The sequence below is a fragment of the Adiantum capillus-veneris genome, chromosome 24 (genome assembly GCF_014529385.1).
Source record: "Adiantum capillus-veneris isolate H3 chromosome 24, ASM1452938v2, whole genome shotgun sequence".
NCBI classification, from domain to species: domain Eukaryota; kingdom Viridiplantae; phylum Streptophyta; class Polypodiopsida; order Polypodiales; family Pteridaceae; genus Adiantum; species Adiantum capillus-veneris.
Genome location: NC_140954.1, coordinates 49,772,550 through 49,844,638, shown reverse-complemented (window position 1 = coordinate 49,844,638; position 72,089 = coordinate 49,772,550).

The window sequence follows — 72,089 nt, the reverse complement described above, 5'->3', positions numbered from 1 at the left end:
AAACTGGCACTGAAAAGATTTGCCTTTGCCTTTTAGTTGATCCGTCATGGGAACAACAATATTAGCATAGTTTTTAATGAACCTGAATTCCAAAATAATATGCAACTCTTCCAGATTTTTAGGAGAAGGCCATTTTTGGATGGTATCCACTTTGGATTGATCCATATATAAACCATTAGCTGAAATAACATGCCCTAAATAGTGAATTTCTTCTTTTAGAAAATCACACTTAGATTCCTTGGCATATAATTTGTTTGTTCATAACAACTCGAACACTTGCCTGAGATGTTGTAAGTTTTCTTCTTCAGAAGCACTGTAGACTAGAATGTCATCGAGGAAAACAATGACAAATTTGCCCAAGTACGGCTTCAAGACACTATCCATAAGTGTCATGAATGTTGCGGGCGCATTGGTTAACCCAAAGGGAATCACCAAGAACTTATAGTGTCCAAACCGTGTTCGAAATGCAGTTTTGGGTATATCAGCAAGTCGAATACGAACTTGGTGATATCCAGACCCAAGTCTATTTTCGTAAAAATACGAGCACGAGTGAGTTTATCAAATAACTCATCTACTTAGGGCAATGGGTATTTTTTCTTAACCATAGCCGCATTTAAGCCACGGTAGTCTATGCACATGCGCATACTACCGTCTTTTTTCTACACTAATAGGATAGGAGAGGCCCATGGTGAAGAACTGGGTTGTATATACCCTCTGCTAAGGTAGTTAGCAAGCTGGCATTCCACCTCAGCAGCTTTAGAATAACTCATACGGTAAGGCGGTTTACTGACAGGTTTACAGCCTGTAGCCACGTTGATGCTATGTTGCACCAATCATGTCAGTGGTAATCCTGGTGGAAAATCATTAGGAAAAACATCTTGAAATTCCTTTAATAATTTTTGTAACTCACTAGCAATATTTCTTGTTTAGAATTAGCCATTGGTGGAAGAGATGAGAGAGAAGCATGCGGCGTTGAGGAATGTTCAACAAATTCAATGCTAAAAAGAAAATGAGACATTGAGTAACACAAGAAAACTTGATCTATTTCATTATCAAAAAACGAGCTGCATAAGCTCAGCGGTACAAATCAATGGTGATGAAGGTATATCCTTCTCTCCTAACAACAACACATGTGTGCCATAAGATTCAAACATCAAGCTGTTGTGCTCATAGCTACGCTTCAGTGATGGTCCTAGGCTATGCAACCACTCCTTACCAAGAACCACGTCTGCCCTTTCCATGTTCTTGACCTGAAAATCCAAGCATGGGGAGTAACCTTGTACTTCCAACGGAACAGCTCGGCATTGAGTATCCCAGATTTCGGTATCATGTCCATTCATCATTGAGGCAATTTGAGTTTTTTCACCAATCCATAATTGATGAAATTGTGAGTAGCACCGTCATCTACCAAGATGCGCACCTTGTGGCCTTGCAGAGATCCGTGCATACGTACTAGCTCATGTGGTCCAAAGGCTTATTGCCACATGGAATCTGTGAGACAACATTCATGTACCACCTCTGTGTGTGTTACTTCCATTGTAGAGAAGCGTGAGGAAGACTCAAGAGGTAGCAGTTGCACCGTGTGCACTGCTTTCTCCTTGCCATGAGCAGCAGATTTTCCCTTGGGAAAATTGTTTTGCCATGACCGCTTCCTAAACATTGAAAAAATAATTTCTCTTTCTTAGCTTCATCAAATTAGTCCTCAGGAGAGAGAGAACCCCTGGACCCCTCGGATTTTCTAGATGCATCTGAATTGTCGGACCTTGCCGAATTCGCACACGAGGGAGGGGGTGGGGTACCCCACTGTGGGTACCGCTCCTTGTTCTTGAAAAAAAGGGTGTGGCCACTAATCCCCAAGGGGTTGGGCACCCTTGTAATGTGAAAATACAAACACGCAGCAGCTATGGCCGCTTACAATAGTGTGTGAGCAACGAAGGGGGCCATGGCAGCCACTGTATTGAGCAAGGGGCTTCGGCCCTGGGTCGTGAAACGCTCCCCGGCGCGATGTGATGGCGTAGAGCCCGCAAGGGGTGAGTTTGGTGCAGGTCCACTTTGGCAGCTCCTCCTTGCAAGGAGGGTTGCCCACGGAATTCCTCCTTGTCGTCCTCCTCACAGGAGAGGTGCTCCATGGTTTCTTGACCACGACATGCAACTTGCTCATGCGAGTTTATGTGGATCCCCTCCTCCACGGCTGTGCCTTTCCCAAAAAAGAACCAAGCTCTTGATACCAATGTTAGACAAGGGGAACTAGAACCTAGGAGTCCACCACCCAACCACCCACTATATAGCATAGCCCTTGGCCCTTTGCCCTAGTTGGACTCCCTTTCCACACTGCCTAGCCTGGCCTTGCCCTTGTCTAGTCCGGCCTTGCCGGTGTCCTGACAGTCGCTTAATATAGGGGAATTTTTTATTCCTATCTTGACAGAGAGTTATCAAAAAGGCAACCCTCTCAACATCTTCTCACACACGCGTGCACGCTACCAAGAAAACTTAGATCCTCTTCATCGTTTTGCATTGTTTGCCTTGTCCTCCTACTGTTGCAGTAGCCCACACCCTGTTGCTTGGTTGTGAGTAGGAGGTAGCTCATATATAGATACAAATCTATCTCTTTATCTCTCTCTCTCTCTCTCTCTCTCACACACACACACACACACACACACACACACACACACACACACACACACACACACACACACACACACAAAAAAGTACATGTGAACTGCCGACCCTATCTATGATGAACGTATCTCCTTGGAATCGACACAAATGAGCTGCAATAGCAAGGGGGAATTGATGGATCCAGCTATATATGACACCATGCCTCTCAAAAATTTATTTTGAAGACAAATATGCATACAGGTAGGTGTTGATACACCTACTCAGTTCTCTTTTGTTTAGCTTAATATGGGTGAAATATGAGGGATATAAAGAGGGATCTGATTTCAGGCATATCTTGTTCAATAGTCCCCTGCTGGGTTTTGTTGGTAGTGCCAAGATGGCCTAGAGCTCATGTAGAGTGACTCTTTTTATGCAGGAACTCACTTTTGGTGAAGGTAAGTATATAGTGGTAAATTCACAATTGAAAAGTGCTTTTTTAATGCTATTATTTACTTTGAAATTTGTCAAAAGTTTGTGAAAAGAGCCTTAATCCTCCATTGGGGGTCTCAGATAAGATGGCATTAGACTGGACTTTTGAGAATTGATCCAATTTACAAAGGAGGTGTTGTCCGATTTTTTTGAGAAACCATTATCGATAATAAATGACTCATTTATGTTGTTAGTTTTTGCTGTAAATTTTGACACCGATAACAATGGGAGGTAGTCGTTGACACCTGTCTTCCCAAGTAATGCCAGTTCTGACGGGCTTGTGTTTTTTGGATGGTGGCAGGTAAGAGGTTTCCTCCTTGGGATTACGACGACAACGGCAACAATAATAAATGATCACCTACTGTCCAGTTATTTGTATAACTGATTGATAGCCCGAGTGTATAGGTTTCTTTTTTGATAATATCATATATTGACAGATAACATTGTATATGTCAATGTCTAGTCTATTTTGTCAATTTTAGTCTTATCTCTATCAGTTAAATTCTACTTCTTATCTAATGTAGACATAGTTCTTGATTATTATATACACTTCATCTGGTTTCTAGTCCCATTGTGTGGTCCAATAGTTTGTGAAATCAAACTATTGTGAGATAATCATTCTTAAACACACACACCCTTGTTTCTAGCTAGACTTTGGTCGGGTTAGCGCCATACAATGGGCCTAGACCAGTCATATATGCTACAGACGGAAGACGTAGCGTCCCTGCAAAATACCTCGAATAGCATGATGGAAACAACAAAACACCGCAAATACGCATACCTGACAAAGCCTGTGAGCATATAATCAAGTCGTACACGAACAGAGAGAGATAGAGAGCGGGAGAGAGCGAAAGAACACGTGCAGGCGCACCTCCTAGAGCGGAGTGCTACGCCGGCATGGCGAGAGAGAAGAGGGAGAGGAGAGAACAAGACACAAGCACTGGGTACAATCTCCCCCCGTGCAAGAGTGACCATTTCCCTCTTGCACGTATTTAATTCATAGATTCTTGAATGGTCAAATTGATTACAAACTGGCCGGCCGGTTATAAATGGCCAAAGCTCATAAAAGAGCACTTGAATAATAAAATGTACAATGTATATATTTTCATTCGCATAGGCCTAGCTGGGTCTAGTCTTTTCCACCTGTCAACTGCAATAAATAATAAAATATCAATTCTATAACATACCTCTCCGTTGGAAAGCAACTGTCCTCAGTTGCGAAGAAAAAAAATCTGCAAACAATACTTGTCAAATACAATGATTAGAAATCTGTATCAAATAGTAAAAGAAAAAAATACATTAAATTAGACAATATTGCTTATGTCTGTTGTCATCCACATACTACATATTCTAGTGTCCCATACCACTAGAATAAGCAGTATATGTCATACCCTGATGAATCAGGATATCATTGGTCACGCTCATCATCAATCTCATAATGTCAAGTCTCATCCCATAAGCACTGCCGTAATAATCACAAGATACCAAATCCCAATCCAATTCCAATTCCACAATATAAGTCCAAATCCAAATCACTTCATTATTAACCCGGGTAACAAAATCATACCTGTTACAGTGGTGGCCAGCCACTGCAGCATGATTTCGTGATCGATGTTGCCTCAACCGGCAAATCTACACCAATAAAGTGTGCTTCCTAAATCGGCGAATCTGCATTTGGTATTGTTTAAAAATCATGAATCTGTAATTTACAATGTGCTGCCTAAATCGGCGAATCTGCACCAAGATGAGTATTTACACACTGCCTAGATCAGCGAATTTGTGTGTCTGTGACCAATGGACTAGGCTAGACATAAAAATATTAACTTTCTGTGTGACACCACTTTGGAGTATATCAAAGTACTTACAAATTATTATTGATTATCCCATAGTACCTTAGCTCGCATGAGTAGCTGCATAGCTTATAACTGAAAAATCATCTCAATGAAAAAAATCCTTTCAATATAATTATAATTGATGACCTTAGTAGTGTTTTAGTATTCAGTGTGGAACACAATGCAGAGAAATGAAATATGAAAGAGGAATGATGTATTTGATGTACATACCACAAGGGTATATTGTATTTGAAAATATATACCATTGTTGGCATATGGAGAGAGGTACAAGTGCTGCAACTAGCAAACTTAGACCAAATTATAGCTAACAGATCCAAAATGTGGTACTGTGGGGTTAATAATTAGTCATGAACTTACAATTACAACTCCATAAGGGATTAGTATACAATGAAACAAATGTGAGACAATTGAGTGGAAAGAAAATGTTTGCAGTTCTAAGTAAATAGCATAGATCAACTAGTGTCACTAACCAAAAAAAATAAAAGAGAAAAGTGTGAGTTGTTTCTTTAGAGTCCTAATTCTGTTTGGCCGCTCGTACGCATGTTTCAAATTCATCTACACTAAATGTATGCATCACGATAGACCAGATAGTACTATATTTTGGGTCTAATTATCCTACTCTATTTTTTTATGTATTAATATGTTTAATGTCCTCGACAATCTAATTCAAGGATTCCTCCACACCAAAGGACTATGACACAATATACATTGAATTTGGTTCTAAAAAAGCTTTTGTTCTGGTCTTGATTAGCCTAGAGACATCTACTGAGATAAGAAGGGGTTTGTATGTGCATTTGCAAAATGCTTCAACATATAATGTTAGAAGAGCTTTATTGCTTGGTGGCATCATCCTATTGTCCTAAATATGTATGTACCATTCAAATTAAGCACTACAAAAATATCAAACAAAGGTGCAGAGAGAAATTTGAACATTGGATTGGTAAAGGGTCTGAGTGGCTGAGAGATTACAAATTAATTCATTGGTGGCTGAGAAGATTGCCCCCTGTGTCGATGATACCCCTTGCATTTTATCAAAGTCCTCCAGAGCCGCAAAACTATGTCTATGATGGGCAAAGCTTGCAATAATGGAGCTCCATGAAACCACATCTCTCATTGGCAAGCTTTTAAAAACCTCAATTGCTCGTTGGGGTTCTCCACTTTTGGTAAACATGTCAACTAGGGCGTTGCCAATAACAACAATTACAACAACAAAAACAAGATCGCTCGCTTTAATTTGCTCATATAGGAGCTTTCAAACTTTCAAAACACATGAGAACATATAGGCGGTTGCCTTAACAAGAGCCGGTTGTTGCATTCTATGATACAACTTCAAGGCTTCAGCCTTCTCTCCGGACCCATATTAATGAGCTGAGATAATGGAATGCCGTGACATGAGTGCACCTAGGAAAGGGTATGCTTTCAAAGACAGCTTTAGCCTCAGGCAGACAATCAGAAGAAGAGAAGAACCAATTGAGCTGATCAACGAGAGCAGACTCTACATGATAAGAGCTTACCCAAAAGAGCATGCACGCATATGGTAGCAGCGACATCGTTTTTCTTGATGCATGTCTGCAAGAGATTGAAGATAGCCTTGCAAGTCTCTCGCTTTCTCATACGTACTGTTGTTGTAGTAGGTTGCTTTTGGAAGATTTGGACCTATCATTCAGCATCTTGATTGCCCTGCATAAGATCACTAATACCATCTCTATAAGAAGATAAGAGAATGGAACTTGCAGCATGTGTGCAGGCGTATAGGCATGCAGTCCGGGAGTAAGAGACTGGCAGGACTGAAGGAAGTCATTGTTGACGGGGATGTCTGCTTCGTGTGGCTCAAGTGTCAACTCGCACACTCGGTCTGCGAGAAGTCCACTGCCAGTGCACCATGGTGGATGTCCAGGTGGGCCACATGATAGGTTGAGGGAGATTGGGAGCTGTGGGAATAAAGGCAGCACGACAATCGTGCAATTGTTAAAAGACAAGCGAAACGCTCACTATACTGAGCTACAAATGGAAATAGGAAGGCCCGGTTGCCAAGAATGGCGTGGAGTTGGATGATGGAGTTCTTCTCCGCCACAGAGAAGCTGCCATACTTGATGCCAGACCGCAGGAAGTGACTGTACTGCAGTCGACAACTCTTGCCACACCTCGCTAGACTAGCCTGCTTGGGCAGCGCTCGCCAACTGCTATGCCCTTGCGTTTCAGTGTAGCTGCTAATGGGGTTGGTTCATCACAATAGGAAAGAGATGGATGATGACTGAAGAGAGACAACGAGAGTTTTGTTCGGCTACATGGCGAGGTGCTGGCTGTTGACAACCTGTGTGTATGTGTGTGTGTGTGTGTGTGAGAGAGAGAGAGAGAGAGAGAGAGAGAGAGAGAGAGAGAGAGAGAGAGAGAGAGAGAGAGAGAGAGAGAGAGCATAGATGATGAGGGAGACAACATGTTGTTGGGAGAGAGAGAGAGGCAGAAGCGGGGTGTCAAACGGAGGCATGCATAGTGTGTGGGAGTGCCTGGCGATTGTAGTGAGAGAGAGTGGCAGTTCGAGAAGTTGCATGACATGAGAGTCAGCAGTGCCTTGAGAGAGGGAGTGCGGCCACTGCATGAGTAGCGGACAGCGAGTCCGCATGGCTGACAACTCGAGAGTTTTTGTTTGTCTGCCCAGCTGTGAGAGGACAACAGGTACTCGGACTGCAGATGAAGCCCCCCCTTGTGGGTTGGCAGTCCACAACCGCCAAGGGTTGGGGAGAAATAAAGAGAGAGAGTCAGCTTTTAGACGGCGGCTGAAGAGAGAGAGAGAGAGAGAGAGAGAAACGGCTGCATGGGGTTGGGCTAGCGGCTGTAGCAAGAGAGAGTGTGGTGTGGGTACAAGAGTTCGATAGAAAGTGTGGGCGACAACTGAAAAACACACACACACACACACACACACACAGAGAGAGAGAGAGAGAAACAGAGCGTTTGACTGGTCGTCTGCATGCCCGATTTGGGTGTGTGCGTGTGTATATATCAACAAAGGAGACATTTACTATGAGTACAAAGAGTTAGCCGTAAGCAAGGGCCGGCGGGTGTGGGTAGTAGCCTGTAGGGGGTAGAAAAAAAAAAGCATCTGCATGCAGATTTGTTTAGCCGAACCACCCATTCCTGTGAACAATAGAAGTGCTGACGTGGTCGATTGCTAGGAGAATCCATGGCTGGCTGATGCACAGAGCTGTATTTTCTCACGCCCACCCACTGGCCGGCTCTATCCGCCATGGTGCTCGCGAGCTCTGTCTGCCATGCTCACGATGTTAGGCCTCTACTCGTCTTGATGGATTTCCTACTCTTCTAAAAAAAATAACAAAAAATACCCTCGTTACTTATAAAACTTGGGGTAGGTTCCCAGGAGAAAATGCGAACTTGCTCGATGTTTTATTTTTTTATTTATTTTTTGTTTTAATTCCATCTCTTTCACCTTCTGCTATCATAAAACCCGATCGGTGTTACGCATAAAATTTATGATGATTCTACATCTTCTCCTTCTTAAACTATAGTAAGGCGTCTTCTTCTACTATTCATGCTAATCTAACTTACTAAACTCTAATCAAAATTGTTATTATTGTTAATATTTCGTCTCTCTTTCACTGTTAAAGAGCTCTCTTATTGTTTTTGACTCTATGAAAATGTAAATATATAATTTTTCTTAGATTTATCTACAGAGATAGATTATACTAAGAAACAAAGAAAAGAAAAATAAAGCAAGTCCGCACAGAGAAGAAAGAAGACTTAGCTTGTCTATTTTTATTTTTATTTCCTTTTAATCAAGCTCTCCATATTGTATTTCCAGTAACGTAGCCAAAGCTCTGATACCACTGCTACAGACGGAAGACGTAGCGTCCCTGCAAAATACCTCGAATAGCATGATGGAAACAACAAAACACCACAAATACACATACCTGACAAAGCCTGTGAGCATATAATCAAGTCGTACACGAACAGAGAGAGATAGAGAACGGGAGAGAGCGAAAGAACACTTGCAGGCGCACCTCCTAGAGCAGAGTGCTACGCCGGCACGGCAAGAGAGAAGAGAGGAGAGGAGAGAACAAGACACAAGCACTGGGTACAATCTCCCCCCGTGCAAGAGTGACCATTTCCCTCTTGCACGTATTTAATTTATAGATTCTTGAATGGTCAAATTGATTACAAACTGGCCGGCCGGTTATAAATGGCCAAAGCTCATAAAAGAGCACTTGAATAATAAAATGTACAATGTATATATTTTCATTCGCATAGGCCTAGATGGGTCTAGTCTTTTAATTTCCACCTGTCAGCTGCAATAAATAGTAAAATATCAATTCTATAACAATATATTTCTTTACTTGACCCACCTAATCCAAGAGGATGGGTTGGGGCCACGGCTCCTAATCTGGTCAAGCACATATAGCATAGGTTTCTTTTGTTAAACTTTACAGATAAACTATGTAGATATCTAATAGCTGGTTTTGTATCATTGATTACTTCACAAAATACTAAGATAATATATAAGGTTTTTTGCAGGATATTGGACGATTTCCATATAGAAACACTAGAAAATATTGAACGTAAATCAATTCAACGATGATGAACAACAGGTTATTGGACGATTTCTTTATACAAACACTGGCAACTATTTTTGTGTACATGGATCAAGTTAGCTATGTACAAAGGTAAGAGGTTTTCTCTTACTCAGTAATTGACAAAGGATACTTGATTAGACGGTTTTTCTTATGAATCATGGTACTTATATATATGCCCTATCGGCACCACTTTACCGAATGGTAACCTTGCTACATACAATACCTCTCTGAACACTTCATATTGGGCACATAGAAGATTGTGTCATACTATTGTTCAAATTTGGTTGGGGGTAGGGTTCCACATGGTGGGCCCTACCTCCCACCATGTGGACCTTCTCCTAGGGATGGGGGTGGGCCACACACACACACACACACTTATCTAAATAGATACTCAAATGAAGCACAAAATTGTCCAAGTCTAGCTAAACAACCTAAACGACCTGTACAAAATTATATGCCTATTCTAATATACATAATGACAAACCACAAATGCAGGTACAAAACTATAAGACATCTCGATATCACTTTTTCTAGAGTATAGGTACCCACTGTTGTGCTTTAACCCCTACCTATTTAATATAGAAACTCTTGAGTCTTTACTTAAACATTTGTAATATACACCTAAGGAAGATGAGCGTAGTACAACCCTTACACATACTTTGGGCTGAACTCAGGTATACACACATAACATTAGTGGGTATTAATGAATGGCACATGCGGTACCTTAAAACATTGCTAAGGTGGGTGAGGAGGACATTTACTTAAAAGTAAATTTTCAACCTGTTGGGGTTGGTAAGACAATCTCTTAAACTACTGAATATGGAGAGGATTTATGGGGCGTGATGTGACACTCTTGTAAGTTTGTTGTAGCAAAGCTACAAAGAGTCTCTTAATATAGGGAAATTTTTTATTCTTATCTTGACAGAGAGTTATCAAAAAGGCAACCCTCTCAGCATCTTCTCACACACGCATGCACGCTACCAAGAAAACTTAGATCCTCTTTGTCGTTTTGCATTGTTTGCCTTGTCCTCCTACTGCTGCAGTAGCCCGCACCCTCTTGCTTTGTCGTGAGCAGGAGGTAGCTCATAGACAGATACACCTCTCTCTCTCTCTCTCTCTCTCTCACACACACACACACACACACACACACACACACACACACACACACACACACACACACACACACACACACACACACAAGTACATGCAAACTGCTCACAGCCCTATCTATGATGAACGTATCTCCTTGGAAGCGACGCAAATGAGCTGCAACAACAAGGGAGAATTGATGGATCCAGCTATATATGACACCATGCCTCTCAAAAATTTATTTTGAAGACGAATATGCATATAGGTAGGTGTCGATACACCTACTCAGTTATCTTTTGTTTAGCTTAATATGGGTCAAATATGAGGGATATATAGAGGGATCTAATTGTGGGAATATCTTGTTCAATAGTCCCCTGCTGGGTTTTGTTGGTAGTGCCAAGATGGCCTAGAGCTCATGTAGAGTGACTCTTTGCTGAATTTAATTGATAATGGTTGATTTGTGGTGTAGCTTTATCTTGGCCTACATATTGCGATAAATGATGTTATATTGGCTTGCTTTCAAAGATAATTGTTTACAGTTCGGTCAAATATACCTTAACTACCCTGATATTGATTTGTTGGCAGACTATCCAAAATGGATAAATAGTCTAGCCTAATGTTGACAAGATATATGGGTTGAATAAATGCACCACCTACAGCTGACATGCTCTTTAAATGGGACTTCCAACTATGGCCTTAGTTAGACGGCATGAGGTTGGTTTTGCAAAATAGCATCAATTCTCATATGGATACTGAGGTGTCTTCACCACACTCCACTAGCACACTTCATAGGCATGGACTAGAATGTTGAAAATATGCTCACTGTACAAAGGACTTGTTGCTTAAAGTTTTGCTTTTTACTACTAGTAGAAGATGGAATAGTGCATATACATAATGAAATCCTTAACGTATGACTTTATAGGGACGTTGGAGTACACGGACATTACATAACATAGAGTTAAGAAGATCTTTGCAGAATTTGAAACTGGAATCTGGGATCTTCAATATTGTCTGGATAAATCATAGCTTTAAAATACAAACTTGTCTCTTGCTTTGTGGCATTATTCTCCTTCTTATTCAAACTTATAAAGGTAAGTATACGATGGTGGTCTTGAACATAAAGATCTTTTACTTCTATCTTTTTATGCATGAAGTCACTTTTGATAAAGGTAAGTATATAGCGGTAAATTCACAATTGAAAAGTGCCTTTTTAATGCTATTATTTACTTTGAAATTTGTCAAAAGTTTGTGAAAAGATCCTTAATTCTCCAATGGGAGTCTCAGATGAGATGGCATTAGACTGGACTTTTGAGAATTGATCCAATTTACAAAGGAGGTGTTGTCCGATTTTTTTGAGAAATTAATGATTAAAAAATTATAAAAAATAAATGACTCGTTTATGTTGTTAGCTTTTGTTGTAATTTTTGACACCGATAACAAGGGGAGGTAGTCGTTGACACCTGTCTTCCAAAGTAATGCCAGTTCTGATGGACTTGTGTTTCTTGGATGGTGGCAGGTAAGAGGTTTCCTCCTTGGGATTATGACTGATCACCCATTGTCCAAATATTTGTATAACTGATTGATAGCCCGAGTGTATAGGCTTCTTTTTTGATAATATCATATATTGACAAATAACATTGTCTAGTCTATTTTGTCACTTGTAGTCTTATCTCTATCAATCTTAAAGACTACTTTTTATCTAATGTAGACATAGTTCTTGATTATTATATACACTTTTTTTGGTTTCTAGTCCCATTGTGTGGTTCAATAGTTTGTGAAGTCAAACTATTGTGAGATATTCATTCTTACACACACACACATGCGCGCGCGCACACACACACTCTGTAGTACTTAAGAGCCCCTAGCTTATTTTTGACAATTTAAACTCCTAAAGCTTTACTTTATTAGGGTCCACACCATGGGACTTGTCCTGTCCATAACATAGGTTATACGTTTTTCTTTTTGGGTGGGTTACTACCCTATGGAAAAACTGGCTGTGAAGGCGCTAGAGTTATTTCCTCTGCAACATAGGTGGCCTCACTGTCTCAAAAGGGGGTCGCTCCACTCATGCCGATTCTTCTCATTGCAAGGATTTGGCGGCCCACCTCCCTCCTCTATATAAAGAGGTGAGGGTGCATCTCTGCCACTCACTTAGCTTTGTTTGTTGTTCTGCTTTAAAAGAATTGCATTTTTTTTACAATGAAGTATGGAGCTCGCTACAATAGTCACTCAGGCTGGCCAATCTGCCCATGCATATTTCTTTGCAGGTTTTAAAGAAAAAGGGGCATTTTCACTTTGTTAATACTGTTGTAGCTAGTGTTTGATATTGTGGGTTTGCATGAGGTTTTTTCTCTGAACCTGGTTATGGTCCTCCATGGACGATGAGGATGTATGATAATGATATTGTGGCATGGCTTTTTACCGTTCCACTGCTGGTTATGGTTATACATCGTGGTTACTAAGAAAGTTAAGGGTTTTCGGGTGTGTTCTACTAAAAGCTCCCATTCATAATCTCCATTTTCTAATGGCTGCTCTATGTTTACATTGGCTTTTGAAAGTGATTTTTGATGCCGCTTTACTAAGCCTGGTAATTCTCCATTGACAGTAATCGAGCCTAACTTGGTGGCTTAATGAGCATAAGAATGCTGCATGGTTTACTTGATACTGTCGCTTTTAAACTTAAGTTTTTTAACACCATCAAAGGCTTGACTGACCTTGTATATCAGATAGCTTTGGATACTTACATAAGTTGGTGGTGTTTATTGTGCACTAATTGTGATTGGGCGGTTACATACATGGGTGATGATGTTTTTGTGTCCTACTACGCATTTCTTTTTATGTATTATTGTGTCCTACTGCACACTGATTTTTTGTGTCCTACTGATCATTAGGGTGTTGTACCTGCTGCACACTATGGCAGTGCTTGGACTTTACTTTGGTAAGGCTAGGATATACATTACAATTTTTGCATTCACTTGGCCAGATGTTGCTCTGGTTATAGCTTTGATTATTGTTATGGTGCTAGCATATAAAAAAGACACTTCATGGTTCGGAGTAAGGATTGCTTTTAGCAGTGCTCCTTGTTACTTGGAGGGCTTAAGAGAAGTATATGGTAAAAGATGTAAAAATTAAGGGATGATTTGGAGTCCATTCACTATGATGGATATCTAACAACTTTAAAAAAGTTTGAGAGAGACATGGACATGGATAAAGCTTGTAAAGTTTTTAAAAAGTTTGTAAGATGGACATGGATAACAACTAGTATAGTCCATTGATACCTGTAAAACACATCCAAGGCTGGCTGAATTGTTGTCTTGTTTGGATGGATGCAGATAAGGACTCTATCTTATCTTGAAAGGTTTTTTTGACTTTGGCAAGATATCCTACACTGGATTACACATTCACTTACTGCTTGGGAAGTTTGTCTGTTATTTGTATACTGGAATGAAACCTTATTCTTACAAACATTGTACACAAATAATTCTAATACTGAGTTGTTTTTGTACTTATCATTTCCTGTTTCTAGAGCCAACTGTCTTTTGAATGTAAAAAGTTCAATTATGTCATATTATTTATGGTAAAACAGCTATACACACACACACACATGCGGTTCAACTTGCAAGTCATTTGCTCGAAGTCTCTACAAGCATGTACTACCTCTAGGGCCGTCTCTCTCTCTCTCTCTCTCTCTCTCTCTCTCTCTCTCTCTCTCTCTCTCTCTCTCTCTCTCTCTCTCTCTATTTTGTGTGTGTGTGTGTGTGTGTACACCTTGTGTTGTGGCCAAGGGCTAGGGCCCTCTTTGTTTCTTTTGCTTTGGCGAACGCGTGGGGTGGAGTTGGGTTGGGTTGGGTTGTATCACCTCCGTTAGTTGCTTGCTATAGGATGTGCTTTACCTCGATGAGCCCTCTGAAAAGTGCCACATTAGTGGCACTTTTTATTCCTATTGCAACTATTAAACCTATAAAATGTTTAATAAATTTTTCCAAGTGTCTCTAGATGATTACAATACTGATAGAAAATAATACTAGTAGAAAATACCAACGGAAATAAAATTGAAAAATGACCTCATTAAGTTTAACATAAAAGGGAAGGGTGAGATTATCACCGTTAGTAGAAGGAAGTGGACTTTGTTTCTGAAAGTGGATTGTCCATTTCTACTCTCAGACGTTGGGAGACATGCCATCTCTCTCTCTCTCTCTCTCTCTCTCTCTCTCTCTCTCTCTCTCTCTCTCTCTCTCTCTCTCTCTCTCTCTCTCTCTCTCTCTCTCTCTCTCTCCGACATCTGCAAGGCTCATCCTCTCTTTCCCTCTCTCTCCACGCTGTGAAGGATTGGGGGGCTAGCCTCTACAACACGTCAAACCGACATGAAGAAAAGAGGATGAAAATAATATTTCTCCCAAGATGATATGGGTTAATCCTCACTCACAAATTTTGACAGCCTCACTCACATACTCAACCTCGACTAGCTTCCCTCTACATCGCTACAACTCCTACTATACTTGGATGCACTAAAGGAAGCAAGGGAATTAAAAAAACCAAAGAAAAAAATTAAGAACAAACAATGAAATATTTTCACTTTTGCTTATAAAACAAAGGGCTTCACTTCTTTTCAAACGCCCTTCCATGTGCTAGTAGAGACTACATATGTGCTCCCATGTATACACATAGTTTGACCAAAACCCATCCAAATCAAGCACAATTTGACAAACCACAAAGTTCAACAAAAAAACTCAAAAATAGTGATGAAAAACTTGGGAAAAACCTTGGCCTTTTACATATGTAAAAGCAAGGATTTGCAGCGCATAGTACCACCAAGAGTTGCACACAAAATGGCTACCATACGTCCCCGGGAGATTCACTCTATATACAAAACAAGACACCACCTACAAGCGGACAACTTTGATAAAACCCCTATATACAACTCATAGTAGGGAATATGACCCCCCTTTTCTACACTTATACAATAATTAATGAAGAAAACTATCATACCTCTATCTTACATATAAAATTTAGGTCTCACATGATCTAACTAGGTAAAACTAGTCAAAGAGTGTGTAGCATAGTGATTGGAAATGTACTAAGGAACCACTTATGTTGATGACTAGATGTACCCTCAATGTGTCTTAGTTTGACTTTCAAACTATGTGTCCAATCAACCTATACTCTGGCTACTTGTCCAATTCTGACCCATCCAAAACTAGTGTAAATCAACCCTTGACCTGCTCCAAATCAACCCTTATCTATAACCGGCTTCATGCAAAATTTGATGTGTGACCTGATTAAAACATTCCCCTAAATTCATCCAAATTCTAGAGCACATTGGTGACCAATCGATACAAAGTAATCAACCCGGGTTAGTTTGCCCCCTCCCCGCCCCCGACCACATAAATACGATAACCCCTTTGATATTTTAAAGTTTGAGAGATAAATTATTGGGGGCCTACCCCTAACTTAAATGCTTATGAAATTTGTTAAAAAAAACCCCTCTCCTGCACTTATGTGGTGCGATACGTTTTCCATGGTGAATCCCTCGGGCATACGTCAAACCAATTAAATGAAGAGACACCCACTTTTATCACCTCATTGAGGAGAGACACACTCTCAACTCACCACACTAGGCTCTTGCAAGGCAAGAGGGGCACCCCTACATCAAAACCCCTACCCTTCGCCAAGATGTAATAACATAGAGTTTCTTCTTCACAGCTAAAAACTCCCACTCATTCAAGACCCCAAGCTGCTAAAAACTCAATTTTTCTTCATGTTCTTTAAGCATTTAGTTACTCTTTGAATTCTTGACACTTACCCCGCACAACTTGCACACAATTGACCCACATGCATAGAGATAGCTGGCACACATCGCCTTTGTACACTTTGTGCAAGCATGTTTTATTTACATCTTAGGGTCCCAAAGGATTTAAAAAACATCTCTCAAAGTCTTTGGGGTGCCCCGCACCATTCCGCCAAAACACGTTGTTAGGCGTTTTTTGGAATGGGCAAAAAGCCAAACAAAAGGACCAGAATGCCTGTCAAATGGCCTCTTGTACATATATGTGCATAGTGTCTTGAACTTTGGAAATGATTTTCTAGGACATTCGTACAAAGGTTTAACTTTGCCTTGTTTTTCTGTTGGATTTTTTGGCTTAGTGTGCCTCTAGGAGATGAGGTTTGATGAGTGCTCTCAATCGTGCTTCATGGTTGGTCAAATGGGTTCATGAGATACATGCGGTTGAAGGTGGTGTCCTTGACTCGGAAAGCAGTGGCAAATGATGCACTGGATCACATGTGATTAGGCTGGCATGATGGCCATGAGTTCGGAATTTTAAGGTTCAAGGGTTGCCCACGTAAGAATCTCACGTCTGCATGTGATCGCCCGTGAAGAGCTTGCAAGTCGAGAAGCCAAAAAGGGGGACTTGAAAAACCCCATGGTCAAGATCTTGAGTAACCAATTTCAAGGCAGTCTTACGAGTTGATATTGCAAGTGTTTTGTCTGTATTTGTTGAAAGTTCAAACTGGTAGAGAAGCATTGCTATAGAGGTTCTTTGCTCCGGCTTTCTTCTGTCAACGTCACAACATGATGTATGCAAGGCAAAGATTTGACAAGGGGATAGGGGTTGGGTGGCATGGAAGGAGGGACAAAGAGGGGGGAAAGGGTAGAGTAGGGCATAAAGTGCTCTCTCTCTCTCTCTCTCTCTCTCTCTCTCTCTCTCTCTCTCTCTCTCTCTCTCTCTCTCTGTGTGTGTGTGTGTGTGTGTGTGTGTGTGTGTGTGTGTGTGTGTGTGTGTGTGTGTGTTTGTGTGCGTGTTTCTACATTTTGGGTTGTGCAAGCTGTAGAGGGAAGAGATAATGGTGAAGCGGTAAGAGGGATACGAGTAGCAGGGCGCAAGGAGGAGGTCGACAAGGGCAAGTCGTGATGACAGGAGGACTAGAGGAAGCGGGCTGAGAAATTGCATTCGGGATGTAAGGCAGGTCCAAAGTGGGAGAATCTTTGTGTTAATCATGTATTATATTTAAAGTGCTTCCAGTATGCTAGTAGAATGGTGAAGGTTGTAATGGAATTGAAATTTTGATGATTTATTTATGAAATAATTGATATCCTGATGAAGCATTGCAATGTTGATTTGAATTGTGGGATAAGATCACTTGTCAGGTGTTATGTGAGCAGATTAGTGATTGGCACGTGTTGGACAATAAGACGATAGCAGTTATTTGGAATAAAACTGCCACCATTGGATTTCGTGGCAATCCTTAGTATTTTTATGGTTCAACTATAAGTTGAGATGTTGACAGCTATTAATCGTTATGTTGAGTTCACCCCATGACAATTAATAGTTGTCTACATCTCAACGTATAACTGAACCATAAAAATACTAAGGATTGCCATGAAATTCAAGGGTAGAAGGTTTATTCCAAATAATTGCTATCGCCTTATTATCCAACACGTACGAGTCACTGATTTGCTCACACAACACTCGACAAATGATCATATTCCAAAATTCAAAGCAACATTGCAATGCTTCATCAAAATATCAAATATCTCACAAATAGATCATCAAAATATCAATTCCATTACAAAGGCAATTTTTTGGCCTGCCCAGAGGGCAAAGGCCATAGGGACGACTTCTATGTTTGGCTAGCTAAAAATATGAGTAATTCTTTTGACTAAAAATTTATTGTGATTGGTTTCTTAAGGTAGTGGGAGATTATTGCATGGATTGAGCCGTAAAGAGAATGATAAGGGGGTTCTCGACACCATAATTCACTAGCAGTGTGGTTTCATCACTAGACCTTGTTGATCTAGCTATCCACGGCCACCTCCACTTGAAACTACCTCCATGATGCTACCTGCACCCTTTGTGTCTTGTCTTAACATCACTGCAGTCTATATGGGCATAAAGTTGCAACTCTCATGGGATTACTCACAACTTTGCACCTCTTGATGGCTTTGTGGATCTTAATGATAGTCATATGCACCTCTTCTGATCAAAGCCATGCCACCTCGACAATGTTTTACCAACGTCCATCTGCATGGTGGTCATCTTCAACCGTGGTAGTTTCTACTGCCCATGTTATGAGAAGGGTTCATGTGGCTCTATGGGTGGACAAATGAGGTGCCAATGTCAAAGGTTGGTGGGTGTGCAATGGAAACGACAAATGAGGTGCCAATGGCTTCAATTAAAGCGTAGCAAGGAAGTAGTATGGAATGATACTGTAATGTGAGATTGCGCCTGCAGTGGCTTCATGCAAGTGGAACTAGACATGAAGGTAGGTGAGGTATAGGGATGTTTGCATACTATTAGAAGCAACAAACGAGGATGAGTACGAGTAGCATGAAGAACCTTATAGGTCTCTTTATTTACCTACCATATTCAATCAGTAAAACTCTTTACATCACTGCATGAACTGCTAGCAGCTTGTCTTCTCTAAACATCAATAAATTTGTGACGCCCATTGCTTGCACTTAGAATTTGGGCCAACTTAGTAACTGTGTTATTATCCTCAAATGACGTCTACCCTGCAAAAGTTTTCACTCACCCTTTTGGGGTAGGCCTACAAGGAGTTCTCCAAACCCACCATTACGAGAACAGCCTCGAGGCTCAAGTCAAGTTTTGCCTTGTCTATGCTATGTAATTGGCAATACCTATGAGGAAGGCCATGTGAATGTGCATTGGCCATGTTTGTACAGTTGCATCTCTATGAAAAACATGGTTTGTTGCTACTTATGCTACTTATGCTACTTATTGCATGCTTTACTTTTATAGATGTGCCAAGGATTTGGTGTATTCGAATGGACAAGGCAAACTATTATGAGCTGAATGAAAGCACATACATGTAGAGGCCACCAAATCCATTCAATCCAAAAAGTAAGTTTTCATTTGACATTTGAGAGGAAGCTATGGGTGTTTTCTTGCTTTTTATTATGGCTTTTTGTTACTTGAGAGGGTTTGTGAAGGGTAGTTGTTTTATATTTGCAGAACATGGAGCAGTGATAGGTTTTAAAGGGGGTGATGTGAGATGTGAAAACCTACAGGAGATTGTGCTAGGCTGTTGTTTGGGTTGGAGCAAGTTTAATGTATGCTTATCTATTCTAGTATGGCTCTCTCTCCAGGCCTTCACTTTCTTGGGGTTTGCAGGTGAACAAGCCCTTTGCTCTCTGTAGGTGAGTACTTTCTACTCTGGTGGGCTTGGTTCTCATTAACACCTCACATATTTTTCTTTAGCTAATTGCAATGTGGTGCAAGCAGTTACTGGAGAAAGCTACACTAGAACATGCCCCAAGTAGCTCTTCAACCATGACCACCTGCTTACTTTCGTACAGAGGTGTTTAGCAATTTGTGAATGTATACCCATGATTTTTTTGTAGGCTTGCCAAAATTTGCCTCCAATTGATAATTATTTTTACCTTCTTATCAATCAATGCTCTAATTAATTGAATCTTAACAAATCAAGTTTTGCTGCTCTAAATTGCAGCAATTCTTCTCGGCATCATTGTTGCTCTGCTAACAATGCAATTTGTGCACCTTTATCATGTTTCCAATCATGGATTAGGGTTTCTAGTGTGTTCCTATGTGCTCATTCCAGGGCTTTATTTGTCAAAATTGGGCTCTTTTCTACCTTACATTTTCCTCTCTCTTTTTTGTTTCTTCCTTCTATGCATGACACTATTTGGCATTGGGAATTGCTAGCTCATACTCGTCTTATTTTTGTGGTTTCAGAAAAGCATTCCTAACCATGGTTGCTTTGTGTTGAGTAGGTAAAAAAGAAAGTCCTAGTCCAAGACGTTGTTGTCGATCGCAATGCATGCTCACGAGCGACCATGGGCTGTATGTTTTTCCTGATGTTGGCACTTAGTACTTGTTTCAAGCATGCTTGTGTTCTATTGGGCAAGTAAAAATTATAAGGTCCCAATTTAGTTATGCATGTTGGTAAGTAGTGTGACCAACATGATGTTGATTTTGCATTGCGTCATGTGAGCAAATAAATTGATTATTGTTGCTCCTCATAGTCTGTTCTTCTTTTTTTGCCTATTGTATCATGTGAAAGGGTTGTTTTTTACAAGAAGGATTTTATTTGGGGAGCCAATCATGCAGCTCATTTTCTTGGTGCCAAGCTGAGGCTCAACAAATGGCTTGTGATGATGTTATTGAGAACCTGTTCGAATGCATTATGCTTGGCAGTGATTTGGTCAAGATGTATGCCAAGTGGGGTGTATTCCCAAGAAAACATAAGGTTTTTGATGAGCTTCTAGTCCTAGATTTCATTTCTTAGAGTGCATTGGTTGCAGGATATGCCTGATAGAGGAAGGGCTTACTAGACTATTTTTAGAGGATACAAAGCAAGGGATTATCTATGAATGCAATTACATATGCGGTCTTTTGTCATTACATAAGAAGCTGATAAATCAATGGAACAAATGCATAATGAAGTTTTGAGTTGGGGAATCTTAAAAAGCATCACAATGCATTGGCTAGCATTTATGCTAAACATGGTGCATTGCAGAATGGAAAAATGATTTTACTGAGATGCATGTGGTCTCCTATGGATTGTCCAATATAAGGGCAGGTCCAAGAAGCTATGCACTATTTTTCAGATGATGCAAACCAAGTGTCTCTATTCAAATGCAATCAAGTATGCTTGTATCTTGAACGCACACGGTGACAGAATAGAAAACCTCAAGAGAAGGTTGCTAGTCGAATTGCTAAGAGAAGGTGTCGGTCTCCCTCGGGACTATGACACCCCTCTTGTCAGGTGGGATCGATGGTCCACAATCTTTGGAACTTGTGGACCATTCATGTATTCTCAAGAATAAAAAGATTCTGGTCGGGTTAAGCCCCTGTGAGTTGAACCCACCACCTACCACATTGGAGGCTATGACTCTCCCATTAAGCTATTGGGTGTCACTTGAAACGGAGGTGAGAACATAAAATTATTTAGCAAAAATGACGGGGTGAGAATCACATGGTGTTCACTTAGAGATCACATTGGGATGGTTGGGGTCACATAGTGATCACTTTGGAGTAGGTGGGTTCACAAGGTGATCACATCTTGATTGGGATTCACACGGGGATCACTTGGTGATCAGTTGATTTTTACATTGAGTTTACTTGGGGCTCACTTTAATTCTGATCACGATTACTTGGGGATTAATTCACCATCGGACGACGCAAAACCAATCCCTTCATCCCCAATAAATAGGGACCATTGATCCCACCTGACATAAGGTATGTCAAATAATCATGAGGTCGTTCTCGGCACTACTTTGGGCACATGTATAACAAATGTGGTGTCCTTGTAAATGCATAAAATATTTTCACAAGCTTTGTCGTCTTTTGGAATGCATTGATTGCAGATATGCCAAACAGGGTCAGGCACTAGAAGCTCAGGCTCTATTCAACAAATGCAGAGCGAAGTTTCCCTCCAAATATAGTCTCTTTAAATGCATTTATTGTAGGAGGATATGCGAAGCAAGAGCTGGTCAAGGAAGCTCTGGGATGTTTTGAATGGAAGCAACAAGATGGAATCTCCCAAGTAGCAATCACACATGTTAATGTGCTTAATGCTTGTAGCCATTAAGATCTGGTGAATGAGGGCCAAATGTGATGAGGAAAGTGTGGCTTTACACTAGGCTCAAAACACTACACTTGCATGAATGTTTAAGTTTATGAGGTCAAATATTTGTTCTATGAAAGTTCATAGACATTGAAAGCTATGTGGAAAATATCTTGATGGCAGGACCCTAACCTCCATTTTGAAACATGATTAAAGTGTGTCCATTCTTTGTATTCTCAAACGATACTTGCGGTATTAGTAGTTTTGAAGTTTTTAAATTAAAAATTGTAGCTCCACTAGAACCATTATAGAATTGAAAGTACTAAATATGTAAGAAAAAATATGGTAAAAGTGAAGCTCTCATTAGTTTGTGTCGCCCCATTCTTAGTAATTATGAAAAAAGTTCAGTGATTTTCAAGACTGACCCCTTCGTAATATTAAAAAGAAAGGAGTATTGTGTTACTAGTTGTACTAATTTCACTTATACCTCTTATACTCAGCAAGGCTCAGCTCTTATTATTATTGCAATCTTGAAGGTAATGCATTGCCATTAAAGATATAAAAGTATAGGATTTGGCTAAACTTTTGCAAAAGAAGAATCGTGTGTATTTATGCCATGGCAATGTCGTATTACTCCATGTCTATAAGGTGAAAATTAGCTAGTGTTAAGGAAAGGCCTGTCTCAGCTTAGACTTGAACTGCTTATTAATTCAAGACGGTTGGTTGAGAGGAGATTTCGAAGGAGAAGTTATATTTTGATTTCACAAGAAAATAGTGTAAATATAGCCAAATTACAATGTAATTTGCAATATCTTCTTATAGCAGCCTTGCTTCGCCACTTTGGAGTACAATACTCTCCCCCTATGTTTTCAAGTCCAAATCGTGGAATCCTAGATTTGCACGCAACATAGCTCTCCAACCATTTTGTGCAGATGTCTCAGACATATGCTTCTCCTTTGGTTTTTAAGCAATCAAGTGGTTAATATACGCAGAGACTTGCAAAATAGAGATCAAAACTCATCACCATTCTTTTTTGGATTTTGAATGAAGCCTAGCAACACATTGAATTATACATGCTTGCAACATGATACTTGATTTGGAACTTTGTAAACTGATCCAATAGAGAACATTAAACAGAGATGATAATCTGATCATCCTTGATTCGTCCCAACATCAACCGATGTGTTGCTTTGTCATCTCATCAATCCTTGGTTTGATTGTACATCTAAAGTAGTTTTTGTGAGATAGAAACCTTAAGCTAGGAGTAATTTTTTTTTGGTAAGACTAGCTTACATTAATGTCATTGGCAGGCCTTGTGATTTTATCACTTGTTACAATTACTTCGAGCTAACTTAGCTCTTTCGTTGGAAGTGGAAAGCTTATACACAGACATCGTCCACAAAAGAATGAAAGAATAGAATGAAGCGGCTCACAAAAGAATGAAAGAATAGAATGAAGCGGGCTCCCTTGTGGGATTGTGAGGGATTGATTGAATCTCTTAAAAGTATGTAGAGCTGTGTTCATCAATGGATAATGGTTTCACCAGGAGGAGGGGTGCTTGCGAGGACACGTCTGATTATCGAGGGGGGTTGATTAAGTTGAGCTGCTGCAAGGGGGGTTGAATGATCATCTGCGACGACCATGCTTATCATGTCTTTATTCTGGCTGTTCAAGACATCATATTGAGTCTGGGGGCCTGTTGTCTTTTGCTGATGTTGGAGGTGAGTGCCGCAAGAAGTCGACGATGGTGGGCAAAGCTCTGCATTGCTCGCAGGAATATAAGGAAGGAGGGGCCGAGCGGAAGAGCGTGGGATGGACAAGCCAATGAGACTGATGAATATGAATGAGAGAAGAGTAACTGATGGCGCAACGATCATTTCTATAGTTGGAGGAACGCGTCTTGAGCTCAAATCTTGTCGGAGATTGTTGAGGTCTCTTTTCTCTCTCTCTCTCTCTCTCTCTCTCTCTCTCTCTCTCTCTCTCTCTCTGTGTGTGTGTGTGTGTGTGTGTGTGTGTGTGTGTGTGTGTCGGGGGGGGGGGTGTCGTGATATGTTACCTGCGCTGCCGACTACGGCTGTTGCTGAAAATGCTGTGCAAGAGGCGGCCTAATATATACGACCTCATGCAAGGGATGAAGCGTACGCCTTACGGCATTACGTCTGCTAGTCAGAGATCAGGACCAGTTCACCGTTCAACTCAATATATTAGTCGTCTTCTCTCGCTTTGACCAACTTCGCATCCAAGTTTCTTGACACTGTGTCCCTAAGGTTTTACTTTCATTACAAACACCCCCTTGGTTCAAAGCCCTTCATCTTCTTACACTAGGACAAAATCAGCATATTGGTTCAAAGCTTGAACGTTTTACACGATTTTCTGCCTTTTAAGGTGCCAACCACAACTCTCTCTCTCTCTCTCTCTCTCTCTCTCTCTCTCACACACACACACACACACACACACACACGCGCACACACACACACTCAACAATTGACAAAAATGCAAGGCACTGTGAGCACTGCTAGAACAAAGTAAGGGAGTGGCTAAGCAGGACAAAAGGAAACAGGCAAGGCGAAAGCGCTCGTGCAAGGATGAGCGTTGAGCCACACGGAGCAAGGCGAGATTGTGTAGTAGGGGAGCAGGCAAACGACGAAGGAAGGTGAGGGTTTTGAGCAAGCGAGAGGCAAGTGTGGCTAAGGTTGGGGTTTCTAGCAAAGCGAGGGCAGGAGAGGATGAAGGGGGGAGCATCAGATACAAGCGGAGAATCTTGTTTACTACTGATTGTCAAAAGTGTTACTAGAAGGTAGGTAGTACTATGTCAATCATCATGGGGGTTCAAGATGTAACACCTTGATCAACGGTGTATCCTTGTCTTGCTTCCCAAATGTCCAAGATACTCAATCATAACAAACCTTGGTTATGTAATTCAGATTCTAGTGGAGGATTTTAGCAACGGTAACTTCTTCAGCCCTTAAAGAAGGAGTCCGCTCCTATTACTAGACAGTATACTAACTCTCATAAAGATTGCGAGCAGGGGAACTGAGAAAGCTTTTGGAGGGAGCTTTTTTAAAAAAATAGACTGTTTGGAAAATCTTTCTCTATGTTATTTGTGCTGGATTCCTTAATCTTCGTTGATGACAAAGGTCATCACCCAAAATTTTGCCATCACATTACAAGACACCATTATAGATTGGCGGCTGGGTGGTTAGAGGTTAGCCAAAGAAAATGCATGTTTGCATGTTTCAATAATTCGAGGGGGGGTTGAGGGGAGAGATGTGCATAGCAAGTCAATAGAGAAAATCACACCTCAACTGGCATGTTGCAGCAGGTGTGAGTGTCAGCAAGACCATTCATGCTCTATCTGCTAGTGTTTTTTTTAATAGTTTCTCTAATATCAATTCTTGACAATGACCCAGGGTAAGTTCATGTAACCCTACTTTACTGCTATCTAGCTAGAGTAACCGAATACTATTCCGCGACGCGTGTCCCTCATCATTAAGCTCAAGAACATTCCAAGTGCATAAAAGAGCAGTGATCTAAGGGTGGGTGCCATGCAGAGAAAACCTAGGAAATATGACAAGAGAGATAGAGAGGTAGAGAAAGAGAGAGATTATACGAGAGAGGACGCATCACGATGTGTCCACATTGGAGTTTAACAGGACTAAAATACAAGCATTAAGTTAAATGGTGTCGGTCAGAACTTCAATATTTTGTTCATTGCAGAGGCCACCAAAGACAATGCATTTTTTTTTAGAGAGTTAGAGAAATAGATCAAAGAAGAGAGGACAATCAAGATGAGACAAATGGAAACTTGCTATTGGTAAGCACAACTATTAGCTAAGGGAAACCTCAAAAAAGTCTAATTTAACATTACCACTACAGACCTCCATTCAATTACAATAGCAAAGTACTTGAAAATAAGCATTCCTCTCTATTCAAAAGAATGTTAAAAGCGATTGTCATAGCGATTTACAAAAATGAGCGATCCACACTATGCGAGGTGCTCTTTGGAATATCTACTCCAGGTCAGTGGCGGGAGGATCTAATTCCATAATGTTTGGGTGTGGTTCCAACAAAGATGTTTCCTTTAAGGCATGATACACCTCCTCTGTATGTTTCTTGTCTTGCTCTTGCATCTCTCTTAGCCAATGGGCTTGCATTTCAAGAACAAAGTGCATTTTGTTAAAAAATTCCTTGTTGCTCTCAAATATTGTCATCATTCGGTCCATATGGCTCCCCAACAAATCCATCGCTCCACAGTCTCCTCCATATTGGACAACAAGGTCGTTCTCATTTGTATACTGGGCAAGGAGTTTCCAAACAAACCAATTCCCATGCTCCATACCACGTGCACATCAAATGAATGTCAAAGATAGTAGAAAAACTTTATTTAGAGATAGTGGGTGTCAACGTGTACCTCGCATAGGTGTCCCATCCACCTCTTTCATCCAATCACTCTCCTCTAGATAATCGAACCAGGTATCGTCTGACGGTATGTCAATTGCCTCTGATGTCCAGGTGTGCTCTTTCCTCATTGCGGACATCAACATTGTGCGCATAGCCCTACTTTCCTTCTTGCATATCGGTGTCTTGCAGACAACCACGTTTATGTGGTCTTCACGCCATACAACAGCAGTAGTGACATCATGCACCATTCCATAATTGTCTCATTGGCATATGACTACAAACACACCTTTGTCCTCGACTATTGACAACGCTAGATAGGCAAGCTGTCCAAACTTGCATAGTTCCATTCTGTTCCAATCTGACACATTAGAGTCAAATAGCCCATACACATGTCCATTGGTTGGGAAAAAAAAACGAAAGTGTTCATTGTAGAATCTACGACCAACCCATCATGCAACGGCCGAAGACATTTCTCCATGAGGTGTGGCCTCACACAACTTAACGAAGCATTTTTCAAGTCATCCTTTGTCTTGTCCGAACCAAAATGCACAATCTGAATATGGTCGCCATCATGCAACATCTTGAGAATGTAGGACTTTATTGGTGTCTTTACTTCAAGCAAACAATTACCATCCTCGATAGTCATGAGATCCTCGAGCACGTCAATTTCTATACTTAGTATGTGGATGATCTCTTTCATTTGACCTGGAAAAGAATAATGGAAAGGATATATTTTTTTTAAAGCATGTTTTTTGTAGATAGTAAAGCAATGATAGGAAAGAAAAAAATTTACAATCATATTGATGTGTGTGCAGAAATAACCTGTTGCTCTTTTGATGCCTGTGATTTTGTTTCATTTGAGTTGTTTCACAGATCTATCTATCAACAATTGCATCTCTGTATAGTTTGCAAAACCCTTGATATAAGTGTCCGAGTGGCAACCTGCTAAGTTAAGCAGCTGCATTTGCTTCTCTGCCACGGATACTCACGTGACTCGACTTGGGGTGCTTCTTTGAGGCAATGTTTTTCTTGAAAAGAGCAACAAGTCTCTGCACTATGCACATTTTTGCGCATTGAGGAAACATAACGTGCTATATTTCATAGACCAATATACCTTTAAATTGCTCATTTTTGTTTCGTTAAATGTATACCTTGCTCGCAATTGTAACATGATTACATTTTGTATTGAGGAAAACAATAGTAGAACAGTGTGAAAGAGCTTAGAAAGTGGTCATAAGAATAAAGACAAAATCAAAGTATAACACTGTCATCAAGAGTCTTGAAACGGCAGTGGTAATGCGTGTGCTAGTCCCCACCCACCCGTGCTATCTTGTAGGCTCCCCCTAGCATACACACTGTCTGGCCGTGTCAGTGGCCTTGCTCGTAGGACCCATGTCCTTAAATTTACCCCTCTTGGAGAATCATTTTTGTCCTTGAAAAAAAACGTAGGAAAATTTTTCTTAAGTGCAGAGACATTCTCCCATGTAGAACCTTCTTCAGATCTATCTAGCCATTTTACCAACACCTGTTGTCTGACATGATGTCTGGTGCGAAGCTCATGAGGGATGCTTGGCAGTTCGATAAGATCAACTAACACACCTATGTCAATAACATTATCATACTGCCCTAGCTGTTTTTGTAAATGGCTAACATGAAAATCAGGATGAACTCGTGAGTGCTCTGGAAGAGCTAACTTATAGGCCACTTGACCTATATGTTTGAGAATGGTAAACGGTCCACAATAACGTGGTGAAAGTTTAGCAACTTTTTCCTTCTTCAGACGTTTTGAATGCTCCGTAACCTTGAGGAAAACCTTGTCACCTTCTTCGAAAGTAGCAAGACGATGATGCTCATCTGCGTACTTCATATATTAATCTTGAGCTTGTTTAACATTCTATCGAGGAACTCGAAGCATGTCAAAATGGTAAGTAGTCTTCCCAATTGGTTTGCTTCTTGCTAACGTACGCTCGTAGCATATCATCTAGCACTTGATTAGCTCTTTCGGTTTGACCATCTGTTTTTGGATGATCAGCCGTACTTAGATTAATTTTAGTCTCTAAATTTTGGAACACAACTCTCCAGATGTGATTATTGAACTTTCAATCTCTGTCACTAATGATAGTAGCTGGAAGATCGTAGAGTCTATATTTATGATGTACAAATAGCCGTGCTAATTTCGATGTCTTAACCGTAGTCTTAATGGGAATGAATCGACCCATCTTTGTGAGATGATCTACAATTACCCATATGGCATCATGGCCATGATTTGTAGTAGGTAGTCCTACTACAAAATCCATAGAGATAATCTCCCACTTACCTTGTGGAATCTCTAAAAGATGCAAAATGCCACCTACCTTGAGGCGCTCTGCCTTATTTACTTGGCACTATTGGCAGTTTAGTACGTACTCTTGAACATCATGATGTAAGCCTGGCCAATAAAATTGCCATTGAACTAAGGCATACGTCTTACGAATACCTGGATGACCAACACTTGTACTATCATGACACTCTAATAATATTTGGCGCCTAGTCTTTGAGTCCTTTTGCACACATACTCTACCTTTGTGAAGTAAGTAGCCATCATCAATGGAAAATTTCTTCCATCACTTAAGCTCTTCCTGAGTAGGGGTCGAGATTTGTGTGTTAGAGTTTTTATTTGCGCGTGCAGAGACATGTTGATTTGGCTATATAGAGACATGTAAGTGTGAGGGATCCCTTTTCAAAACTGCACTCCACACTTTAGCATATGATTGATCTTGTGCACAGTTGCCACATAATGACTCCAAAAATCCACTCTTTATTTCCATGAAAGCAAGTGAATTAATCTGAGGCATCCGACTTAGTGCATCCGCTACTACATTATATCGCCCCTTACGATATCGTAGCTTACAATCATAATCTTGAAGGATTTTTTCCCATCTAGTTTTATGGCCCTTCAGGTTCGTTAAGTAGTAAACCACTTGATACTCTCATGGTAAAAAACTACTTCAAACTCGGCACCATATAAATAGTATCACCACTTTTGTAAAGTGTGAATAATGGCATAGAGCTCTCTCTCATAGACATAATAATTTTGTTGAGCTCTATCTAACTTTTTACTTTCAAAGGCTATAGGTCTTTGTTCCTGGATAAGTACTGCACCAATTGCTTTATTACTAGCATCAGTCTCTACCACAAATGGCTTAAGTGGGTCAACGATTGCTAGGATGGGAGCAGTGGCTATAGCTCCCTTGAGCTGTTACTTTTTGGGATTCTTCCCAAGAAAAGGTCTTACTTTTTGCTTTAAGTTGATCCGTCATAGGAACAACAATTTTGGCATAATCACGGATATACTCTTGATAAAATCCAGCCATGCCTAAGAATATTTGAAGCTCCTCGACCGTGTTGGGATGTGGCCATTAAAGAATGGTAGCGACCTTGTCAGTGTCCATCTTGATGCCAGAATAAGAGATCACATGAACGAGGTAATGTATCTCTGTTTTAAAGAAATCGGAGTTGCTTTGCTTAGCATACATAGCGTGAGCTCGTAGCTGTTCGAACACTTATTATAAGTGTTCTATGTGTTGATCTTCAGTCTTACTGTAAATGAGAATGTCATCAAGGAAAACCACAACAAATTTTCCAAGATAGGGACTTCAGACACTATCCATAAGTGTCATAAATGTGGCTAGAGTATTGCTTAAACCAAAAGACACAACCAAAATTTCAAAATGCCCGAACCGTGTTCTAAAGGCAGTTTTAAGATATCTTGCAAAAGAATACGCACCTGGTGGTAACCTGAATGAAGATCTATCTTGGTAAAGTATCTAGCTCCATGAAGTTGATCAAACAACTCATCCATTTGAGGCAGGGGATACTTGTTCTTGATGGTTATGGCGTTTAATCTGTGATAATCTACTCACATGCGCATAGTACCAACTTTCTTTTTTACCAATAGAATTGGTGATGCCCAAGGCAAAGTGCTAGGTCTAATGAAACCACGGGCGAGGTAGTCAGCCAACTGACTTTCAACCTCCTTGGCTTCTTTTGCACTCATACGATAAGGTGGTGTACTCACCCGTTTAGTGACTGGAAAGACATCTATGCCATGCTGCACATTACTTGTAGGGGGTAAACCCGGCGGTAAATCACTTGAGAATACATCACTATACTTCGTGAGTAAGTGAGTTATATTTTGCCGTGCAAAAGGATAAAGTAAACTAGAGTTATGTTGGGATGGAGAATCTTGTAATTCTTGTAATGTTTGTTTTACAACAGTTGCATGTTGCTCAATAGAATTACAATTGAGAGCACTTTGTGCGTTAGACTTGTTAACACTTTGCTTATCATTAGAATTCATTGCAGTTTTCATATCATTACTAGAATTCACAGCACTTTGCTCTTGAGAATTCACAAGAGTTGGAGACAAACAGTAACACAAAAAGACTTCATCTAGTAAATCTGCTTTCTGTAAAATAGAAGGCTCGACTGTACATATAAGAGGTGCAGATGGTATATTTTTCTCACCAAGCAAAAGCACATGCTTACCATTGCCCATAAAGGATAAGGAGTTGTGTTCATAACTAGTGTGCAATGTGTTTCATAAACCATGCAGCCACTCACGTCCTAAAACTACATCAGCATGGTCCATGTTCATAACTTGAAAGTCAAGGGTCATCGTATGATATTGAATAATAAGCTCAACCCCTTGAACTATCGTGTTCCATACTTCCTTATCATTCCCAGACATATGCTCTACCACATACTTGTGGGAGCAGGGAGTATGTGTAAGCTTCAATTTCTTGACTAGCTTATAGTTCAAGAAGTTATGAGTTGCACCATCATCCACTAAAAGATGAACACATTGTCCGTTAATAGTGCCATGCATGCGAATCAACTCATGGGGGCCAAAGGTGGGTTGTCACATTGAAGCATGCACACAACACTTGTGCTTTTCTTGCATATGAAGAACCTCTACAACACAATATTTAGGAGATGAATCTAATGTGAGGTGTTGCACGTGTGCATGGCCTTTTCTTTGCCTTGCAAAAGAGTACAATCTTTCTTGTTATGTTGGTCCGAAAGACATCTAAAACACAAATTATGTTTCTTTGAACGCTCAAAATCAGCAGTGTTGAGAGACCCACGTGGAGTATTTTGTGATTGCTTAGGCTTATTAGCCTCTTGTGGGCGTGGAGAGGTAGATTGTCTCTTATTCCTCTTAGAACGTGTGGGAGATCTACCTCGGCATTGGCTCTTAGCCACATTTCTCTTAGCAAAATTATTCTTAGAGTAAGGAACATTTCCTTTCCTCTCTTGGTTATCATCATATATTTGGGCATGACGAATGGCTTCTTCCAAAGTTTTTGGATGTTGGGTCTTGACATGAAGACGATAGTCTTTGTCAAGACCCCTATTAAACCCCGTATCTTTTGGAATTCATCTAGACCTTCTAGTTTTAATATGATTTCCCGATACTTTGAAAGGTATTGTGTGAGAGAGAGACCAGACATGTGGCATGCATCCCATGCTAACCAATTCTTATCTTCTTCATTGTAGTCCAAAAACTCTTTGGAGAAAGAAGCTTGAAACATAGCCCAAGACAGAGGAAGATTATCTATTGAAAACGTCATCCACCACTTATAGGCCTTGCCTTTAAGATATCCATATTTATATCCGGGGTGTGTCTCCATTTTTGTAAGAACGTAGTGACCGCATCCTTGTTGTGATCACGCTCTTCCCCGTGAAACTCAGGAATGTGATATTCTTAAGCAATGCATTGCTACCTTCTGCATCTTCTGAAGCACTTGTCTCTTGGACTCGTTGAGTCATGCGAGCTTTGTTTCCTTGAACTGTGCCACTTGTGGCTCCTTGAGCCATCTGTGAATTCATAAATTTCATAAGTAGCTCAATAAGATTTATAACATTTTCATTGAGTGCAGAGAGGTTGCATCCAAGTACGCTTTGGTGATTTTCCAAAGTCTTGAGAGCAGCCATACCTACAAGGCCATGATCTCCTAGATCATTATCGTCATGCATATTAGTGTCAGTAGCACCCATGGTGTCGTGATTTTGATCTACATGCTCAAAATCAAAAGTGTGCGTAGGTGGGATATCCTCACTGGCCATGGTAAACACACACTAATGTAAAGAGAGGAAAAAAAACCGTCAACTTGTACCATGCAAAGCTTGAAGTCTTTGTGTTGTTTATGCTCGGTGACTTGTGTTGCATGCAAATCTCGCCTTGCAAAATTGTAGCGCTTCACGTGTCATTCGTCGTAAGAATACCTTTGTTGGTTTTTCACAAAAACTTGTCATTTTTTTGAAGGCTTTTCTTCACGTGTGAAGCTTCTCCCTTGAAGAAAAATGAATTTTGGAGGAAAACTTGCCTTCCTCCAAAAAGTGAAAAGAAAGGGTGAAACTACTTCCTTGAAGTTTGAAGCTTTCCTTTTTCTTCTAGCTTTGTTGTTAACACAAGCATGCTATCTTCTATACTCTTTATAATGCAGCTTAAAATTTTCAAGGAAGGAGAGGGCGTCCACGTGTCACTCCCTGGGTTCATTTTAAAAAACACCTTATAAAACATTTAATCTAAAATACAAAAGTAAAGGGTAAGATTGTAAGAAATGACAGCCTTTGAGAATGTAAGTGACAAGCCTTTTCAAATGTAAAAGAGACTTTCTATTGCACATAAAATAAATGATGAAGTTTGATTGCATATAACAAAAAGGGGATAACTTTAGTGGAGGTTTTGTTACTTAATGTAAATTTACTTTTTGAAGATATAACAAAAAAAGAAAAAATTTAGTGATTTTTTTTTTAATGGAGATGTAATTTTTTAAGATATATTTGGTTTTATCTTTTCAAGGGGCTTTTTTCAAGACCAATATTGATATGTTTTAGAAAATTTTGGAAGTATGCATTTCTTTAAAGAGCTTGAGAAAAAGAAAAAAGCTCGCCTAACATGGACTTGGGGTTGTCTCGCTTTGAGGACATACATGACATGCAAATGCAGGGATCGTTATCCACATTATTGACCATGAGAGAAAGAGAGAGAGAGAGAGAGAGAGAGAGAGAGAGAGAGAGAGAGAGAGAGAGACCACCACATTGCTTATGTGTGTGTGTGTGAAAGAGAGAGAGAAAGAGACCATCACATTGCATGTGTGCATACACATGTACATTTATGAGGGGGAGAGAGAGAAAGAAAGATTTTACCGTTGAGCTCACGCACTTTTCAAATTTTCAAGATATTATTTTTTGGCATTAGTGTATTTTTAAAAGGATAGCTAAAGTTTTTCACCCGTAGAAAATGGATTGAATGCCCGACAAAGACCAACCCTCACATTAACACCCCAAATGGGTAGAGAGATTTCCTAGTTGATGGACCTTTTACCAATTCTTGGATATTTTGTTCTTTTTATTTTTAAGAATTAACATGTGGTTCATGCTTAAAAATCTATAAATTCTTTAAATTTTGGCAGGCAAGGGTGCCAATCTAAAAGCAACAAGAGAGAACACCCCAAATGGGTAAAGAGATTTCCCAATTGATGGACCTTTTACCAATTCTTGGATATTTTTTTCTTTTTATTTTTAGGAGTTAACATGTGGGCCATGCTTAAAAATCTATAAATTCCTTAAATTTTGGTAGGCAAGGGTGCGAATCACAGAGAGAGAGAGAGAGAGAGAGAGAGAGAGAGAGAGAGAGAGAGAGAGAGAGAGAAGAGAGGGGGAAGGGGGGAGGACAATTGTTAAGTGCTGTATTTAATGTGTTGAAATGCAAAGTCCAACAAATGACGCAAGAAGAGAGAGGAAGATAGAAAAAAATGCTCGCGTGTAGAAACAATCTAAAATGACTTTATAAGTTACAAGAAAAGCCTTCAACAAAAGTGAATATCTATGGGGAGGAGGAGGAGGAAGAGAGAGAGAGAGAGAGAGAGAGAGAGAGAGAGAGAGAGAGAGAGAAGATGAACAAGAAGAAAATTTTTAATGCCATCGGAACAATCCCAAAAGATATATCTCACAAGATGGGTAAGAATAAGGTTATTTTTGTTTCATCTTCTCTCTCTCTCTCTCTCTCTCTCTCTCTCTCTCTCTCTCTCTCTCACACACACACACACACACACACACACATGTCTTGATAAAAGGAGAATTTGAAATGTTGTAGGAACATCCAATGAGATCTCAAAGATCTATCCGATGGTAGAGAGAGAGAGAGAGAGAGAGAGAGAGAGGCAGACCAATCACAGCCATCTATATTTTTCTTTCCAAAAAATTTAGAAAAAGGAGTTCGCGTCTCCTTTTTAAATGTCCACTTGGGATAGTCACTTCAACTAGAGGGTTTTGGGGGGGGAGAGGGACGAGGGGAGCATAGAAACTTTGAATATCATAGTTACTGTATTGGAACAATAGCAAGATGCCTATGTGTGACAAATGTGACAAACTCGACATATGTGACAAATCTTTCCTTCAAGCATATATATATGTGTGTGTGTGTGTGTGTGTGTGTGTGTGTGTGTGTGTGTGTGTGTGTGTGTGTGTGTGTGTGAGCGCACTATGTGTACATATAGACATAATTGGAACATATCAAGATGTCTCAAGCCCTCTATGACAAATCTTTGCTTCAAGCATATATGTGTGTGTGTGTGTGTGTGCTATGTATACATATATATATATATATATATATATATATATATATATATATATATATATATATATATAGATACATACATACATCCATACATACGTACAAGGATAGAAGCAAGTAAGAGAATGGAGCAGAGATATTGAATCCAATTGCATTCTTATCATTGAGACCAATTCTAGAACTCACTCCATTTATAAAAAAAAGTTCTATTATTACATTGAATTCTCTTAGATCTCATCTCTTCACACCATGCTAACTTATCTAATCTCTATAATCAATCTTGGTAGCATTGCTAGATCAAGATAGACCAAATGAAGGAATCTCTCTCTCTCTCCATATATATATATATATATATATATATATATATATATATATATATATATATAAAATTTATTTATTTACTTATATTTATATATAGACCAATAGAATTAGAGCACTCCTAAGTTTGTTGAACAAGGGCTAGCACCTCATGAAAAATAATGTCTATGAGAAGCTTCGAATCTTGGTATCAAAGAATGCTTTGCAGCATCTATTAAGAGGTTGTGTCATGCATCACTTTTATAAATGTGATAGACTATACATGTAGGAAGAGAGTATTGACAGTGTTCCACCACTTGGAAGAGAAGATAGCCCTATGAGAATAGAGGCATTGTTTCCTTGGCCGCAACAACGCGCGGATCAAATACTAGTTCCTTGTTATACACAAAAAGGTTGAATAACTCGATGGTAGAGTGTTGGCCTCTTACCCTCATGGGGTGGGTACAACCCTTCTTCATGCAAGGGTTTAGAGGGCCTTCCCACGTGTGCAGCAAACGGCGCCAACGGAGCCTTCGATGCCATTGAGTTGTCGATCGAGTTTGCCTTGGTCGTACGCTGTGGAGGGCATAGGTGGAGCGATTGCGGCCGGCTATCCCTGTCTGCCTTCGCATGCTGCATGCAGAAAACTGTGCCTGTCTTCTTTTTTCTACACAGCAGAGAGGTCGCTATCTGCAAAACGTGGGAGAGAAGCAGCGCGTCGCATGCACATGCAACCCGCTTTTCCCCTTTTCCAAAAATAGCTCGAATACCAGTGAAAGGATGGTGATAATGCGTCTGCTAGTCTCCACTAAACCATGCTATCTTATAGCCTCCCCCTAGCATACACACTGTCTGGCTGTGCTGGTGGGTACCCATGTCCTTACAAGTGGAGTGTAAGTTAATGACAATTCCAAAAAATAAACATAGAAAACCTCTTGAGACATCAATTAGTTACAAAGTAATTATTGCACAGATGCTGAAAAACAAAGACATGGAGAAATTTCATGAACTATTTAAATTCATAATCAAACAGCTACTAAAATGTTTCTAATGAATTCTACGTGAGTGTCAAGTGGAGTATGTCAAAATATATCAGGAGTTGGTAGGTTGAGAATTCAGAGATCTCAATGGTCTGTGATGCGTGACAACATGACATAGGCAAGTCCTGGTGCAAATGCATCTCTGAAGATAAGAAGAACTTTGCTGGAAATTGTTGCCCCTTGTGCCTTTTGTCTTGAATCATGGCATATGCAAGTGTGAAGGGTAACATGGATTTATGATACCATGTACCATTGACCACAGTTTGTTTATGCTTCATACGATGGAGCACCACCTTTTTCCCGGTACAATGAATGAGGACAATGATACATGTAACTTGACCTACTATGCTTTTGTTATCGCATTGATAGTGCATGTTGCATTGTTTGTTGCAAAGACTATATTAGGTAAAGTGGGAAAATCCCAATTCCCAGGTTGGACAACTTTCAACATATCATGTATAAGGTAATGAGATTTTTGTCAAAGATGTCAATTTGCTTAAGGTCTCATTCCACTTTATGCACATAGATTACACATTGAGAACAAAATTGGACATCAAGGCCATTAGGAAACTAGTACATTGCATGCATTATCATTTTGTATGCTCTATTGTCCTTTTGTATCACTTATCTCAATGTGAAGAGCTTGGTTTCAAGGCCCACCACTTGTCTAAGACAAGTTCAAAGTGAGTAACTAAAACTTCTATTTGAGGTCCACCACTTGTCCAAGCTAGGACCCATTGAGAAATACAACCCACTTTTCTATGACATTCAAGCAAGGTCCATCTCTAATCTAGGACTTCCTCATTTGAGGCATGATGCATACATAAAACATGAAGTATATGCTTGGTTGCATCATAGGAGTGTTGGTTTCATGGTGCACTTATCCAAGCTAACCTCCCTTGACTTATGGAGGAATGCAAAGCCCACCACTTGTCCAAGCTAGGTTCCCTTGAACTTATGGATGAATGCAAAGTCCACTTCTTATTCAAGCTACGCTCAAAGTGATAAAGTTAGTTAAAATGATTATCATTGACTATTTTTAAGTGGTCCTCTATTGCAACAAATGAGATTTGGTTTGAAGGTCAAGCAACTAGGTTCAAAATACACATAATGAAATATTTTCCACCTACAAGAAAATATATTATAATAATTTATTTCATATTGAATAGGAGAAGGTAATTTCCAAGAAGAATCTAATTAGATCTAAACCTTCATGAAGACATGAATGCATACATTGACTCCTACGACAACTCAAGAGTACATGCAGTTAGATTCCACATTTTTCCTTTCAAAGTTTTTTAATTTTCTAAACCTCTTTTACATGAAGGATGTAGTAATAGAATGCTTGAAGAAAACATTTGTATCCATAAAAGAGATCTCTCTCACACATACAAAGTCCATGAATTCTCCATTCTACACTTGCAAGTTTTATTTTGACATCAAAACATCAATTTCTCTTAGTTACAAATACATGAAACGTTGAGATGGACTAACATAAAATTTCTCTAGAAACAAAAAATAATTATTGTTTACTAAATGATCGAACATAGATACCAATTAATAAAAAAGAAGTCCCAAAAAATTGGTGCACTCTAACAATACATTGGTGTCTCCTTACAACAGGATGCACTCTAGTTATACATTAAAGACCCCTTAGAGCAAGGTGCACTTTATTAAAGTGTTCATCAAATTGACACATTGTTTCTCCAAGATAAAATTTATATCATGTATACTAAAAGATACCCATTACAAAAATAAATGAGACATCTTGTGGATTATTGTTAATTAATTCTTTTGCATTGATAAGTATACACCAAGGACATAATTTGTCTCAAAATCGTAGTTCTGATTCACAATTGTGTTGTACGTATATTTTCTCTTGTCTCTTGCAAACAACCATCCTACCAACCATGTCATCATTGTTTCTTGCAAGAAGCTTTAAAGTTGCCTAGATGTTTTCCTCCATATCCTTGGAAATATAAGATATATCCCCAGCATGTTCACTACACATCACCTTGTATGGAGTGTCATAAAAACTTAAGGTATTTTTTGCATCCAAATCCTCAAACATCTTCCACATATGACTCAAATTTTTGTGATAAACCCTTCTTAATCCTAGCATGATGTTTGGATTCTGGCAAATCTTGCTACTCATAAGCATCTTGAACTTAGTATAATGCTTAGGGAAGCATTTTTGTATGATGTGTTGCACTCTTGTTAAGTTATAGCAACCCCATAGCCATAGCTCAAACTATTCACTGCAAAAATCCAAAAAAATCTCTGCATCTGGACGCACCACATGAAAAACTTAATCTTATCCTCCACAAGTCGCATTTGTTGAGCCCAAGTTGGCATAGAATCTCCATGTTTTGTTTCAATTATCTTGAGAATAAATCCCTCTAGATCCAACATAAGTACTCTTTTGATGTCCTTGTTGATAGCAAGTGGTAGGTGATAATGAGATGGTTGAAGCCTTAGAAATGGTCTTGGATGAGGTTGTTTGGGTAATTCAATAGTTTCCTTCAAATCGTTCATGCATATAGCCAATCCATTTTCCTGTAATGAATTTGAAATAAAAAAACAAGAACATTTAATGTTGATGAAACAATAGACATGAGTTTTATATTGTATATCATATGGTAATATTAGATGGAAAAATCCATCTACCAATATACTCATTGCCATAAACAAAGTCAAATTGAAAACCTAACATTTTTTATGTTGCACTCTCTCTTAGTCTCAATATCATAAACTTCAACTAGATCTAAGTCAATTAGTAAGTAGTAATTGTCAAAGGTATGCTCGAAGTGCACAAGTTCTTAACCAATTCTTTACTGTAGAATGGGTGTTTAGGTATCAAGTCTACCAATTTTCCAATATAAGATCCATTTGGATATGGAAAGAGAAACTCATAACCACTTGTGCAAGTGATCAAATAAAGTTTAAATCTTGATTCCTATAACACAGGATTTTGACTAATGTCTACTCAATCTTAGCATATATAGAATTAATGTCCACCACTTGTCCAGCCTAAGCATGGGACATTAATATAAGGTCCATGGCCTATTCTCAGTTATATATTGGGGATTTAGTCTCAAGATTCACAAATAATCCAAGATAGGATTCATTGAACAATGATGACAAAAACATTACCCATTATCCATGCTAGAGCCCATGTGCATAAATTAGCTATGGAATTAAAGGTCCACCACTTTTTTGCAAACTTATGATTGTTTGTTGCATGGGGAATTTGGTTTGAAGGACCACTGCTTGTCCATGGTTGCAGCATGGAGAGAATCAAGGTGCACCAAATATCCACGCTAGGCTTACTTTCATCATGAAAAGAATCAATGAGCATCACTTGTCCAAGCTAGGCATAACCTATTGATACAATGACACCACATGTGAAACCCAAGTGGTGGATCTCCTCTCGGTTTCCATTTATTGATAGGCTAAGTGGTAGAATTTTCTTCCAGCCATGTGTGAATGGAGCCCAACTTAGATAAATGATGGACATTGAAATTGAACCCCGATACTACAACATATAATAAGTTGATCAAATGATAGAAAAAAACACTATCCATTCTATAAAATAGCATAGGTGTGGGACCTTATATCAAGTGGTTTTCCTTATAGCTTGGACAAGTGGTGGACATTTCTTATTTCTATGCTTCAATAGGGCTTAACATGCACAAGTGGTGTCTCTTGATTCTTTCCACTCTCCAGTAGAGACTAGCTTGACAAATGCTAGACTTTGAAATCGACCTCTTCATGATACAAGATAGAGTGGATTACTAGAAAAGTAATGGACCTTGTAGAGTGGTTTTTTTAAAACTAATTGAGATAGATGGTGGATTTTTACTTCTCTCTATGTTTCAATGAAGCTTTTCTTGGATAGGTGGTGGACCTTTCTCCTCTCTATGATTCATTGGGAACAAGATACAATAACTGTGTTTTAAGGAAGCATACCTTGGAAAAATGGTGGACCTTACTTCTCTTCAAGCTTGGAGAAGTTATCAAATTTACTCTCTAAGTATTTTAAGGAAGCCTAGCTTGGACAAGTGGTGAACCTTGCTTCTCTTCAAGCATCAATAGACTAGGGTTTAGGTAGTTGGTGAACCTACCCAAACATAATGAGAAGAAGCACTCACTAATCATTGAAGCTAAGCTATAAGTAGGTATCTAATATGTTAGCCTACACGGCCTTTGGATATTAGCTTCCATTTGTACAACTAAATGATTTAAGTAGGAAACTCAAGTATTGATTTGAAGGCTTTTCACTTGTCTAAGCTAATCTCTAGCTCAATCATCGATTTTTGAAGGTCCACCACTTGCCATAATCTAGGCTCCAAAAGATTATTATAGAAGAAAGCTCCACCATGTGTCTAAGGAGGCAACATTGAAACATGGGAAACTACTTGTCTAAGCTGGGATCCCTTGAAACATTAGTATAAGAAAAACTCCACCACTTGTTGAAGCTAGGAACAACCATAAATGATATTATTTCTCATTAATTGGGAAACCCTTGATGTAATTGTACATGAAGAATTATATTACAAGGCCCACCACTTGTCCAAGCTACCTCCAAGCTACGATAATATTTCTCACCATTTGGAAAATCTATGGTATGTTGTACATGAGGGGTTTTTCTCCAAGCTCCACCACTTTTACAAGCTAGTCCTATTGAAATATAAGGTAGAAGCAAGCTCCACCATGTATCCAAGCTAGGCTCCATTGGAGCTTGGATAACCACTTGTCCTATCGAGGCCACCTTGAAACATGGAGGGAGGAAAATATTCACTACTTGTCCAAGTTAGGCTACATAAATAATGTGTGGTTAAATCCAAAGGGCCACCACTTTCTCAACCTTTAGAGATGCAAGGTGTACCAGATGTATAAACTAGGCATGAGAAAATACCAAAAGATCCACCACTTGTGTAGCCTATTTTCTTTAGTAGCAAGCTCCACCATGTGTCCAAGCTAGACTCCTTTTGTACATGGAAAGTCACTTGTCCAAGCTAGGCTCCCTTTAAACATGGAAAGAAACAAAGCTCCACCACTTGTATAAGCTAGGGATTACATGTTCTACCTGTAAGTTTATATCTTTAACAAAATTGTTTCTTACAAATGGTGGACCTTACTTATCTTCAAGCTCGGAGAAGTTATGAATTTACTCTCTAGGTGTTTTAAGGAAGCCTAGATTGGACAAGTGGTGAGCTTGCTTCTCTTCAAGCATCAATGGACTAGGGTTTGGGTAGGTGATGAACCTACCCAAACATAATGAGAAGAATCACTCACTAATCATCCACAAGTTAGGCTATAAGTAGTATCTAATGTGTTAGCCTACAGGGCCTTTGGATATTAGCTTCTATTTGTACAAATAAATGATCTAAGTAGGAAACTCATGTGTTGATTTGAATGCTTTTCACTTGTATAAGCTAATCTCTAACTCAATCATAAATTTTTGAAGGTCCACCACTTGTCTAATATAGGCTCCAAAAGAGTATTAATTGGTTTATGGTAGATTCTAAGTTTCTCAATGATGAAGTATAACTATAACAAAATGAGGCAATCAATGAATTAATCAAACTAAAACTACACAAAATTTTGCCTTTTTTTGCCAAATTAAAAAAGTATAATCTAATGTTAACAAAACTTTAAATTATAATTGAAACATTTACAAGGCAAAAAATAGGCGATTTTAAGAAGAAGCATAATGTTAATTTTCATATATAGTGTTACAAACTCAGAAGACATCCCTCAAGAAATTGATAAACAAAATCTAGGTGTTTGCTTTGTTAATTTGAGAAAACATATCAAAACTTGTATCGATTGAGCTCCATCAAGATATACCCTTGGTGAGAACCTTCAAGTAGGAATAAAAAGAAAATTTGATCAGATATCATGGATATGAATGTTCAATCTAGCATGTTATCAAGCTTTAAAACATTTCAGTATTACCTTAGGGATTTTTCTATCGTGCTTCAAAAGATTGTTCTCAGCTTTCACCTTATTTATATACGCCTTTGCAGTGGTTGCCTTCAATGGTCCTTTTGTGCTACAACCAAATTGCCTAGCTAAAGAAATCAATTGTGGTGCCTTCATGATTTCAATGGGTGTACCTTCCTTTGTCAATATTTCTTGTATATGGGCTCTTCTTATTTCACTTTGGTGGTTGTGTCACTTGCTCGGTACAATTTATCCTGAAGGGTAGTTTCACCTTTGTCATATTTTGCAAATGTTATTCTTCTTGAGAAGAATACCTTAGCTAACCAGGCATCATTTTTATGCTTCAAATACTCTATGATTTCTTTGTATTCATTGTTATTTGTTACTTCAGGTTGTCCATAATAATTAGAAGCAATCAAACCGCGCACATCCCTTCTCTCATCAAGATGAAGCAAGTAGGGAGAAACTCCCCCAAGAGAACATTGTCGACCATTTTTTCACCATCAAATTGTGGTGGAAAAATGCAATTGTTTGCAGGTGAAATACATCCCTTGTAAGGAGAGTCATCAATAAGCACTGTTCTTTGTGGATCACATTCAAACCCCATGGCAATTTTGGCCAAAGGCTTGAACATTGCCTCAACATTTGGATTGTCAGGTCTAATAATTTTTGGCTTTGAGCGGTGTAGCAATTTTCTTGATATAGACTGCAAAGAAAGGTAATGTATCCTCAGTTGAGTTGTTTAGTGCTCTAAGGATTTGAAGCACATTGTCCTTAGTAGCCGTTGACCAGATTGCAAAATTAAAATTTTATAATATAATCGTCAAAAATTGTATGCAACCTGGCCTAAGTATAATATATCTTTTTGAATCTATCTGCATTGACTTGTGGTGTGAGGATGGCTGAGGGGAACGCTTCAATAATAGACTATTTAAATCCAATATAATTGTAAGCATGAATTTATCATCATTTATACTAGATGAAGTAGCAGCAATTGGAAATGGACCAGGAGTAGATGTTTCTGCCTCTTTTGAAGTAGATTGTATTGTTGGAGCACTGATTTCTTGGTCCACATTACTACAAGCTTGATCAAGCTGCACATCACTAGACTTTGGTATAAATATATCATCCGTCTTGGGCACTTCACAAATGAGAGAATCAATAGATTCTATAATTGTTAATTGATTCATAGGGGCTTTGTCAATCCCAATCTTTGAATCTAGGAAATCATACATAACATTTTTTTCTAAAAGTCACTAGAATTTAATTCACCATTTTAACATGTAGAGTTCCAAGTAACAAATTTATTCAAGGTAAAATCAATATTAGTTCAATCCTTGCAACCATTGTTAGCATCGATACACAAGGCACCACTTGTCTAAACTACAATCTATTGTGGCAAACTTGTCAAGCCTACACTCTATTAAATATTAGTAAAGTGAATACTAAAAGCCAAAACATGTTCAAGAACACAAGGGCACAAGGTCCACCACATGTCCAATCTAGGCTACAAGAAAAAAATAGATCTTTGTCTTAGATTTGGATTCAAGGGTCACAACTTGTTTAAGCTAGCTAGCTTCAAACTACACCAAAATGTTGCAAAGATGTCCTTCATATTCAAGGTAAAATTTATCAAAAGAAGAAAGTAATATTGCAGCCCCTACCACTTTTCCAACCTAGATATTTATTAATTTTTGATAAATTTTCTAAAAATCTTGAGTAGAGTCAATATTCTATGTTTAAGGTAATCAAATAACTTAGAAAACACATTAAGTGTAAGAGTACTCTAGATTCTAGCTAAACATAAAGTAAAAAACAATCATATACAATTAAGTGTTGAGATTCTATCAATAAAAAAACAAAATTTTAGATGTATTTAAGATTTTCATCCGCATACGATACTTGAAAATATCAAGTAAAGTCATAGTCCCCAAACAACTCTTCTCCTGCTGCAACCCGACAAATAGTCTCAAGGCATACATAGCCATACTCTTTCAATTTGATGTGCAAATATGTGTATTTGTGCCAAGGTGTAAAATTTGGATCAAATGTATAGCGTACATTTGGTTAGACACATGTACCATGAGAACCATTTATATAGCCCAACATATTTCTTTCTTCTACACAACCAAGAATGTATGCTTGATCTTCCTCCTCTTCTACATTTGGATCTTCTAGGAGAAAATATAGAGGCTCTTGGAAATATTTTGCATATCCTTTTTCACTTTTGAAATATATACTTATGTCCTCCATAGTTTAGAATAGACACACCACTTTGAAGGGCAGTATACACAAAAAGCCCATAACCAGCTCCTTGAATACATGAAAGTCGCACTTCAAAAGCCACCCCATCAATATTAAAAATTACATTCTGGGAACAGGAAAAGTTGGTCTCCCAAAAGGATCTCATTATAATCATAGCGTGAAATAAACCTCATTTTTATCTCACTTAACTCCTTTGTATCTACAAAAAAAAAAAAAACATTATGCATAAATGCAAGGACTAGATCAAAGAATGATATACTATTGGGATGTCCATCATATGGAAGACTCAGAGTGTCTCTTACATGGGTCCTCAAAATATTTCAAAAATTCAAATCTTTGAGAAACATAGCACACATGTCTCCAATATATTGCCCATTTGAAGAATAGAGAGAACCAAGGTCCACCACTTGTCCAAGCTATACATTCAGCATTAATACAAGGTCCAATAACTGTCCAAGAAACCTATGATATTTGGTAACATGGGATGCATTGATGCAACAAAGGTAGCCTAACTTGTTGGTCCATATATGTTTGCTTATAGACTAGTGGGATAGTTTCAAAGTCATCACTAGTCAAAATTAGACATAGGACATTGATACAATGCTCCACCACATTTGAAACTTATCTTCTCTAGTAGCATGGGTGTTTCAATCTCAAATTTACCACATCTTGAACATATACTCTATTGTAGTGTAAATATTTTGGCTTGTAGGTCCACCACTTGTCCAAACTTGGATTTTTGATGTATGGATATGATCAAAGGTCCACCAGCTCTCCAAGCTAGACTTATAGCACAATTTCAAGGTCCACCCCATGCACAACCTATGAGGGGCTGTAACATGCAAGGTCTTACTTCAAGGTCTACCATCTTCTCTCCAATGCTAAGGTTCCATTGAAGCATGGAGAGAAGCAAGGTCCACCACCCAAGCTAGTAATTCTTTCCACCACTTCAAACTTCCATGATATATTGTCCATGGGGTTCAGCACTTGTCCAAGGTAGGTGTTCCATTGAAACATGGAAAGAAACAAATATCTTCCACTTGTATAAGCTAGGCTGCATTGAAATATGGAGAGAGCGAGGCGAGCTCTACCACTTGTCCGAACTAGGCTCCATTGAAACATGAAAAACCCATGAGATGTTGTACATGGGTGGTTTTGTTTCAAGGTGTACACTCGATTAATATAGGAAACTTTGCAACATTTAGAGAGGTCAAGCTCTACCACTTGTCCGAGTTAGGCTCCTCTAATACATGAAGAGAAGCAAGCTTCACCACTTGTGTGAGTCAGGATCCACCAAAACATGGAGACAAGCAAGCTTCACCAACCTTCGCTTGATGTATGGGGATAATCAAGGTTCCATCATTTCTCCAAGATAGGTATATAAAATAATTGTAAGCTGCACCATGATATGTTGTACATGGAGAGTTTTTCTCCAAGGTCCACCACTTGTCCAAGTTTACTCTAATGAAACATGGGAATAGAAGCAAGCTCCACCATGTGTCCAAGTTAGGCTCCATTGAAACATAAGAAACCACTTGTCTAAGCTAGGATCCCTTGCAAAATGAGCATAAGAAAAACCCCACCACTTGTCCACGATTTAGACAACCATGAATGATATTGTTTCTCACCAATTGCAAAACCCTTGATGCGTTTGTCCATGGAGATTTTTTTTACAAGGCCCACCACTTGTCTGAGCTACCTCCAAGCTACAATAATATTTCTCACCATTTGGAAAATTTATGATATATTTTACATGGAGTTTTTTCTCCAAGATCCACCACTTGTCCAAGATATTTCAAACATAAGGTAAAAGCAAGCTCCACCATGTGTCCAAGCTAGCATTGATTGGAACTTCAAAAGTCACTTATCCAATTGAGACTCCATTGAAATATGGAGGGAAGCTAAGGTTCACCGCTTGTCCAAGCTAGGCTACATAAATAATGTGTGGCTAAATCCAAAGGGCCACCACTTCTCCAACCTTTAGAGATGCAAGGTGTACCAAATGCATAAACTAGGCATGAGAAAATACTAGAAGATTATTTGTGTAGCCTATTATCTTTTCCACCATGTGTCCAAGATGGGCTCTATTGAAACAACCCTAAACCAGATATATATTGTACATGAGGATTTTTGTGTCAAGGTCCACCACTTGTCCAAGGTAGGATCTATTGAATCAACCCTAAACAAGATGTATGTTGTACATGGGAAGTTTTGTTTAAAGATCCACCACTTGTCTAAGATAAGCTCTATTGAAACATGGTGTGAAGAAAAGCTCCACCACATGTTCAACCTATGATTCATAAGTAGTAGTTCATTTAGTTCAAAGATCTACCACTTGCTTAACCTCTAGAGAGAGGTGGAAGGAAAGTTATCTATCTAATCTAGGAATGGATATTTTTGGTCTCAAGAATCATCGAGACATTGACGGCCGGTTTTCAAAACCGCTACCGCAAGAACCAACCCCAATCAGGGAGGGAGCATAATACAAGGGAAAAAAAAAGACATTTTAATATGCACCACCACCCCTTCCATGATTGCATGTAGTGGGCCGCCTCTCATCTTGGCCACACTCCTCCATTATCACCAGAGGACAAGCTCTCTCTCTCTCTCTCTCTCTCTCTCTCTCTCTCTCTCTCTCTCTCTCTCTCTCTCTCTCTCTCTCTCTCTCTCTAGCCCCTCGGCCTCTCTCTCTCTTCCCCTTGTTCAAGCCCATGCGGGTGCAGCAGGGTCTCCCTCTCTCTCTCTTAGCACACACACACACAAACATAGCCCATCCCTTCAGCCCGCCATCCTCTCTCTCTCTCTCTCTCTCTCTCTCTCTCTCTCTCTCTCTCTCTCTCTCTCTCTCTCTCTCTCATCCATCATTGGACCATTGACCCTCTCTCATTTCCATGTTGAGACATCCACGAGGCCACAGAAGAGAAAAATCTCTCTCACACACTACCTACACACACCACACTACCCCCCCCCCCCCCCCCCCCCCCCCAACTCCCTCAACACTCCCTCTCCCATCACTCATGCTCGCCATTATCACTCTCTCTCTCGATAAAGCAGCCCATGCGGGGTGCAACAGAATCACCTCCTCTCTCGCTCATTGCCCACACACACACACACACACACCGACACTACACTACACACACACACCCTTGTGCTATGCTAGTAGCATGAACCCTAATCACATAATCACAACACCATCACCGTGCACAAAATGAGCACCATACCTCCACACACTTGTAATGAAGGGTTGAAGGCATGATTTCAAGAAGAAGAATGATGGATACACTCATGATATTCCTCGCCATGAACTCCCATCTCTCCATTATGCCTCCTATGGTCTTGTTCCCTTCTCATCTTCTCGCCATACGCTACCTATTGTATTCATCTTTTGCAAGCAATCAGCACACTCCATCTTGGTGCCATACCTTGTGTCACTTGGGATACACTTCATTGTGAGCATGGTTTATGTTTGTTCTTGCCATTTTTTGCTTATGTTAAGATGTGCGGATCTGCCACCATACACACTCTCTCTCTTCCTCTCATATTCATATCATCTTGCTACTTGCATCTTGAGGTGTGCAGATTCGCCACCTCTTGTATGAGAAGTGAGCATAGTTACATGTTTCCCTTACCTCATTATCTTCCTTACTATATGCACGAGTAGCAAGCCCATTCTCACTCACTTACCATTTCTCTCACCTTGTTCTCTGACCACCCCATCCCACACTTGGGCGTGGATCTTGAAATTTTTTTTCATGGCATGTTTGATTGTGTATATGTATGTGTCCTAGCCACATATCTTTCTAGGTGGTGCCCCTATTTTGTACCTCCCATGATGATGCCATTGTGCATAGTCTTGGTGTAGAGGCCACCGGGTTTGTTTTGCACTTCCACCTCTCATTTGGTTCCCCCACGAAGGAGGGCTTTGTAAAGACCTTCAATCAACAAAGAGAAACCATGCATGCCATAAGTCATGGACGAGTGGCTACAAGATTTTTCAAATTAGAAGACTGAAGAAGACGAGACTGTAAAAGCACTCAAGGCCTTTATCAAAGTGCTACTACCAGGTTGTAGTGTCATCAATATCAAAGAGGTAAGCTCCCCATCTCACATTGCTCGTGCTAATTGCAAATCAAGAGCATCAAGAGGGAGGGCTACGAAATGTCATCACTGTTGTCAACCAAAGCATTCTGTCAATGAATGCCGACAAAGGAGATGAAGGAAGAACGGTGAGTTTTTCTTTTGCCAACCGCATCAGCACTCTCACATCACTCAGGTTTTGTGTAGCACCAAGTCCTTTCTCTCCAACGGTCAGAGAAGATTCATCAACTACATCAACTACAAAGTCCAAGCCAGAAAGCCTAAAGCATTTGGTGGAAGCAAGCGCGCCTACGCTCACTCTAGGCCTAGAGACTTCAAGTCAAGTATCCATCCAAACGTCGCTATCGCATGCAAAATGGAAAGACGATTGAGGTAGACTCTTCTCGCCCAATCTGTTTTGAACCCAATATGGAGGATTATGTTGACTTCAACAAGAGGTAGAGGCCTATGGTGAAGGTGTCACCTTGTCAACGCTTAAGGTATGCATCTCTAGTGGTCAAATCCTTTCCCTACACCCAACATGGATAACAACAATAGGCCAAAAGTCTTTCCTTTTTGTTTCTTGCAACACATGCATGTAAACGTGTACATTGATAGGAAGTTATTCTACCAGCAAAAGACCGTTTTTCTATTCAGAGCAAAGATGCTTGATGAAATCCTTAGATCCCCATGTCCCATCATCTTGCCCATCCTTGGTTACTACCACTCTTTTGATGTAAGCATCTTCATTCTATTCTAGCCTTGTGCTCTTCTTAGCTCCCACTCAAGTTTTCCACCCATGTATAAACCTTTATGAATCATTAAGTCAATTTTATTTTATTTTTTTAAAGGTTTGTAATTTCCTACTCATTGATTTACCACCATGGCAAGTGTCTTTTTTCCACATTCAGTGGCAAGAAGGGAGAAGACATCACCATCGATTTTCTTGATAACTTTGGCATCGCTTGTGTGGTTTCCAACAAAGATGACGATGCCTCACGGCTCTGAAATTTTCATCTACTAATGAAAGTAGATGCCAAGTCTTGGTATAATGCTTTACCCCAAGCTACCAAGGATGCATGGGACTTACTACATGCTGCCTTTGTGAAGAGGTTTGGTGGAGGCACAACCTTGGAAAAGTTATGGCAATTGTTGATAGAGTTAAATCAGGGATGTCTGCTAGAGTATACCACTTACGAATCCAAGTTTGTGGATTTTTTGGAGAAATGGGTTGCCTCACTGGAGGAAGGTGAAGGAGCGCTTAATTTCCTAAAGAAGAACTGTTTCATTGCTAGCCTGTGGTCGCCGCTTAGAGAGAAGGTGAAGGGGAGATTCCCTGCAACATATGAGTTGGCAATGGAAGTAGCCCACTTAAAGGCAAGAAGCTGCACATGCAAGCAAGAGCCAACGAGTCAGAGGCATTAATCTCAGTCCAACTAACCCAGTGACTGCAACAGCTGCTCAAAGAATCCAACCACAAGAGGCATCAGAAGAGAAGTAAGATTTGTTGAGTCGCATTACTACTCAACTTAAAAGTTTATCTGTGCATCTGGTACAACAAGGGCATGCACTTGTAAGAAATCCAAAGCAAGGGAAAGGAAAACGAAGGCAAAAACAAGAATACCACTGCTATAATTGTTGGACGATGGCCACGGCATGTATTACTGTCCACATCCAAGAAGGCAGAACTTTAATAGAGGAGGAAGATAGAAGCAGATCTCTCCACCAAGGGCAAGACCACCACCACCCCCGGGGCGGTCACTTTTTAGAATGTGTATGCTATCACGTGAGTTAACCGGAGAGGATTATTAAAAGATCAAAATGTATACATACAGAGAGGGGTGGGGGTTTTTTAAATAGGCACGTAGTGTAAATATAGTATGTATATTGAGGTATTATTAATAACCTCTTGAACGCACGTGATATAGGAAGCTTTTGATAAGTGACCGCCCTGGGCCACCACCCAGGCAACCATGGAGCATTCCACCGGTCCAAATCCTTCGACCATCTGTACAACCACCACCACTACCACAACCTTTCATTCCACCACTACCTTCACCACCTGCTGGAAACCAAGTGGTGAGTGTCATTAGCTGGGAAGCTAAAGGAAAGGCAAAGGTAGAAGAATCGGTCCGAGAGAACAACAATGGAAAAGGGAAGATACAAGAAGTGGATACCATGGGAGTGAAGCATGCCAGGCACGAAGAAGCCTCTCAAAGGGAGGAGAAGATGAAAGGAAAAGGCAAGTCTAGCAAGCAGGCATCTAAGCCTCAACGGAAGATCAACATGTGGATTTTTCACTGGGTGAGTATGCTAAACCATATGGCCTAGTTCAAGATGTATTGATGCAAGGTCCAAAGATAACCTGGCCCCAATTACTCCATCTTGCACCAAGGATGAGGAGACAATGGAAAAAGATGGTAAGCACTAGAAAGTCAAGACCAAGGATAGGTGGGGCTATCTCGAGGAGGAATATTGAGGACATCCTACCAATCATGGATGCCCACATCAAAGGGCAACACATCTCCAATATCTCCATCGATGGTGGTGCACAAATATGAATCATGAGTGAAAAAATGATGCACCGTTTGGGTTTAGAGGTGAGTAGGCCGGCACCATGACAAGCCAAAATGGCAAATAATGTAAAAGTTCAATATGTTGGTGTTATAAATGCAATTAGGATAAAGGCATTCAACACCGAGATAGATGTCAACATTTTTGTCATGCCACACAAGGGGGAGGGCTATCCTATCATTCTAGGGAGTCCTTGGCTTATGGCTATGAGAGCTAAGCAAGACTAGGACACCGGCATAATCTAGATGAAGGATGCCAAAAGGAAGTCAATACTTTATGACATGAAGACAAGTCGGCAATGCGAAATGGATCTAGAAACCTCTATGGATGAGTTTTCTAGTAGTGACTCTTCAACCACTTCAGAGGAGGAGTCAATAATGAGTGAAGAAAGCGATAGTAGCATTGAGGTGATGGGGGAATTCTCAAGGACCCTAAGAAGATGGAGCAATCTGATGCCTCAAACCAAGGAGAGACACCAAGTATACAACCTCTAGTAGAAGCAAGTAAGCTACATCAAATGCTCTCAAGTGAGTTGTGTGGGAAGGAGCGTGAAGATTATATTTTGATGCTAAGTAATTTTACCACATTGTTCATTGATGAATATGATGAAATCACTGGCATCACAGTAGTTCAACATCACATTAAGCTCAAGGAAGGAAGTAAAAGTGTAGTACAGAAGCTCAGATGGCTAGGGGTAATTCAACAAGATGCCTTTCTCAAAGAGGTGAGGAAATTGATAGAAGCAGGTTTCATATATCCTGTTGAAGACTCAGAGTGGGTCTCTCTAGCGGTAGTCCCACCAAAGAAGAATGGTAGGTGGAGGGTTTGTGTTGATTACAAGCCTCTTAATGCAGCCACAAAGAGGGACCATTTTCCTCTTCCTTTTCTAGATGAAATTCTCAATGAGGTAGCAGGACATGAGCGCTACATGGTGTGTGATGGCTACTCAGGCTACTTCCAAATTAGCATCACTAAAGAAGATCAAAAGAAGACAACCTTCATAACACCATGGGGATGTTTTTCGTACAGGGTGATTCCTTTTGGCCTCACCAATGCTCCCACATTCCAACGATGTGTAGCTTTTGTCTTCTAGCCATACTTTGGTAAGTTAATACAAGTTTTCATAGATGCCTTTTGCATCCTCAGTTCTCGCTCCCTCCATTTCAGCATGGTCTATGATGGTCTGGCTAGGCTGCAAACCTTGGGTGGCCAGCTTAACGTAGATAAGTGTCACCTTGGTGAAACCAAGGTCACTCGTCTTGGTCATGTAATTTCAAAAAAGGGGATTGAGGCTGACCCTAGCAAGATTCAAGCTTTGGTATCTCTGTCATTATCCACCACAGCTAAGCAATTGGTCTCTTTTCTTTAGAAGGTAAGGTATTTGAGCAGGTTTTCACTTGCTCTCTCAGATGGTTCTCCCTCTACAACAAATCACCCATAAAGATGTCTTCCTGTGGAGTGAAGAAAATGAGAAACAGTTTACCAAAGTGAAACAGATCCTTGCTAGACTTCCCACCGTTGCACTCCCTAGATGGGACGAGCCATTTTATGTTAACCCCAGTGTAGGAAGTGATACACTTGGAGCCGTATGTTAGAAGTTGGACACACCCTACGGAAAATGATGGCTCGATAGATTATTATTTTTCGTAATTATTCATTCATTGAGAAAACCCGACATTTCAACTTGTAAATATTGGGGCTTACAGAAGTTTCCAGATTGTATCCCAGTTTTGACATTTAGATTGAGCAGATGGTTAAAATGGAACATTAGGGTTTGAGAATTGTAAGGTATATATACCACTTTTTGACATTAATGAAAAATCTTTTGTCATTTTTAAAAAGTTTAAAGTCTGTGAGTGAGCATATTGTGTACGAGAGAGAGTGAGAGCTTTATCTTGACGTTATGTGCGCACTGGTGGTTGGAATCGAGTGCGCAGAAGTGCAGCGTGCTGTCCCCGACAAGAGCTACGTGCCAATACCTACATTGCGCACGTACGGTCCGGTTTTGCGAGTTCCATCTACGAGCTTCATCTGGTGATTCGATGAGCATATGTTGTCCGATTTTGCATTGCAACATATCCATGCATTCGCATTGAGTAGAGCTACACATTAGGCACTTTAGATTTTGGAAGCGAAGATCTACAAATTTCGGCCAGACATCCTACGTGATTTTGCACCAGGTGTTTTGGGTTGGGGTTTTGGTTCATAGACCTTAGGGAGAGCGACCTATTGGGTTAGTAGGGTCTCCTTCAAGTTCTGTGGTGTTTCGAGATTGTTTAATGGGTATTCAGCTCTAGAAAGCGTTGTAGGAAGTTTTCTCTTATGCACTCTTGAAGGCTGTGACTTAGACATTGGGTAGAGACCTCTATAGGAATTAGTTAGGAGTCGGTCGAGTGTAGGTTGACACCCTATGCTTGCTTCCACACACCTGCAGGTTGAGCTTCGTCCTTAGCTGACAAATCTTGTTAGGTGAGTTCTCGTTGTGCTGACGTCCGTCGCGGCGTATCCGTCCAACATTGGTGTCGCTGCCGGGGACAAAAACCTTAGGTAGGTGACCGAAACTAGTCCTTAAGGATAGGGATTTTTTGGCTTGCCAAGAGTCTCGTTTTACATTTAGATAGGATCAGAGGGTGGAGGACTCTCTAGATCTTAGAGGGAGTCTAGGGAGTGTGTGTCTTGCCTAGATCCTTCGACTTAGGTAGTTTTAGGTAGACGTAGGTAGATTTTTAGTTGAGTTGTGTTGTAAAGAGTAGGAGTTGGAGTGGTAGAAGCGGTGAAAGGAGAGCTTGAGAGTCCGGAGAGGCCAAGAAGCAACCAAAAACACCATTATCACCATTTCACATGATGAGTAGGAGTAGAGTAAGTAGGACATCATGATTTAGGATCTAGAGCATTTCATGCATGTATACTTGCTTGTTGGATTCATCGCAAGGTTGTAAAAGACGCAAAAGTGTGATTGAAAGCTGAAGTGAATTCTAAAAGTTACTGAGTGTTTCCGATAGAGCTGTAGAGCATCAGGAGCATTTCTATCAGGAAAAAAATTAATTTTAAGCCAAAAGACATCCTACGCGTAGGATGTCTACAAGCTAATCTGGTGGGAATTTTGAAATTTTGAGTAGACCAGTGTCTTCAGAAGGTGGGGTTTACCCTATTTTCATCTGGAAAGTGGAAATTTGACCATATCTTGACAGGATAAGGCCAGATAGACTGAAATTGCCAGACATCCTACCCAAATTGTGCCAAGGAATTATTTTAAGACCAAAACCATAGGATGGCTGTATGAGCATGATCTACATGACATATTGACTAACTGAGAGAGGTTTCATCTCATTTGGGTGAGAAAATTTGGTGCTAAGTAGACTTTAGCACTTTTGACTGAAAAAGGCTAGAACAGCTAAAATTGGGGGCTTTTGAAATCCAAACCAAAATCTAAGCATACCACTGGGTTGTTGATATCAAAGGGAAGCTGTGGGTCAAGTCTGGGGTCAAACAGACCAAAAAGACATCCTACACATAGGATGTCATCTGTGTGATTTTGCAACCCAAACCTAATATTGAGCATACCAAAGTGTTCAGCACCTCAAGAAGAGTCTATGCTTTGCATTTGAAGCCATTCTGAGCAAAAAGACATCCTACGCGTAGGATGTCTAAAGTAAGAAATTGAAGCCAGATACTGACTGTGGGCATAGCAAGGTGTTGTATAGCCTGAGGCAAGCCTCCTAGTCAATTTTGGTCCAAATTGGAGTTGATTAGACTGATCAAGACCAATAGCAGGCTGTCGAAACAGATTTTTGATCCATTGACCAGCTTATAGGTATCCAAATCAAAAAGTAAAAACAGCTATGGACTCAGCACATCAAGGGGAATTCATAGTGCAAGAATCCAGGAAAAACAGAGCCGGAGACATCCTACGCGTAGGATGTCTACTGGGGCTTAGTGAAAGAAAAACTTGATTGAGATTATACAGTGAGGTTCCATTTGGTTTAAGGGTTCCAGAACTTCTTTCACAAGTGAATTTGGACCTTGTTTGGCCATTTGCCGAAGCAAAGACTGAATTCAGACTTTTTCACGTAAATTGACCAACATCCGAGGGAAGTACAGTTCCAGATTAGCAAACCTAATCCAGAACATCAGCAGTGTATAAAATATAGTAGTGGTTGAGGTTAAATCTCTAATTAGACCAATCATTACTAAGATCGCCTCTAGCGGTTAAATGCTTTGATTCGATTGCCGAAATTAAACGCTTGTGTACATGTATATTCAGCAGCAAAGCAAGAAGTTGTGCGGAGACTGATCCTTTGCCAGGTGAGTGGTTGGATTTGTGATAAATTTCATTGATAAGTTTAATGAATTTAAGATCGGGAAGATACATTTTTAGAGACCAAAAGGTGGCAGGTGACCAGGGTAGTTTAGTGTCCACCGAGAAGAGTGTAACTCAGGCAAGGCTAGATCCACTAGCACCGATTATTGAGGAAGGTAGTGATACTGACACTTCATTAGACAAATCGTTCTTCATGATGGGTAGTCAATAGACAGGAGGATTCACCTATGACGGACCAATGCCAGGAGAAAGCACCTCCCTAAATCCTTTGAATGATTCCAAGTTCACTGTGATCTTCTTAGAAGGAACAAACTCGAGGGGAGCCCTAGTCTATTCTGACTATCGAGGACGCAAGCGTATTTGTATTGAAGAAAGGCCGACTCAGAGAGTGGAGATAATTCGAGTCTATGATGATGGAGATAGATTCCAAGACAAAAAGGGGAACCACTATCTGATAGTTAGTAACCCTAAAGATTAAACAGATATGGAGATAACGTGGAAAAGGGAAAAATGGTTTCAGAAACTCAAGAACCGCCTCCAAACATTGATCGACCTAGAGCGATTTTTATGTATGATAAGAAAACAACCAGGGTCTCAACTTATAATGAGAACATGGGAATCTACAAGCATGAGAGTGAGGGAATAGTCTCTTACTTTCGCTGCAAAGAACCATACCCAAACGAGTTAAGCAAAGACAAGGTTCTTTACTTATTCTAATATAGTTTTTGTTGATAAGTACGGGTGATAATACCAACGTATTCTCCCAGAAGAGGTAGAAAAGGAAACAGTTCCAGGAGCATCAACATATGCCCCCGATGAAGTGCCAAGAGCCACCTACATCCCTAGCAGGTCGACAAATCCCTTTTCAAAGGAGTATGACGCGACCTCACATTCTACCCAACCATAGACATTCAACAACCAAAACCAACCAGCAACTCATCCATCATTGCAGGCATGGCTTTGATAGAGTGCAACATTGGAACAAGACCGAAACCGAAATGGTTATCAAGCCGCACAAGGGCTAAGGGATTTACAGGAAACACCACTCTATTCAAGGTATCAAGGAGAGAGTAAGCCAAAAACTCAAGGGTCAACAGAGCATGGAAGACCACCAATAGAATGAGTTCGAAGAGATGAACCATCTCTTGCAAGAACTGTTAGAAATTATGGCTTAGGAGAACCATTGGGAGAGGAACCAGCCTACAATAGAAGATTAGAGAAGGTATATAGATTGGGCCAAGGAGATCCAATGATGAGATTTGTAGACCATCGCAGAATTACACCTTCTCAAGTGCAAAAATGGGTAAAGAAGAAATACACAGGAAACAGAGATCTGAGAGATCATGTAGCAGCCTTTGTGCGTGTAATTAGAGCGGAAGAGGTGTTAGACTTCCCTACCCAATTTGTAGGGTTTGGACTAACCTTAGAGGATGATGCTGCTACTTGGTTCGACTCTGTGGAGCGTAGAGACTTTGAGTCTATGGAGGAAGTGCTTGACGAGTTTATCGAGGAATTCTCGCAAAGGGGAATAGCTTGTAATATTGTCTCACAAATCCATAAATTCAAACAGAAAGACGGAGAACCAGTGCGAAAGGCATCCCTACGACTAAAAAGATATGTTAAGTTCTGTCCTGTGGAAGAACTGCCAACTCAATCCAGACTTATGCTTATATTTATCCAAGGACTAAGGAATGCAGATCTCCAGAAGGACTTACATATGAAGAGAAGCACGACGTTGAATGAGTTAACCAAGGAGGCTCTTTACCTTGTAGACAATTGTGCAGTCTACAAAGAGGGTGAGTTCAAGGATCTTGACGGCGATTCATCCTCACAACAAAGTGGAAGCAAGTCTTCTAAGACAGCACCAAAACGAGAAGTAGTTGTAAACCAGGAGCAGCTTGTAGCAGAAGTGCTAAAAAAGATTAACTTGTACGCCAAACCCCAGGCTAAACAACCCAAGTGGTGTGCTATTGAACAAAAAAGGACAAACCATGGGATGGAGGAATGTTATTATAACAAGGGATATGTGAGAGAGAGACCTTATGCTCCCCAAGATCAGGTAGCATCTCCTCAAGTTCCACCGATGCCTAGGTATCAAGCAGGCAACCTACTAGGACCTGTAGGTGTAGAAAGACCACAACCAGTGTTGGGGCAACAACCACCCCTACCAGGATTACGACCAGTTGGCTTAAGATACACACCAACAGTAACCGAATCAGAAGAGAAGGCTTTGGTGCCTATGCATGCATATTATGAAGATCCCAATGGATATGCGATAAATTCTGCCTATTATCCATCGAAAGAACCCTCAACACCAGAACCATGGAGCATGATAGTAAATACAGGACCACCAACCGCTACACAGGTATTAGAAGCAGGACACACCCTACAAAAACTGACTACTTGGCAGATTATCATTTTTTTGTAATTATTCATTTATTGAGAAAACTCGACATTTCACCTTGTAAATGTTGGGGCTTACAGAAGTTTCCAGGTTATATCCCAGTTTTGACAGTTAGATTGAGTAGATGGTTGATTTAGAACTTTAGGGTTTGAGAACTGTAAGGTATTTATACCACTTTTTGACCTTAATAAAATACCTTTTATCATTTTTAAAAAGTTTGAAGTCTGTGAGTGAGGGTATTGTGTACGAGAGAGAGAGTGTGAGCTTCATCTTGACGCTACGTGTGCACCTGTGGTCGGAATCAAGTGTGGAGAAGTGCAGCGTGTTGCCCCCGACGAGAGCTACACGTCGATACCTACATTGTGCGCGTACGGTCTGGTTTTGCAAGCTCCATCTACGAGCTTAATCTGGTGATTTGGTGAGCATACGTTGTCTGATTTTGCATTGCAGCATATCCACGCGTTCACATTGAGTAGAGCTACACATTAGGCACTTTAGATTTTGGAAACAAAGACCTGCAAATTTTGGCCATACATCCTACGTGATTTTGCACCGGGTGTTTTGGGTTGGGTTTTGGTTCATAGACCTTAGGAAGAGCGAACTATTGGTGTTAGTAGGGTCTCCTTCAAGTTCTATGGTGTTTCGAGATTGTTTGATGGGTGTCGGCTCTAGAAAGCGTTGTAGGAAGTTTCCTCTTATGCACTCTTGAAGGCTAAGACTTAGACATTGGGTAGAGACCTCTGTAGGAATTAGTTAGGAGTTGGTCGAGTGTAGGTTGACACCCTATGCTTGCTTCCACGCGCGTGCGGGTCGAGCTTCATCCTTAGCTGACAAATCTTGTTAGGTGAGTTCTCGCTGTGCTGACGTCCATCGTGGCGTATCCGTCCAACATTGGCGCTGCTGCAGGGGACAAAAACCTTAGGTAGGTGACCGAGACTAGTCTATTCTGAGAAGGAACAAACTCGAGGGGAGACCTAGTCTATTCTGACTATCGAGGACGCAAGTGCATTTGTATTGAAGAAAGGTCGACTTAGAGATTGGAGATCATTCGAGTCTATGATGATGGAGATAGATTCCAAGACGAAAAGGGGAACCACTATCTGATAGTTAGTAACCCTGAAGATTACAATAGATATGGAGATAACGTGGTGAAAGGAAAAATGGTTTCAGAAGCTCAAGAACCGCCACCAAACATTGATCGACCTGGAGCAATTTTTATGTATGATAAGAAAACAACCAGGGTTTCAACTTATAATGAGAACGTGGGAATCTACAAGCATGAGAATAAGGGAATAGTCGCTTACTTTCGCTGCAAAGAACCATACTTAACCAAATTAAGCAAAGACAAGGTTCTTTACTTATTCTCTTATGAAACTGCTATGGGGAAGGATATAGTTTTTCTTGATAGGTACGGGCGGGAATACCAAAGTATTCTCCTAGAGGAAGTAGAAAAGGCAACAGTTCCAAGAGCATCAACATATGCCCCTGACGAAGTGCCAAGAGACACCTACACCCCTAGCAAGTCGACAAATCCCTTTTCAGAGGAGTATGAAGCTACCTCACATTCTACCCGACCACAGACATTCAACAATCAAAACCAACCAACAACTCAACCATCATTGCAGGCATGGCTTCGACAGAGTGCAACATTGAAACAAGACCAAAACCGAGATGGTTATCAAGCCACACCAGGGCTAAGGGATTTGCAAGAACCCCCATTCTATTCAAGGTATCAAGGAGAGAGTAAGCCAAAGACTCAAGGGTCAACAGATCCTGGAAGACCATCCATAGAACGAGTTCAAAGAGATGAACCATATCTGGCAAGAACCGTTAGAAATTATGTCTTAGGAGCACCACTGGGAGAGGAACCAGCCTACTACAGAAGACCAGAGGAGGTATATCGATTAGGACGTGGAGATCCAATGATGAGGTTTGTAGACCATCGTAGAATTAGACCTTCTCAAGTGCAAAAATGGGTAAACAAGAAATACACAGGAAACAGAGATCCAAGAGATCATGTAGCAGCCTTTGTGCGTGTAATTAGAGATGAAGAGGTGTTAGACTTCCCTACCCAATTTGCAAGGTTTGGACTAACCCTAGAGGATGACGCTGCTACTTGGTTTGACTTTGTAGAGCGTAGACACTTTGAGTCTATGGAGGAAGTGTTTGATGAGTGTATCGAGGAATTCTCACAAAGGGAGATAGCTCATAATACCGTCTCACAAATCCATAAAACAAGGATTAGTTTCCAAAGCTTTTCTTGACAGTGGAGCGGGAGTTGCTATCACCACCAAGGAAATCTGGAAAAAATGGGGAAAACCAGCTCTAAGAGCTACCAAAATGAAATTGCAATTGGCAGATGGGTTCACGGAGAAGCCTCTAGGACTCTTAGAAAAAGTGATTGTCACTTCGTGCGGAATCGAGTATGAGCATACATTTGCAATAGTCGATTTGACAAAAAGAACAATTATGAGATCATCTTGGGAAGACCATTCATGCGACAATTAAAGATGGTCCAAGATTGGGGTTACAACCATATATACCTCAGACATGTCAAGACAACAACTAAAATACACCTGAAAGACCATAGTTACAAGGATGTGAACCAAACACCAGTGGAAGAATTTGATTCAGCTACATAGCAGGATCGGAACTCCCAGCATGGTTAGGGCAACAAAAAGAGCTATGGATGTGCGGAGCTTCACATTGTGGAAGGTTAAGAAGAGAGGAATGCGTCTTAGAAAGAGTGATTGAGGACAAGGAGTATATTCTAGAACCTTTCCGTGAAGATGCCTTGGAACCTCTAGAATGGGAACACATACTAGCAACATTGGATGTCGGTACCATTACAGATAGTCCAACAACAAAATTTTGCGATACGGATGGCTATGATGTGCTACCCTACTACATGGTAAGCATTATACCAGGAGGAGATGAGACGATAGAACCACTAGAACAAGAAGAGTTTTATAACTCCTCTGAGCATCTGGAAGTAAATAATGATGCAGATAATGAGTGTTCAGACAACTCAAGTGAGCGTGGGGGGGAAAAAGAGAATATCAAGTTTTATGATTTTGCTAATCAGCACCCTAGACGGCAGGAATGCTATAGGAGGAAACGAGCAGGGAACAAAGCAAGAGAGAACCTGATGCCCAGAATAAAAAGTGAAACTCACTATCTGATGCTTGTAAAAGCAGAGGATTGTGTAAAAGATCAAATATCAGGAAGATTCTCAAAAGTACGAAGGGAAAGAACGCGAGAGGAAATAAAACAAGTGCGAAAAGATAAAACAGAAACAAAATCACAAAAATCACAAAAATCTCAAAAATCAAAAAAGAAACAACAAAAGACCAAGAGTGGACCAAACTGGAGCGTAAACAGAAATACCAAGAACTGAAACGGTCTTTACAAGAGATATGGACTACTGAAGAAGATAGTGATGGTAAAGGGGAGTCAGAGAAGGGAAACATGAATGTACCATCGCACTATCAAAAATTCACCATCGAGGACAGAAAAATCATAATGACACCACCAGTCAGGGAAAGAACCAACCAGGAATCTTACGATGGGCCAGAAAATGCAAAAAAGATAGACCTCGCCGAACCAGGTGATAGGCCTCAGCCGGTCTATATAGCAACCGATTTAGAGCCTGAAGAAGAAGAACTGCTAACACAACTTCTCAAGGAGTATAAAGATGTGTTTGCATGGTCCTATAAAGACCTCAAAGGAGTTGATCCATCGATATGCCAACATACAATTCCTTTGAAATCGGATGCAAATCCTAGCAAACAACGTCCTTATACATATAATAACACATTTGCTAAACGAATCAAAGAGGAGATTGACAAGCTGATGGAAGCTGAATTCATCTATGAAATCAAACATACAGATTGGGTATCACCCATTGTGGTAGTCCCCAAAAAGAAGGGAAAATTGCGAGTGTGTGTAAACCTCAAAAAGGTAAATGCAGCCACCATAAGGGATAATTATCCCTTGCCAATCACAGAACATGTACTTGAGAGGGTGGCCGGAAAACGGGCTTATTCCTTTCTATATGGGTTTTCAGGATACAACCAACTAGCAATTGCAATAGAGGATCAACACAAAACAGCATTTGCCACAGAATGGGGAATATATGCGTATCAAGTTATGCCATTTGGCTTAACTAATGCCCCAGCTACCTTCCAAAGGTTAATGACGCACGCATTCAAAGAATACTTGAGAATATTCTTAGAAATATACATGGATGATCTTTGTGTACACTCGCTTCTACAAGAGGAACATATTGACCATTTGCAGAAGGTATTTGAAAAATGCAGGACATATCGAATCTGTCTTAACCCGGAAAAGTGTATTTTTATGGTTAGGCAAGGCCGCATCTTAGGACACATTGTCTCAAGAAATGGCATAACCACTGGCCTAGACAAAGTCAAAGTCATAGTAGACCTACCTAGGCCTACTAATGCGAAACAAGTGTAATCCTTCATGGGACACTGCGGATATTATTGAAGATTCATATATATGTATGCAGTCATTGTACAACCTCTGTATCGTTTGCTAGTCAATTTCGATTGGACTGAGGAGTGTGAAACTTCATTCCAAAAGCTGAAGGAAAACCTTGTATCAGCACCTGTACTTAAAGCACCAGATTGGGAAAAGATATTCCATGTTCACATTGATGCTTCTGTATATGCAATCGGGAGTATTCTCGCTCAACCTGGAGACGGAACAATGGATTTTCCAGTTTGTTATGCAAGCTGACAGTGAAACAGCACGGAAAAGAACTACACAACCACCGAACGAGAGGCGTTAGGAATGATTTATGCTATAAAGAAATTTCTGCATTATTTGCTCGCAAACAAATCTATGTTCTTTACAAATCATCAAGCTCTTTTGTATCTGGTAAATAAACCATGCAATACAGGGAGAATTGTATGCTGGTTTATTATATTGCTAGAGTTTGATTTCACAGTGGTGGTCAAAAAGGGTAAAACCCATCTACGAGCAGATCATCTTTCAAGGATACACAACGGGGAAGCTTCTGAAGGAGTAGATGATGACATACCAGATGCTTATCTTTTCAATATTGAAATGATACCCAAATGGTCTCAGGAAATTGTTAGCATTCTTTCTTTTGGAGGTAGGTTTGATAACATGGAAGACAAATCCAAAGAGCAAACAATTCGACAAACAAAAAACTTCCAGTTGATTGCAGGACAGCTGTATCATCTAGGATCGGACCAAATTCTACGATTATGTATAAATCCGGAAGAATCCGAGTGTTACCTTGAAGAAGCACATGTCCAGGATTGTGCATTTCATTGTTCAACACTGAAAAAACATCGGAGACTGAAATAGTTAGGGGTTTATTGGCCTACTATGTATGCGGACACACATTCTTATGTTACCAATTGTACTATATGTAGTGCCAAACAACCAGTGGATCACGGGACATTGTTTCAGGTAAAAATTGCACCTGCATGGAGTCAATATATCATTGATTTCTTAACCACCAGGACGTTTCCTGAAAACATAACAAGAGCACGAAAAAGGGCTATAGAGCTAGAGGCTCGTGACTTTTAGTTAATTGGGAACCAACTCGATAAGCGAGGAAAGGAAAATCAACTTAGAATCTGTGCAAGTGAAAGTGAATACCTTCTGATTCTAGAACATGCACATAGCAGAATAAGTGGAGGACATTTTTCGGGCGATAAGACAGCAAAAATCGTCTTAATCGTAGGAATATGGTGGCCTACATTGCATATGGATACTGAAGAGCTTGTAAAGCGTTGTGACGCATGTCAGCACACCAAAGTGCCGATAAAGAGAGATGAGATGCCACTACGGCCAATGATGGGAGCAAGGGCATTTGCAAAATGGGGCATTGATTTTGTGGGACCTATTTCACCCCCTGCATATTGCACCCATACACAATATATCATTGTGGCTACGGACTATCTCACAAAATGGGCGGAAGCCAAGGCAACGCAAAAAGCAGATGCACGGATCAGTGCACAATTTTTATATGAGTATGTTTTTGTACGATACGGTTTACTGATAGAAATTGTCAGTGATCATGGAACACATTTTCTTAATGAAGTTATTGAATATCTGCTAGAGGAATTTATGGTCATACATACGAAATCTGCTCCATACCATCCACAGGTAAATGGACAAGTTGAGGCCACAAATAAAACACTATGCACGGTTCTCACTAAAATTGTGTCAGAGTCAAGAACAGATTGGGATCAGCAGCTACACTCAACACTATGGGCATACAGGGTAGCTTACAAAACATCGATAGGAACGACATCGTACAACATGGTGTTTGGCCTAAATGCTATATTACCCATAGAGTTTTTCATTCCAACTCTATGAGTAGCGAAACGCCTAGAATGGACAAGACATGGGATCTCTTCAAGCATAGACGATCTTGAAAAGCTAGATGAACTCCGCTTGAGAGCTGTAGCTTTGATCTATGCTAAAAAGAGAAGACAAAAAGAGTTTTTTGACAAGCATGTGCGCACGAAAGAGTTCAAAACAGGTGATTATGTACTTGTTTATACTTTGAAACAACATGCCAAGAAACTTAAAAATCGAGGGATGGGACTCTTTGTGATTAGTGATCTATCACAAAGCGGAGTTGTCAAGCTTGCTACATTAGCAAGTGAAGAAATGAGCAATTGGATTAGTGGGTGTCGATTGAAGAAATATCATTTACCACTAACACAGGATATGCTTCAACAAATCCATCAAGGAAAACAATGAATGAAGGAGAAACAGAGAGTACGAGAAGAAGCTCAAGCAGAAGCAAAGAACGCATTGCAAAATGAAGACTTCTACGACAACAACAACAAGGTGGAGCACCATTGTGAATCACGGCCATTCGACTAACGAAGTTTTATGAAGACACAGTGGAGCTAATAATTGCAGTCAAAGTGGATAGCAATCAAGTTGAATCGGCGGCATTTCTTCATTCTAGAGCTCAAGCAAATTTGATCTCTTACAGATTATACCAACAGCTCAAGTCCACAGGTCAACTTCATCCTACTCCTCAAGTGATGGAAAGTAGTACATCACACTCGTTGAAAACATTGGGCTGGACTATATTGCATGTACAAGTACATCAATATATTTACCCACACAAATTTTATGTAGTCGAGGATGAAAGCACACAACACCCAATGTTGTTGGGACAACCTTGGCAAAAAGAGTACAATGTGCAGATAGATTGGAATGCGAATGCAGTCAAGATTCAGCATGCACAAGAACAACAGCTAATAGCCTTTGCTCAGCAATACCGGAATAATCAGCTGCCAACAATGCAATCATTGTAAAAAGAGCCAAAAGCAAGAGTGCCACCAAAGAACAACATGATACCCAAGGCTAACAAACAGGTAAAAGACAACCATGCTAACTAGATACATACGAAGTCACCGACCGCAGTGCAAAGATCTAGGTTACCAAAACAAGGGAAACAAGTATGGATGCGGAAGGATAGAAATAACATGGCAGACCAAAAACAATACAACGGAAGAATTCAACATAAGCCAGTAGTTCAACCAAACACCAAGGGCATAAAACAGATATGGATCCCAAAGAAAATGCTCAGCAATAACCCAAATGTTACTCGCATTTGGATAGCGAAACAAAAGCAAAAGGAACTCCCTTCAGTACAAGCAACATCGAAAGGCAGACAGCTGCATTTGCAATCGGAAAACCGACTTATGTGGATGCCAATAAGCAACAACCAAGGAAGTAACAAGAAACCTACAAAAACCGGCAAAGACAAGCTACCAATGGAAAGCAAAAGAGATACGGTCTACGGCCATTCCGGCCAAGCCAATCCTCTCCAAAGAGACAACTACGGCCATATCAACAGTAGCGGCAAAGCGACTGTCTTTGGCAAGAAAGACAATTAAACAGAGTAGTAGAGTTACAGCTGTTACTTGCAAGGAAAACAGGAAACCTCGACGACGAATGCCAATAAGCATCTTGCTTATACCCTCCTCTTGCACAGCATTAATTTTTCCATGCATTGATCGAGTATGCATAAAATAGGGCCACATTAAGCGGCCAAGCATTAACCTATGCACGGCACATACTCCGAGGCGATACCTTGTCGTCCGGGAGGACTCCGGCTAGGAGGGGGGGAGGCATTCTCAAATGCGAAACCAATAGCAGAAAGAGCAAAAAAGGGCATGATTTTTGACTATTTTTAAGGGTTGTTGTTTGATTACGAAATTTTCTGGACTAACCCAAGTACATATGCCCTTATACAGCATGTATCTATAGGTACGTTGGATCAAACGCGGAATCAAGCCCCTAGGTGTGTGTATATAAGTAGAAATAGCCATTTTTCGGGCAAAATATTGATAAAACGGAGAAATCCGGCCATAAAGGTTTGATTTATTATGATGTTTTTGGGGATTTTCAAGGTTTGATTTGCTATTTTCCTTTTAAGTTTGCTAATTTTTAGCAGAAAAACTTCAAAAATACAAAAAGGAGGTGAAAAACGGTCGTAATGAAAAACAAAAAATATGGGGATGATCAATGACTATAGGACAACCTATGGTACAGTGGGGGTGCAATTATGAGACTGGAGCAGAAAGTGTGTTTTGGCCAGATTTTGACCGAAATGTCAAATTTCTGGTAAACATGGCAAATGGAGTCCAAATCAAAAAATTTATGAGCCTAAACCGCATCTCGCAAGAAATTGGGAGCACATGTCAAATTTCATGAAAAGTGGTTCGAGGACCTCCATTATAAGAAATTTTCACCTCATTTTTAGCTCATTTTCACATTGTCCTATGAGAGAGAGCTTCTGCCACCTAGAGCGAGCGGAACTTCTAGCAGCTTCTACGACGTGCACGACTACCCGACGGTCTTTAGACATGAGAGGTAGGCTCACCACCTTGAGCTTTTCGCGCATGTTTGTTATTTTGTCGCGAAAACTAGCGTAGGGTTCACACACAAAGCGGGCAGTAGAGACCTACAAGTAGAATCGGCCACCTAACGGCTGAGACTTCATCAGCAGCTTACCCTAGCATAGGAGACCAGTCTTCGATTTCCAAAGGCAGTAGAAAACCATCGGGAAAAACCCTAATTCCTAGAATCCCGCAAGAGGCCACCAAATGGGAAATCGGCGGAAAGGCACCCAAATGCTACCAAAATTCATGGGTAGGAGCATCTCGACATGCTCGACAAGTCTATGTAGCCCACATGACCAAAAGGTGACCCGAAGCGGCACTAAACTTCAGAAACGGCATCAGACACACAAAGCGTCAAATAGCTCTCGCAGCCAAACCGCATGTCCGTTTGCCACCAAACTTCACGAGCGGCTTTCCTAGACCATCACCAACCAAGTCCTATGGTGGTAGACCACCACGAATCATCGAAGACTTGTAAACGCAATCATGGGTGCTTCTAGAGTGACAAATTGCCAAATGGAGCTCCGGTGAAGCCAAAGTCGACAGTATCACCCAAATCTGATGAAAAAGACATCCTACGCGTAGGATGTCTAAATGAAAATTTTTTGCCAGAATTGCATTGTGAGCATGCACAGTTTCACAAGTTCCTTTTAAGCTTTATTTTCAATTTTCAAGTCATTTGGATATTTGAAACTCAGTTTCTCAGCTGATATGGAGAAAATGCTAACTTCGGACTACTAAGTGCAACAGGATCATGGGAGCCGCAAAGTCACCAGCAAAGACGAAAAGGATGACTATAAAAGATTACCTAGAAGAGGTAGAGCCCTTTGTCATACCAGAAGGAACTCTAAAGCCAACAAGCACAGGGATCCAAGAAGACCTGCTAGAGTCCAATGATCTAAAGATTTACCAAGGCGTGTTCAAAGACACCGAAGGAAACGTGATAGAGCTACCAATGCTACCGTGGGAACTCAATGAGTTCATCAGAATCAAGATGGCAGAGTATCTGGAGAAGATTGATCTCCACAATTACTTTGAAGCGGTGCTGGCAGGTATTGACATAAAAAGAGTATGGGAATTTGTGACAACAATAAAAGAAGATGGAGTGGCCCGAGTTACAGATCTGCAGGGCAAGCCAGGCTCTGAGACCTCTCCAACAAGGGGGGTAGTGTAACCAAAAGAAGAGACGAAGTAAAGGTGTACATTGAAAAGAAAGCCAACTATACCTTTGAAGATATTGCCAACCCCAAAGTGGCAATCATGAGTCAGCTGTACAATCAATATTTCCATATGTGTACAAAGCGGCCACAAAAGTACAGGATGCCGCCTGCAGCAATTGCCACAACATTCACCTGGGCAATGCAGAAAAGCAAGCCGAAGATCATCAATTATGCAGCTTATGTACATGATAATCTGGTGAAGATGGGCAACAAGAACCACACATACATCGTGTCGGGTGAGCTAATCACGAAGGTGATTTATGGGGCATTGCACGCCAAGGGAAGATGGCCCAACCCTCCATCACAAAGCGACTGGTTGAGGCTCAAGGAAGATAAGGAAGACGAACAGCCCAAAGCACCAAGGGTGGCAACCCGTTTGAAACGCCGGTTAGAAACCGTGAAAGAAGAGTAGCCAGAGCTGAAGAAGGGAAAGAAAGAATCTGCCCAAGTGCCAGTAAAAGAGATGAAATCACAAAAAGCGGCACGTCTAGAGCGGCTGATGAAAAGCTTCAGAGCAGAAAGAGCCCTCAAAGGAGATTTAGATGAGCTATGGAAGCCGTCTCTAGAAGCAATGTTGGGATCATCCCGAAGGGTGCATAGAGACAGATTCGATGATTACATTAAGAATTTTGAGATTCTTGATGCCACAACATAGAATATCCCACATGTACCCTTTACAAAAGAGGAACTGGAGCAAGTCCGACAGAAACTGCTAGAAGAGCAGGAAGGCCAAGAGAGAGAAAGGAAGACAAAGGCGGACAGAGATTTCAAGAAAAAGTCGACAACTCCACCGGCCAGCCCTGAATCCAACCCACCACCCTCACCACCTCCTCGTAGCCCTCCATAAGAAGAGAAAGAGGAGCAAAACAAACCAGAAGACCAAGAAGAGTCCAAGCAAGAACAAAGCCAAAAGCAAGAACCAAAGGAAGAGGCTAAGCCTAAAAGTGAGCAGCCAGAGCCAAATGAATCATACAACACATTTCTAGACCTGCTAGCTGCCGGATATACAAAAGAAGAGGCTGCCACAATCGCATTCGACTTGGCAAGCACTGGGTCCAAAGAGCAAATGCAAAGCCTACGGTTAGTAGAGCTAAAGTAGATGGCCACTGATACAATGGACCTGCACCCGCCCACCAATGATTGGGATGTGGTGATGACAAAGCTAACCGGACTAAGAGCACGGTCAATGGCCTCAGAAAGTGAAATGGCAACTCTCAAAGCCACCGAAGTGCAGATAAAGCTGGAAGTTGACACTTTACAAAAACAAAGCCAAAGGCAGATAGAGAGAGAAGCAGAGCTGCAAGCCAGTCTGGCAAAGGCATTGCAAAGATTCCAGGAAATGAAAAGAGAAAATTAGGCAACAGCTCAAAGACTGCAAGGAGCCGAAGAGGAGTATAGACAACTCATCAAGTCATTGACAGATGCAGAGAGGGAAAGGGATAACCTAACCCTACAACTTGCTAAGGAGTCCAAGGAAGTTGAAGCCATGCGAAATGCCAAAGAAAAGGCAGAAATAGATCAGGAGGCTAGCCAGGATGAGGTCCTTGAGCTCAAGGACCAGCTTAAAGTTAAAGATCAAACCATCCAGCAACTACGGGCATCTCCTACCAGAGTCAGAGCTACTAGCTCAACTCACACCACTACAGAAAGCCAGATCTATGAAGAACAGATGAAAGAGATTCAGAAAGAGTTGACTTTAGAGAAAAAGCAAAGGTTGATGATGGCGGAAGGGTCGGTGGTTATGCAAACACGCATGGAAGAAGCACATAAAGCAATGCAAGATGAGCTAGAAATTATCAAGAGAAAGCTCGAGGAGGCGGAGAAGATAAACACCGAGTTGAACGACCTCCTCGTGAACATGGGAGAAGAAGCTGAAGCAGAGAAACAGACACTCCTAAAGCAGATAGAAGAGCTGAGAGGACAGTAGGCAGAAGAGTAGGCAGGCACAGGGCCGAAAGCCATGGAAGGCATAGACCTAGAGAATGTGGCAGATCCTGTGGACACACCCATGCAAGAGGAAATCCTAGTAGGACCCTCTCAAGAGCCACAAAATCTGACACAAGAAGAGGAAGAGAAGCTGCGCAAGGCCATAGAGGTAGAAATCAGAGAAACGCTCAAGGAAGCCTTGGAATGGGAGCAGAGGGTTTTTAAATCCATGACCATTCAAAAGATAGACGCCAGCAACCTCCGACGTGAATGGCTACGGTCCTCTCTCCCATATCCTTTGCTAAAGTACAAAGCTGCCACCATCAACAAGAGGATCAGAGAAGAACCGATAGTGCCACTCTACACAGCAGATATCTCCCAGCCTGAAGGGGCCAAGTTGATAGTCGACTCCCAGCCCAGGTGGAGAAATGCGTGGCTGACGAAGCATCCACAGTACCTAATCCATTTGGTAGAGGCACCCAAAATCATAAGAGATAACCTAAGCTTTTGCCCTCTACCAAGGATACAGACGTGGAAGGCCCAGGAGATACTACAAAGAAGCCAACCCACTTGGCTGAATTATTCGAACCTGCCAGGCTTGAAGGCAGGCGAGAGAATAAGTGTTCAATACATGGTGAAAACCCTAACGGGTTCCATCAAATTGTTCACTGGCTCGCCTGACCTTTCTTGCATAATGATGAGGAAGATCTGCAAAACCCTTTTGGTAATCTTCGAGACGTTCAAACCAGGCCAAGTGACAGACAGTATCTTCTTCTTTCCAGAAACTTACAGATGTGCATATGATCTGTCTGGTCAACCTTCCAAGGAGGTGATACATGCATTATATCAAAGGATAATGTTTCTTCCATCCTATCACCTCCAGGCTCTTGAAGAAGCCTTCTACACCGGCTTCTTCACCATCAACACTGATATATTCGACCCAACACTATTGTATTTACATGCAAGATACGAGTCGTTGCTCAAGATGTGCGAAACCATAAGATGAAGAAGCAGCTTAACAGCCATGTCGGGGACGGCATGAGCAAGGAGGGGGGGAGTGTTAGAAGTTGGACACACCCTACCGAAACTGACTACTCGACAGATTATCATTTGTTTAATTATTCATTTATTGAGAAAATTGGACATTTCACTTTGTGAATATTGGGGCTTACAGGAGTTTCCAGGTTGTATCCCAGTTTTGACAGTTAGATTGAGTAGATGGTTGATTTGGAACTTTAGGGTTTGAGAATTGTAAGGTATTTATACCACTTTTTGACCTTAATGAAAAACCTTTTGTCATTTTTAAAAAGTTTGAAGTCCGTGAGTGAGCGTACTGTGTACAAGCGAGAGTGTGAGCTTCATCTTGACGCTACGTGTACACCTGTGGTTGGAGAAGTGCAACGTGTTGCCCCCGACGAGAGCTACGCGCTGATACCTACATTGCGCACGTACTGTCTGGTCTTGCGAGCTCCATCTACGAGCTTCATCTGGTGATTCAGTAAGCATACGTTTTCCGATTTTGCATTGCAACATATCCACGCGTTCACATTGAGTAGAGCTACACATTTTTCACTTTAGATTTTGGAAACGAAGACCTAAAAATTTTGGCTAGACATCCTACATAATTTTGCACCGGGTGTTTTGGGTTGGGGTTTTGGTTCATAGACCTTAGGGAGAGCGACCTATTGGTGTTAGTAGGGTCTTCTTCAAGTTCTGTGGTGTTTTGAGATTGTTTGATGGGTGTCGGATCTAGAAAGCATTGTAGGAAGTTTCCTCTTATGCATTCTTGAAGGCTAAGACTTAGACATTGGGTAGAGACCTCTGTAGGAATTAGTTAGGAGTCGATCGAGTGTAGGTTGACACCCTATGCTTGCTTCCACGCGCCTGCGGGTCGAGCTTC